Genomic DNA, 72,089 nt, shown 5'->3' on the forward strand with positions numbered 1-72,089 from the left:
ATCTTCTGGTTCAAACTTTAGGGAGTGTTGAGCTCGCACATCAAATTCCTGCTGCATAAGGATTACAAAGCTAAATTTTATGAGATTATCCGACCAAAGGGCCTGATACGTGCCTAATGTATAGTCTTTTTAGCCTATTTCAGCACGTATTTCCATGCATTTATATACTGTTTTTATAGTATTTTGCCCCGAATTGGCTACTTTGGTGTATTTTGTCCTTTTTGTAGGGATAATCGCGGAAGTAGCGGAACCATGCCCTTTTTCTGTCCTTTTTGCATGCATTTAGAGGAGACGGGAGTATCCCAGAGTGAGATGTTGCACTGAGAAGTGTCGTTGCACGCATTACGAGGTACTTGGGTGAAGACGTAAGCTGAATTGAAGATCCAAGTGGTCTATCGAGCTGTTTGGAGGACGATCGAAGGGTTCCAAGGCTCCTTAAGGCTCGATCGAGAGGCTCATTCCTCGATCGAGTAGTCTGCACCTGACCAAGACCTCGATCGAGTGACCAGTTGTTCGATCGAGGAGGTTCTGCTGAGCTGATGGTCGATCGAGTAGTCTAATCTACTCGATCGAGAGGCTTTTTGACGCTGTGGGCTTTAATTAGCCGTGTTTGGTTTATTTTGCAATAACACTTAGACTTTTCCTATTTAACCAAGGATTACTAGGTTAATTAGGTATCTCTTTTTACTCTGAGACTATCTCTTTTACTATCATTGATATTAGAAAAACCTACTCATACTTTTACGTTGCTTTCACCTTGGGATTATTGCCTTTTCGGATTTCGTTCTTTACGCCGGAATTTCTCGGATTGTAATTCTCTTCCCCTTTTTAATAATAATTAACCTTCTTTTGTTGTTTTAATTCCTGTTTTATGTTATTGTTTTCATTCCTTCTTGCCCTAATCATTATCATTGCTTTTTATTATTATTTCGCTATGTTTTCTGCTGAAATTTACATCTTTGTTAGATTAGTTATGAATATGAGTAGCTAATTCCCCTTCATGTTGGGATTAGGGGATCTGCGGTAGAATAATGATGACGTGGTAAATGAATTAGACGAACCGATTTAAGAGACTCATGTCACTATAGCAATATAACTGTAATCACCGACCTAGTTGAGTGCACGCTTCTATGTCACCTATTAAATCGGCTACAATTAACCCTGGATCGAAAGATTGGACTAAATAGGCCTGCTATAAACAGGAGACTACCCTAATGAGGACGAAAGTTAAGTTAGTGGTATTTTAGGGTGGGAAGTGGACCGAAAGGACCTTCTAATATCCGTCTCACGCTTAGTTAAATCCGAGTCATTTCTTTGCTAAGTTGTTGAACTACCGTAGTGAACCGAAGTCCCGACATGCCTCTCTCTTATTGATAGTTCAATTCATTTCTTGCAATTCTCGCTCTTTCCTTATTTCTCTTCTTTCAACTCCGTAGTTTAGAACCAAAAATTAATCAAACCCAATTGTTACCTTAGATTTAGAAATAGATAGTTGTAGTTACATTCCTCCCCGTGGATTCGATACTCACGCCTCTACTACATATTTAGTTGAGACCGTTAGGTTTTATTTTTGACAGTGCGCGACAGGACGTGTCAAATTTTGGCGCCGTTCTTTCCGGGAGGCAATTGTTCCAATTACTAGCTGTTTTATTTTTAATTCTCCTTTTTAGTTTAAGGAACTTCGTTCCTTAGGCTATTCTCATATCTTGTCCGTAGTTTCGTCTTATGCGCGCAGTCGCAAGGTGGTCCACTGCTACCTTTTGATCCCGAGATTGAGAGATCCCGTCGCGCAAAGAGGAGACTATTTCGAGAACAACAGAAGAGGAAGAGCCCGTTCTCGGCAATTTTTACGAGAACGAGCTTTTCGAAGACAACCCGCCGTCTTCTCCGCTTTCCGACTTGTTCACTTGAGTCCATCACTTTCCCAGAATTTCCCGAAATGGCCGGAAGCAACCATCGCTAGTCACTCCGAGCCCACACCGACAATCTTTATAAAGGGTTCGAACCGCCTGGAGATGCCGGGAAGTTCGAACCTAAGCCGTCTTACATCGCATGGTAGAGAAAAATCGGTTCGGGAGCCGCGAAGGAAGATGCGGCTCAACATATGGAGACTTTCATTGATTATCGCTGCTCCATACCACCTCCCACCGGCGTGACAAATGACCGGATCAAGGAAACGATGTTCATTTTCTCACTCCGCGATGCTTTGCGCGGAGTGGTACAGGGATTTGGACAAAGCTGCTCACGGCATAACAGATTGGAATTCGCTAGCATTGGCGTTTTATAAGAAATATTTCTCTGCTTCGAGAACCATAGCCATCAGAGCTCAGATAACCAGTTTCAAGCAGGGTCCCGACGAGAACTTCCACGAGGCATGGCTTCGTTTTAAGAAACTAGTGCGTACCATACCACACCACGGTTTCGAGAAATGGAGTTTATGCAACCATTTTTACAATGGTTTATATGATGATCAGAGGGCTATATTAGATGCAGCGGCCAACGGTCGATTTTCTGACAACTTGGGGCCAACGAAAGGTTGGAAAATAATAGATGATTTAGCCACTCACAGGGCTGAATACGGGAATTCAAGAGGAAACCAAAGAAGAGCTGCTGAATCCTCTTCAGTGGCTGCACTAGAAGCCCTTACTGCTAGGTTCGACAAGTACGAACTAGGGGGAGCTTTCAAGCCAGGGATGTACCAGGTTAATGCTATGACAGACGGTCCTTTCGTCTGTACGAGATGTGGGGTAGACGGACATGTCTCGATTTCATCCCGATCCCTTATGAGCAATGTGCTTTGCCTTCCAACATTATAGGCAAAACAACAACCAAGATGAGCCAAATATCCACCCCAATTTGAGGTGGAGTAACCGAGCAACATACTCAATCCCACCGCCCCTCCAAATCGAAGCAGCACCTTTACATTCCGCCACATCAGAAGCAACAAGGCTATCAGAAGCCTCCGTCCTTCAACCCACCTAGCCACGGCTTATCTTCAAGTGGAGTGAGTGAAATGGGCGAGTTGAAATCTATGATGCAAGCTATTACAAAGCAGCTTCATGCGAGTGATCAACAAAGAAGCACAAGTGATCAACAGCGAGACGCGACCATAAAGGCACTTGAGACTCAAGTTGCCCAACTCGCCGCGAACCAATCCTCGAGAAAGCCAGGTCATTTACCGACTCAAAATGAGAAGAACCCAAACGAGACGGTACATTTGATAGAGTTGAGAAGCGGACTCTCTTATGAGGGACCGAATTGAAGAAATCGGACACGGGAGTAGCCAGAATCGATGATGAACAAAGTGTTCGGTAAGAAAAAGGGACTCACGACGAAGCAATTACTCGATCGACTGAAGTCTGGTGCTGAAACAGTTCGATCGAGTGGAATTGGTGAGGAAAGCCCTCGATCGAGTAGTCACTCTGCTCGATCGAGTGACATGGAAGCTGAAGAAGGTCGATCGAGGGGGACTGTTGCTCGATCGATTGAAGTTGATGAAGAAACAGCTCGATCGAGTGGCCACATTGCTCGATCGACTGATATTGTCGACGGGAAGCTTATTCGAGAGACTGCTAGTGCTCGTTTAAGCGATGAGTTACCAGAAAGGCCTCGTTCGAGAGGTAAGAAGCGCCCAAAGGACACCGAACTTGCTCCGGAAGACACTTTGGAGGCGAGAAACAAGGGACTCGAAATTCCAATTACGGTTCCTTTCCCGAGGCGGCTACAGAATACCAAGATTAATCAACAGTTTAGCAAATTTGTTGAGCTGTTGAAGAGTTTGGAAGTTTCCGTGCCGTTCACTGAGTTGCTTATGAAGGTACCCTCTTACTTACGATTTATGAAAGATATTTTAGCACGTAAGAGGACCGTTAATGATAATGAGACTGTAGCTTTGACTGAGATGGGGTCAGCCCTGTCTCAAAATAAGCTACCTCTTAAGCAATCAGACCCGGGTAGTTTTTCGATCCCCTGTCACATAGGTATGAGTTTGATTGATAATGCGCTATGCGATTTAGGCGCTAGCGTAAGTGTTCTACCTTTGTCTCTAGCTAAGAGACTTGGTGTGACAAAGCCGAGTTGCACCAATATGATCGTCCCGGATGGCCGACCGTAGTTTATCACGGCCACTAGGAGTAGCAGAGGACGTACCTGTTAGGATCGGGAAGTTCTTTATTCCCGTTGATTTTGTCGTCCTAGATATCCCCGAAGATGTGCATACCCCTATCATTTTAGGGAGACCATTTTTGTCCACTGCCCGAGCGTGATAGATGTCGGGGAAGACTTTGACCTTCCGGTAGGGGATGAGGAGTTGACTTTTCGTCGGTCCCAATTCGGAGGGCTCCCATGCAAGCTCAGCCTTGCAATGCCCTCTCTTCTGTTGACCCTATTATTGACACTCCAGATGAAAGTTTGGAGAATATTGCTATTATTGCTAACCCTCCGCCTCAGGTCGAGAGCAACAAGGAGGAAAATTCGTCTGTTGTCCTTGCTGCAGTACGAGATGAAGGCAAGAAAGGAGCGATCAAAGGACGGGGTGGAACCATTGTCATTCAAACTCGAAGCCAAGAAAGCCAAGGAAGGCGACAGAGCGACGAGAACAAAGACAGTTCGAACCTACATAGATTCGAACTATGTTCCTCCTCCTCTTAGAAATTCAAGTTCATGGAAGTAAAAAGGACAACAAGATCGCGAAGTGACGTCCTCCATCAAGCCCACGAAGGGGCCACGACAAATGATGGGAATTAAACGGGGAAATGCCCCGTGTAACAAAGTGTAATAGACAAGTTTTGAATTTCCTTTGAATTGGTTTATTTACGTTTTTAATTAGGACAATTAGCTTAGACATTCTTTTTAGCGTAGAATAAGACTATAGACTGTGTTCTTTGCATTTTTGGTATTTTTGGGATGTGTTTGGATTTGTTTTACGCAGGTTTGGGGAAATACACGCATTTCGAGGAAGTACAGATGGAAATTCAAAGGAATTCACACGAGGAAGTCCTCGATCGAGTACTTTTTGTACTCGATCGAATGGAAATTGGTTCGATCGAGTCATTGTCTACTCGATCGAGGAAGGCTAAAGTGGAATTGGTCGATCGAGGGGGATCTGCTGTTCGATCGAGCAAGGGGACATCAAAAGGTCCTCGATCGAGAGGTTAAAGTCACTCGATCGAGTGACATGAACAGGGACACGGGAGTTTTTCTTTCTTAAACTCTTTATTTCCCTAATCTTTTTCATTTAACCCCTAATTCCGTCTAACCTCTTCCTTTTGTGCGATTGATTTTCCCCAAATCCCCATCTCTTGCCCAAAAATCACCTAATCAAACACCTACATTCTATTGCTAGCTAATTAATCTTCAATACCCCCTTATTTTCCCCCTCTTTTATGCTCATTTTCTCGGTTTTCTAAGGGAATTAGGGTTTGCGGTTTTCCAATTGAAAATCCGCCTTTGTTGCGTGTTGTTTGGAGTTTAATTGCTAATTTGTAGGTCAATCATCATCAAGTAAGTGTTCATTCAACCTCTTTGCATTTTATCTTCAATTATTTCGAATTTTTATGAGGTGATTTAAGTTAGGGCTCGAAAAATCCATGTATAGTCGACTTGTTTCGATTTTATTGTGTTTATTTGCCTTGATTAGCTTAATTGATGATGTTTTAGCAACTCCTCGCTGTTCTTGCATGATAAATTCGAATCTTGCGCGATTTTTGCGATTAGGGTTCCTGTGAGTCGGAAATTTCGATTGTCGGGGCGGTTGCTTTGCTTTGTAATTGCGGTTATCGCCTTCTTATTCTCGTTATTAACCGTTAATCGCCTTCCCGTCCCCTATCGCCTCTTTATGCTGTGAATTCTTTGGGAATCTTGCACTGTGAATGGCTATTCTCGACTGCCCGGAGTGATACATGCCCCCATTTTCGGTTTTCATGCTGTATTCACCCTTCTCATCAACATGTTTTATCACATTATCACCACTCACATGCTGTTTTTCGAAAATTTTTGGGGAATTGCTTGGTTTTGTATGCTGTACGTCGATTGTTTCGACTGATAGGGCTTCATATTTGCTGTCACATGTTGGTTAGCGGGTTGTTTTAACCACGGTTAGCAGCATATTTTCTTATCCATGCCCTTTTGACACTTTGCAGGATGGACGCGAGCTCTCTTCCTTCTACTAGTACGTCCTCCAGCTCTTCTGTGAGCGAGCAAGTGGCCCCTGCTGCTGCCACTAGCTCTACCTTGGTCACCACTACGGCACCTGTTTTACTTGTCTCACGGGGACGAGTCTACGGCGCACCCAGCTCACCTGGGAGCTCGGTTCAGACTTCACCAGCCATCACTCCCAGGCCTTTCTCTTTGCTGGCTTGCGGCTTCAGACCCCGTTTTCCGCAGCTCGGTATGGTGCCACCGAGGACCCACCAGCAGGCTAGCCAGCTAGCCCTCACTTCCAGCCCGTCTGAGGCTGTTGTTACGGGAGAGGGCGCTATCGCGCTGTCATCAAGATGCCCACGGTACGTTTCACTTCGGAGGCTCACCGGACACGGTTAGTTTCTTTACTTCGTTGCCCCCTCTCCTCTACCCGTTTCCTTGCGCGGACTGACCTAGAGACCTTAGGCATTTACGAGGAGGTCTGTAGTTTGTTGAACGGGACGGGTATGTCGGGTTTGATTACCATGCAGGAGGCTACCATTCGTACCCTTACGTACGAGTTCTTTAGCTCCTATTCCTTCGACACCGACTCTTACGCCGCCGACCACTCCGGTTCCTGTATTTACTTTCGACTCCGCAACGAGTCTCATCACCGGACTTTGGCTCGGTTTGGGCAGGTTTTAGGCCTAGTTAGTGACGGCCTCACCGCCCCACCTCGAGACCTTCTTCGACCACTGGGGTCACTTACTCACACTCCCTTCCACTCACGGAAGGGAGCTCACATTCACTTACCTCGCGCCCCGTTACTACTTGCGTCGTTAGGAGAGACCATCTTTGGGCGCCCGAGTCCAACAACGTGACCAACACCGAGCTAGCGATTCTCGCGGGTACCTCAACATTGACTATGGTACCCCGTTTTGTTCTAAACATTGCCTATCCGGTAGCTCGGATTGAACGGTATTGGGACTCGGGTCAAGACCGCCGTTGTCCGTGGCGGGCTTGTTACTAGGATCGCCCGCCACCTTTACCCTCGACCCTTCACTCACTGCACCTGATGAGGTGGCTTACCTTGACCTCGATGCCATGGCTGTCTTGACCTGGTTCCCAAAGGCGAAGGGGAGCGCGAGGACGTGGAAGATCTGTGGTTCCACGTCTGTTACCTTGCCGTGCTCTACCCTTCCGCCACTCTCACCGCTCCCTACTGCTGCTGAGGGAGCGAGGCCACCTCCACCTACCTACCACCTGACCTTCACCCCTCCCTCTTCTTCCTCTAAGAAGAGGAAGCGGGAGGCCGGAGCGTCTTCTAGCTCCCAGACCCCGACTCAGGCCCAGGCTGGACCGACACCCACGCCTCAGCCTACACCTTCACTCACTCCACCCCCACTTGACCCTCCTTCTGGTTCGGCCTTTCCGGCCAATTTTGTCTGCCCTCCTGCTTTAGAGGCGCCCGAGGATATGTGCAGGTACCTTACTGAGATGAGGCGGGATATGGCTCTAGCTGTATTCCCGCTTTACGAGTTCCATATCCGAGCCCGGCGACCGATTCCAGAGGGGTGGCCGCATCCTTCCTTCTACCGATACCCAGCGGACGGGTACCCTCCGTCTTCTTCTGACTCAGAGGAGGAGCCGGAGGAGACAAATGCGTAGCACAAGAGGTGCGATTCTGGCAGAAAGCGAGCGGCGCGGCGAGAGCCGCCAGAGAGGAGGCGAGTGATCCCCGTTCGTACCCAACCCGAGGACCTGGTTGGAGGTGACGACCGAGTCTCCCCTTGTTTGTTCTTTGTTTGGGGAGACTGTTTTGTTGAGCCGAGTACTCGAGAGACGGCGGTGCCGACGACGAGTAGCTATCTTTGTCTACCCACTTCCCGCTTTTACGGGCTGGTTTGGGGAAGTTCGTGTTTTGTATGTTTTCTTACTCTTTTATTTTCGTCTCCTTTATTTTTATTTTATCGGTTGTAAACCCCCATCCCCCATTTTTCTGCTGGTGTATGCTGGAGGACAACGAGGGCGTTGTCCGTTTTGGTTTGGGGAGGGTATTGCATCCTTTTGAGTCTGCATCTGCATTTGTTTTGCATTCACGTTTCATTTTTCAGTTTGCATTTGTTATTTATTATCAAAAAAAAATCAAAAATCCAAAAAAAAAAAAAAAAAAATTAGAAAATTTCAAAAATTTAAAAAAATTTCACGTTTATTTTTGCATTTAGGTTGAGTCGGAACGGTAGATTCCCGTGATGAAATTGCACTTAACTTGTCAATTCACTTGAGCCTTGCACTTTATTGATGGTTTTTAGCTTTGTCATACGCATAATCTACGAATTTCTGTTCCAATATAAGCTGACTGTTTAGACTTGACCTATAAACTGGCAAACTACTTAAAAATTCTGAGTTTTAGAGCCATAACTGGTGACATTCATGACCAGTTCATTAGGAATTTTGAGAGTAGTACTCCTTGCATAGCATGTTTATCTCATTTGCACATTTATGACATTCAATTTCTCGTCAAATGCACATATTCGGGTTTGTGGTTGGTGTCACATGCAGGGAGGGTCTTGCAATTCCCCTTCTTTATATATCTTCACCCATTTAGCTCCACTTTAGCCAAAACTTGCCTTTTTGACCCATTAGCTACACTCCAAACTGAGCCTGCCTAGTCAAGCTAGTTAGTTTGTCCTTTTGCGGTATGTGTTTCCATTGCAGTTTGGCCTGTCTTTCTTGTTGAGTTGGTGTTGTGTTAAGGGAGGAGGAAAGAAAAAAAGCATTGAAAAAAGAAAGAAAAAACGTGAAGAAGAAGAAAAAAAAAGAAAAGAAAATGAAAAAAATGAGATTCACGTGAACAAAAGAAAAAGAGAAAAATTGTGAAAAAATGATTGTCCCCTCTTGTCAGAGTTGAGAAGATGTTCGAAGATGTACAATCGACAAGAGGGTTGGTTGTTTCAGTTAGCTGATTCAGACGGTGTTTAAAAAAGGGAACTTTGTGACCGTCTGACTCCTCTACTCTTATTCCATATCTTTTTTGAGGAGATTGTGCTTCCAGTCTAGTGAGTTTTGTGCCATGAAGGGCACCTGTGTTAGTCTTTCAGTCAGTTTGAGATCCGGATGGTTTATTATGGTCCTGTTAGGAACTAGCTTGACGCTTTTACCTCCACATTTCCATAACTTGTATTGCCTTTTCTCACCTGAACCTCACTATTCCCATATTATTTGCAAACCCTCGGCTGTGACGGACATTATTGGTTGGAATTTGTGCATTAGTACTTGAATTGTCTTTCATTTTTGTTGCATGCATGCTATGTAGGTCGCAGTTAGGTGAGTGACTGTTTTTCTTCTCTCTTTTACATATAACATTTGCCCTTTGCTTCATGAGAGAAGAGTGACCACGTGAGAGTCCGGTTTTGTTGGTCTTGCAAGGTCGATAGGTCGACTTTATTTCTCGAATGACTTATAATTCGTTTGCGTATTGACCGCCTAGCTTTAATCGTTGATTTCTTTGCATTAAATTGGTTCAAGTAGACAAGTTAAGCTAGCTACGAGTTATCATTTCCGTTCCATTAGTTTAGTTTTGAGTTTACTCGAGGGCGAGTAAAGGTTTGGTTTGGGAGATTTGATACGTGCCTAATGTATAGTCTTTTTAGCCTATTTCAAAGACGTATTTCCATGCATTTATATACTGTTTTTATAGTATTTTGCCCCGAATTGGCTACTTTGGTGTATTTTGTCCTTTTTGTAGGGATAATCGCGGAAGTAGCGGAACCATGCCCTTTTTCTGTCCTTTTTGCATGCATTTAGAGGAGACGGGAGTATCCCAGAGTGAGATGTTGCACTGAGAAGTGTCGTTGCACGCATTACGAGGTACTTGGGTGAAGACGTAAGCTGAATTGAAGATCCAAGTGGTCTATCGAGCTGTTTGGAGGACGATCGAAGGGTTCCAAGGCTCCTTAAGGCTCGATCGAGAGGCTCATTCCTCGATCGAGTAGTCTGCACCTGACCAAGACCTCGATCGAGTGACCAGTTGTTCGATCGAGGAGGTTCTGCTGAGCTGATGGTCGATCGAGTAGTCTAATCTACTCGATCGAGAGGCTTTTTGACGCTGTGGGCTTTAATTAGCCGTGTTTGGTTTATTTTGCAATAACACTTAGACTTTTCCTATTTAACCAAGGATTACTAGGTTAATTAGGTATCTCTTTTTACTCTGAGACTATCTCTTTTACTATCATTGATATTAGAAAAACCTACTGTTACTTTTACGTTGCTTTCACCTTGGGATTATTGCCTTTTCGGATTTCGTTCTTTACGCCGGAATTTCTCGGATTGTAATTCTCTTCCCCTTTTTAATAATAATTAACCTTCTTTTGTTGTTTTAATTCCTGTTTTATGTTATTGTTTTCATTCCTTCTTGCCCTAATCATTATCATTGCTTTTTATTATTATTTCGCTATGTTTTCTGCTGGAAATTTACATGCTGTTAGATTAGTTATGAATATGAGTAGCTAATTCCCCTTCATGTTGGGATTAGGGGATCTGCGGTAGAATAATGATGACGTGGTAAATGAATTAGACGAACCGATTTAAGAGACTCTGTCACTATAGCAATATAACTGTAATCACCGACCTAGTTGAGTGCACGCTTCTATGTCACCTATTAAACTGGCTACAATTAACCCTGGATCGAAAGATTGGATTAAATAGGCTGCTATAAACGATGAGACTACCCTAATGAGGACGAAAGTTAAGTTAGTGGTATTTTAGGGTGGGAAGTGGACCGAAAGGACCTTCTAATATCCGTCTCACAGTTAGTTCGTCTGAGTCATTTACTGCTAAGTTGTTGAACTACCGTAGTGAACCGAAGTCCCGACATGCCTCTCTCTTATTGATAGTTCAATTCATTTCTTGCGTTACTGCTCTTTCCTTATTTCTCTTCTTTCAACTCCGTAGTTTAGAACCAAAAATTAATCAAACCCAATTGTTACCTTAGATTTAGAAATAGATAGCTGTAGTTACATTCCTCCCTGTGGATTCGATACTCGACTGCCTCTACTACATATTTAGTTGAGACCGTTAGGTTTTATTTTTGACAGGTACGCGACAGACGTGTCAGGGCCCTTTGTTTTCTCAGCACAGGACTATATGGGAGAACTTTAACTACCCTAAAAACAATTTTATTGGTTTGCTCGCTACTCCAAATAAATTATCGACCATTGATAATATCTGTAGCAGGGGTAGGATGCTGGTGAACAGGTGCGTTCTATGCGAGCAAAACCTGGAAACTGTGTCTCATCTTCTCTTTGAGTGCCCGTTTTCAGCTATGGTTTGGCAAACAATAGCTACATGGATTAAGGTATCACCTGACATTCGTCTTTCTCAGCTATTTTACTGGTTCCGTACTCATAATCGTGGTAAAAGTTGGCTTAACAAGCAGAGGCGATGTGCTCTTACATGTGTTATATATCTGCTTTGGCGAGAGAGAAACAAGAGGATATTTCACGGCACCAAATCTGCTCCTACTTCACTGATTTGGCGTGCTAAATTCCTTATTGTTTTACGACTTTATCAATTTACTAGTGATGCTAATGAGGGTCTCTATTTGTAGGAGTTTCGTATTTATAGGCTTTTAATTATTTTGTTTGGACTCTTAGGTGGCCTCATTGGCTCCCTTGTAGGACTTTAGGATCTTGTACTCTATTTCATATTTTTTATATGGATCCTAATCTTTCTGGAAAAAAAAATAACATACTAATAATATAAATGGTAATATTATTAATAATAATATAACATATTAACAATAACAACCAAAAAATAAATATGATAAGTATAATATAAATATTATAAATGTAAGAAATAATAATATTAATAATAATAATAAATAATAATAATAATAATAATAATAGGTCTAATATAATAATTTATTAATATAATCATATAAAATATAATAATAATAATAATAATAATAAATATGTTATTAATAATAATGAATATAATAATAAATTAATAAATATAATATAACAATATAATAATAATAATAATAAATATTAATACTACTAATATTTTCATTAATCATAATAATATAATAATAAATAAATATATTAAATATAAATATAATAATATAAACAACAATAATAATAAATATAATAGTAATATAATAAATATAAAAAAATATTAATATATTAATATAATAATAATAATAATAATATTAAATAAATTAATATAATAATAACGATAAAAATAAGAATACTAATATTAATGTTGAAATAAATTAAACTAAACTGAACTGAACTGAACTGATCTGAATTGAACTGAACTGAACTGAACTTAATGGAGCTGAACTGAACTGAACTAAACTTAATGGGGCTGAAATCAAGTCCAAAAGAACAGGCCAAACACTTTTAAATTCAAGTTAAACATCCAATATTTTTATTTTGACTACCTAATTGTCTTGAACACTAGGATTTAGGTTGACAAGCTTATACTTATAACCTAAAAAAATACTCTATAATTCTTGTAAATTTAAAACAAATTTTTTTTAAGTCACTTTTATAAAAGGTGTTAATTCTTATAAGTTAAAATTTAGGTGTTTTAACTTAAAAAGTGTTAATTTTAGGGCTTATTGAATAAGAAGGCATAAGCATTTATCAAATTAAATGTCAATTAATTCAAGAGTCGTGTTAAATATCGTCGACACTTTTACTAATTATTGTCGACAATTAACACATCTTTTCAATATGGCCCCCCATTAACCCCCCCCCCCCCCCCTCTCTCTCTCTCTCTCTATCTATAATCTTTCTAAAACAAAAAAAAGACGGTTTTTTGGAAAAAAATCGTAATTTAATTTACGAACTTTTTGATTAAAACGGTTTTAAACATACGGTAACAACGATCAAGTTAGTAACGATGTTCAAGAGATATGTTTACGTTTCAAGTTTATGATTTGACGAACGGAATAGAGTAGAACGGATTAGTGATTATCGATCCCCGCGCCCAAAATTAATTTAAGACGGAAATTAATAATTTTTTTTAAAAAAAATATGTCAAAAAAGGGCTTGGATGAAGAAATTTTCCGTCCAAACGGAAAAAATTTTCGTCCAGACCTAGGTCCAGACGGAAAATTTCTTCATCTGGACCTAGGTCTGGACGAAAATTTCTTCGTCTGGTGGAAAATGTTTTTCGTCCGGAAAAAAAAATAACTTAAAAAAAAAATCATTTTCCGACTTAGATTAATTTTTGGCGCGGTAATCGATAATCGCTAATCCGTTCTAACAATAACGATTCTATTCTAAACCACCTTAAACTACTAACTAATTACAAATTTTAAAAAAATTAAATTAGTTTAGATTAATTGTCGTCGATTCCTTGAATTTGGTGGCGAAATTGAAGCGGTCGTGATGGAAATGTCATGCTTGGAAAAAAAAAAAGTGAAAATATGGAAGATTTAGAGTGAGGGGTAGATTATGAAAAATTAAAAAATGTCGACGATAATTAGTAAAATGTCGATGATGTCCAGCAGCTTGGTTTTTTAATTAATGACATTTTTTTTTTTTTTTTTTTTTTTGAGCCCGAGAGCTGCTGAAACGGAAATTATGCCCAAAAGATCATGTCTGAACTTAATTCCCATTGGTAAGTTGACGTCAGTACAAGACAAAATTGCAGCGCCAGCAACAATAAATCCAAGACTCCTGGATCCTGAGTAACTAACCAATACGGCAATACACCAGTTGTTGAAGAAATCCAATTAAATTGGCCTCACCATAATTCTCATTACCTTCTCTTTAATTTAATGGGTTATGATAAATACAACCCAATGAGTTGTATTTAAGAAACTAAAAAAGGAAATAAACACTTAATATTTGCATTAATTGCATGGATTTATGTGTAATTTGTTGTTTAATTTCTAAATTAATACCAAATTTGGAAGGGTATTAAATGCTTAAATACAACCCATTGGATTGTATATAGCATTTCCCTTAATTTAATCATCGGTATGTCTCTCTATTTTTTTACGACTACTCTCTAATTCTTCTCATCAATGCCCATTTTCTTAATTTTTTCCTGAAAAATCTGGAGTGATCATGATACTTTCAGCTTAACTAGGGAAAAGGGTAGTTAAAAAATCATACATAGATGTTGTAATCACTTACGGAGTACTTTTTTGTAGAATTCAGCTTAATTCAGGGTTTCAATATATTATATCTATTGCCAAATCCCCTTACTTTATTTTTATCTTATTGAATGTGGGGAACACTGATTAGATAGATGGGTATAATTTGATTGCTTTTGTTGGAGTCGGGTCAGAATCTTACGGCCCGCCTTTCTTTCTTGGATTTGAAACTTATAGGATCTGAATTAATCAACTTATAAGATCTCGAATCGAATCAATCAAACTTATAGGATCTCGAATCAACTTATAGGATCTCAACTTAATCAACTTATAGGATCTCGAACTAAACTTATGGATTCGAATCAATCGAATCAACTTATAGGATCTCGAATCAACTTAAATTAAGTGAGTATATAGATTCGAATCAACTTATAGGATCTAAATCAATCGAATCAACTTATAGGATTCGAATCAACTTATAAGATTCGAATCGAATCAAATTATAGGATGTGAATCGAATCAACTTATATGATCCGAATCAACTTATAGGATTCGAATCGAATCAATCAACTTATAGGATCTGAAGTTAACTTAAATTAAGTGACTTGAAGTCCAAAAGAACAGGGCCTTAGACTATGATTTCTCAACTTCGAGCCTGTCACCTTGGTAAAAAAAGGGTGGCTTATTTGGTATGCGTGGTTCACTTAAGGGAAGTTGAGTTGTATTCAGTACTTATGAGGTTAGGATTCCAATATAAAGATGTCGTGATGGTTAAAGATCGGATTTTGATAAGCAAGTTAGTTTTGCTCTATTGAGAGATTTAGTTCAGTTTTGCAAATTTTAGTTCTTGTGCTTCTTGGTTAAGTTAAATGATTTGATTCCTTCTCAGGTTTCTTGAATAATGGGTTGTGTTAGATTGAGCCTTGTCCTGTTTATAGCAATCGTAATATCTGCCATGACAGTGTTTGGAAATGACGCTCGTGTCAACAAGTCAACTTCTAGGTTATTTTGGTCAACTGGTAAAGAAGATGGTGACCTTGTAAGGAAGGCGGATTCTGAAGAATCTGTTGGGTTGAGTGAAAATGATGAACTTGATGGTGGTTTCTCTTCTCTAGATGGGATGTTACAGTGGGCAATAGGTAATCCATATCAGAGTTTCATTTATGTCGCAGTATGTTTTCCACTGAAGAAATCTGTTGGGTCAGTCAATCTATCTTCTGTAACTGTTAGACCGCTTAGACGTGGATGATGTCACATGTATCTTTTTATCTATGTTGCTGAAAGAAGAGATTAGTGGAATATTTTCTCTAAAAGACTAAGAGTGGCTGACATTGATGGAATGCTGGTGTTATATAGTAGATTGTTCCTAAATACGGAGAGAAGTCTTTTTCCTTAATCAATGGGGATACCTGAGTAGTATATAGCATCAAGGGATCTGAGATTTATGAGAACTGGGAGTTCCATAGCAGTTGAAACATGGAAGCTAGCACTAGTTTCCACCTTTTCAGTGCATTTACTAGTCACACACTAATGATTATTTGAATTTTTATCATTGAGCGTTGCATTATGGTGTATATATCCTGTAACATTGTTAGCTTGTATTGATTACAGAACTACTTACATTTTGTATATGACTGCAACAGGCCACTCTGATCCAGCAAAGTTAAAAGAAATTGCACAAAATGTGCAGCGTCTGTCACATGATGAGCTCAAGAAGCGCCAAATAGAAATTCAGGTTGACATAATGTTTTTGTGCTTGTGATCCCGAATTGAAAACCTGATTATTCTACTAGGATGATGAATCAAAAGAAAAATCACATTCATATGCCTTCTAACTTTTCTGCTATTTAGTAAAAGTTTGGAGACACAGTAGCTTGTACGAGTGAGACTGCTTAACCTTTTTGTAGTTTCATATTGGCTCATGTTTCTCGGTCTGTTCATCTTTTCTGAGGTGCTTGCGAGCAATACAACACTCAGATATGGAGAGGTGACACTTCATTGTAAACCAAAATCATGAAAGTTTTTAAAACCTAGACAAGTTCAACCCTTGGACAGGGATCCATGATACTTGTAGCAAAGTCCAATCAACATAGATTTTGAGTTTTTTCATTTTTTGAGACTGACAGCCTACTTCCTCAAGTATCTGAGAAACTGCTGAAAAGAAATCCTTTTATTTAATCCTCGACTCCTCGAGTTTAATAATCTTTCCAGATTGTCTTATTGTCCAAAGAGAAAAACCGATTTCTGAATTTGGAAAGCACCCCGATTCTTGATTTTTGCTCCCGAATAGACCTTTGTTTATGTGTTTGTTGGGGGTGTATAGGTGGGTTGAAAGCAAGTATCAAAATCAATACTGTGCAGGTGGAGTTCTCTTGCAGTACTCACAAAAAATTTTGATTACCTGTTTCTGGATTAATTCCTGCATTATCTTTGCATACAGGAATTAATGGAGAAGTTAAAAATGCCTTCTGATGCAGAACTGATGAAAATTGCAATAAATGATTTGAACAATTCGTCCACATCTAGGGAAGATCGACTTCGCGCTCTGGAAGAACTATTATTACTTGTTGAGCCCATAGATAACGCCAATGGTACGTAATAACTACAGTGGTGTATCTCTAAGAGGGAGCATTAACTTGTTTCTCGCAGTTTTTGATTTTTAAACATGTGTTTTCTCTGAAGGCAACGTACTTTGGAATCTTCGTATGGTTCTTTGTAGGAAGATTCCTTTTAATTTTTTCGTAGATTTGACAGTATAATAGTAGTTCAAGAAACATGGTTAATGGCTTTCTCTATTCTATTGTTACTTGACAGATTTTGGCAAGCTTGGTGGTCTTGCTGCTGTTGTAAAACAGCTTGATCATGTTGACCCAGATGTGAGGAAACTTGCCGCATGGGTTCTTGGAAAAGCTAATCAAAATAATCCAACTGTTCAACAGCAGGTTGTTGGAAATAGGGGCTTTTTAGTTAAGTATATTTTTTCCAATTGTCCCACATTGGTGAGGAAAAGAGTGTTTGTTGTGTTTATATATGACCACACTCCTTACCATATCACTAGTGGGTCATGGGAGGTTTTTGTGGAAGCTTTGCGAGGTGCTTAATTCAGCTCGCACACGCGCCCGTGCCTATCTTTTTGGGCCAGAGCCAATTCGGTTATCTCTTCTCCTTTTCATTGTTACTGCAATTTTAGTCTAACACAGGTTAACTGATCAATTTTACCGACACATTTATTGCCGCGTCTCTGATATTTTAGTGCTAAAACATGTGTCAAATACTAAGGATCTGAGTATGGAAATTGTATGCAACTCTTGTCAACCGGACACTTCTCCTAGTGGAAACAAGAGAGGGGAGTCTAGTAGTGCATATAATCTGATTTTTGACGATCTAAGTCCCATGTTTCAATCGTCACTCTATTTCACTTTAGAAACTACAAATATTTTTGCACGAGTCTTGGACTGAAGCATATAGTATTATACTATGATTTTTGACGATTTTGGCTTCATGTTTCAAACATCACTCTATTTCACTTTAGAAATTCCAAAGATTTCATATTTAATTACTTCTCTGTTTCAACATGCCTACCCGTGTGCTCGTACCCTTACTTTAGGACACAGTCTCATGTTCAAAAATTTGAGTTGTAGACTTAAAGTGAGTCCGGCACTTAGATCTATGATATCTTTGCCCGAGTTTGAGTAATATAGCTACATACAATGTAATAATGTATCATTAATTTGTTTAATTTTCTTTTAACTTAATATGGAATACTGTAGTAACTCCATGGAGACCATGGTGGTTGGTATAATATATGTTCAAAGTTTGTGATAGTTTTGCATGTGAACTTCAGGTTTTAGAGCTGGGTACGTTAGGAAAGCTTATAAAGATGGTCAAGTCTGATTTTGCAGAAGAGGCCATCAAAGCATTATATGCAGTTTCTGCTATAATCAGAAATAATTTCAGTGCACAGGAAACATTTTACGCAGAAGGGGGAGACTTGATGCTAAAGGTAACATGGTTTTGATTAATGATACTATGACGGTACTACTTCACTAATATTCAATCATCTCTGTTTTCAATCCAAGTCGATAAATCTCAATTAACAAACACAAATTCTTACAAAAGATGATCTCCCTGGCTCCCTCTATATTTATTTTTTGAGACCGCTCCGTTTACCCGCTATTATTCTATTGTAATGTCTCATCATTTAAATATGTGAGATAGTCTGTAAGGAGATTATGACTAAACAAAACGAAGACATCGGTCTATAACATGCGTCAAAAGACGTGTGGGACCATTTAGATTTCTCAATCATTACTTTAAACAGTGCTTGATAATTGCAAAAACGTTTTCTTGTTTGTAGGATATTCTGAGCAATTCAGCAGTTGATGTTAGGCTACGGCGGAGATGTGTCTTTCTTGTAGGTGATTTGGCAGAGTCTCAATTAGAGAATAAGCGTAAAGCGACGCTTCCATTTTTTAGCGATCACGTCTTTTTGAAGGCGGTGATCGATCTAACATCTTCAGACGACCTCGATCTTCAAGAGAAGGTAGACCATTTTGAACAGGGTTTATTTTCCCCATCCACAGCCCAAGGTTTTACAATGTTTCTGTTTATGGTAAAGCTAACTAAGATGCTGAATGAGCGAACAAATAATATTATCATCAGCTGTAAATTGTAACTTTAGCATCATACTATTAACTATTGTCCTACAGGCACTCATTGCAATTAAGGGTGTGTTTGGATAGCAAAAGTGGAGGGAAAGGGAGGGGAGGAGAAAGGAGGGAAGAGAAAGGGAGAGAAGGGAAGGGGAGGGGGAATGGGGTGTGGGTGTTTGGATACAAATTCCCTCCAAATCTTGCCTATTGTGGAGAGATTTTGGTTAGGCTTGGAGGAGTGAAATTGAATCCTTCAAATCTCTCCCCCTCCATTTCTCTCCACCCTCATTTGTTATCCAAACAAGAGATTTTAAATCCCCTACTCTCCCTCCCTTTCTTTTCCCTCCAAATCCCCCAATCCAAACACACCCTAAGAGTCTACTGCAACTTAAATCAACTGGGGCTTCAGTATTCAAAGAATTATGTGGATTAGACGAGGCATTGGTGAACATGAGGCGGCAGCTACAACAGGTGATGGAGGATGAAAGTCGTCGAGATTATGCAGAGGATGTGGAAATCCTTCGTCAGGAGGTAGAGCTGATGTTCGACAATAAGCTGGACAAGGTATTTTCCACATCAATGTTCTTGGTTTCCCTGGATTCATGTTGTACAAATTGTAGATTTTATATATTTTCACAAACATCAAGATTGTGTGTTTTGGTTCCCAATTTTGATGTTTGTGAAATATATGAAATCTATCAACTTTTTATTTAATAAAGACGCAGAAACGTTCGATGGGTACTATAATTTTTTTTTTCCTGGTTCCACCATAGATTCTACGGTCAGAAGTCGTAACATTTCGTAATCAACACAAATTCACATGAGACTTAGAATGGGGTATACTTTGGGTTTACATTTAGATGCGTTGCTGTCACACTAATTTAACATGAGACGGTTGTTACAAGAAACTAATTGCATAATCACTATCATTGTTGAGTTCATTTGTTAAATTGTGTGCTCTAACCTTACTGCAGGGAGCTCAAGTTCCCACATAATTTGTTCTGCCTCATCTTGGCAACTTGGAATACTACAGAAGAAGATCCATAGGAACTAGAACTATTCAAAACCACAAGTTTCACATAGTCTGGTTTTACAAATGTAGCAAATACAAGAGCATTGTAGTGTTTTTAACAGGAATATATTTCCGCTTTTTCCATAGTTAACACGGTATTTGTACTGAACTTTGCACCTAATGAGAGTGCAAAATTCTGCAGTAAAAAACTGCATTATTATGACTTTTAAGAGTTGTATATATCGACCAGTCGCCCTGCCAGTGTAGATGTCCCTCTTTTTTTTTTTTTTTGATGACGAGGGGTTGAATTCCCCCGGGCCCATGCATTCCCGCACCACCACATGGACCATGTAAGTCACCCCCTTCGGGGGCTGCAGTGGCCAAGTGATCATCGCCCCAGCTCGTAGTCAAACCCAGGACCTCTCAACTCCTGCATATCTGCAAGCTTCAAGGTTTAACCCGGTTACCACTGGACTAACACCACTTGGTTTAGATGTCCCTCTTTATGTCACTTTGTTGCATGTGTTTTCCTCGTTCTAGTTCAGCGATCGAGCCTTCAATTTGATTTTTGTAAGCTATTAAATTATTTTTACTTTTATTAATTTGCATATATAGAAATTAGATTTTTTTTCTCCATCGTTCTATCCGACTTTTGGAAGACGTGTTCCAAGGAGTTTGACTCTGACCTTGACATTAAATTTGAGGCGGTTTTAGTTCATGTATCAAGAGATTTGTGTGTCAACACTTGAAAAAGCAGGTTGGATGGGTTTACAGATCGTGTTAAAATTTAGTATTCATTCAGTCATGCAGCCATGACTGCGGAAAATGGGATGGAAGGATTCGAATGGAGGTGGTTGCACTGGTGGATAGGAAAGAATGGTACATGGATAGACGAGGCAATAAATCATGTACTCCAATCTTACCGAAACTAAACTGAAACTAAACTGATTCTAAGTACATCTATCCTGTACTTTGGCCCAAGTTGGTTGATAAAATTTGAGCATTAACTGCTTGACATATCAAGTACATGGAGAAAGAAGAAAAAAAAAAGATGGAAGGGGATATATGAATGAGAGAGGAGATATATAGAAAAGGGTCGTGTTTCATTGCACAGTAAAACAGTACAACCACCCGTCAGTCGAAAATAGTATACTAGTGATAGCTTGGACAATGTTATGTTAGCCATAATAAGTATAAACTCGTACTCTTGATACTTTGCTCTAATTATCGAGCAATATCTCTGTTAAACACAAATGTTCCATTGCTCATCAAGTTGAGGACTGCGTGTCTCTAACAAGTGAAAGTACAATGTGGGGCTTAATGCACACAGAGAAACACAAGCCTTCCTCACCTGAACCGTGGTTCGTCAAGCCTTCTTCAACTCAACCATGGCTCGTCGAATATAATGCATGATAGCAAGAATACAGCAAAAGAAAACTTGACCAAATTGGTTGTTCCAAGGGAAGCAAAAATTGTGGGCACCACCTCACGCCACCTTTTCATAGTTGTCATTGAGCACAGAACACATTCTAATCATGTCGCTTCTTAGCAATGGATTTTTCCGTGAGATACCTATCATAAAAGGGAGCATTCGACATTAGTAAGTTTAGTATAATTTTTAGGGTTATTTAACGTCAATACTCCGAACTATGGGTGATCTTCTTAAAATACTCCATATTTTATTTAATTTCAGAATAAACTCAACTATTAACACCTTTTCCCATACTAGAATTAGGTGACCTACTACCTATTAATCCGGTCATTTTAAAACACACTCATTAGTATCACCTTCCTCCGCATTAACAACCATATATCATTATCAGCTTCTAACATTATCATCTTCAAACTCCCTAAATTACACACAACAATAATCAACAATATGGCATAGATTGCACAATTATAGGAACCGTAAAGAATCCGTTAAGTCGATGTTACCTAAGTACTACGAAACTCAGAACCCTAACTCAAACTGTCCAGAAAACCAGGAACACTAGATACTCATACTCCATACTTAGATCCACACTCAAATACTTGTAATTTTCAACACAAATACTACGGAGTATTAAACTTCAACTACCTCCTCAACTCCTTTTCATACCGAGTTAACTCACTGAATCGCCTCCCAAAATCAGCAATGGCGGAGCTTGATATGCAATCAACGGCGGAAGTCATATGAGTTATGACTATCAATACTAGCAAGTAATGTAAGAACTTATAAAGAAAAGCAGTCAAATCTAGTAGAGTGGTTGTCGTAGGATTGGTTCTGGTTGTTGAAATTGGGATTAGATCGGCCAAGGGAAGGCGGGTAGAGTCTAGAATCGACGGAAGGCGATCTGGTTGTGCAGGGCGGCAGGGTGGTTGGCCGGAGGTGTTGATGGGGTTCCTGGGTATTGGGTTTATTTTGGAGATAGGTTATTTGATTTCATTTTTTTTTTTTGAAGGGAATTAGATTTCATTATTTATTCATCTTCATTAATTAACGTATCTAATTGATGATTTACTCCTCCCTTTTACTTGAGATTATTAGTAGCTAATTGATGATTTAGGTGATTCTTTACTTAGATGGTTGATTAACTATTGACTCAGTTGGAGTTAATTAATGAAGATGAAAATTGGGGAAAAGTTGAGGAGGAAAGTTGCAGGTACGGAGGATAAAGATGAATAAAAATTTAGAAAGAAGTAAAAGTGAGACCGTAGATGGAATTACCTGCTACTTCAGGTAAAAGAAAATGCAATTCTATTGAAAGATAATGGGGGTAATAGTTGAGTATAATACCGGTTAAACTATACTTTGGAGTAATTTGAGAAGACCCGTAATAGTGTGGAGTATTTACATTAAATAACCCTAATTTTTATGGGGAGAAATTGAAGATATTATCAACTTAAAGTGCATTATGCATATGATGTCTCACTCATTATACATAAGAGATGAATTTCCTCTATTTCCCTCCGATACAGGAACCCAAACAAAGTGTATGAGAGATCCAGTGAAATAAACACCAGCATTTCAAGAAGAAAAATCCTCTCAATAGAGATAAACGTACAACCCACTGGCAAAACGAGAGGGTAAATTCACTACGTATATTTCTAAAGTGAGACTACAGCCCATGCTCTCAAATAAAAGTATGCTGAGATTTTCAATTCACTAGGAAAGAGAAAACGAGTAATGACTTAGGAAATTTCAGTTATGTGTTTGTTAGCTTGTGGATTGTGGATTGTGGATTGTGGATTGTGGATTGTTTTCTTTGCAGTACCTAAGGAGAAATGGCTATTTTATAATGCCGTCAAAACAGATGCAAATCAGTTCTAAAGAAACAAATTTTCAAAAAAATTATCTAAACCCCAAAAACTCTTATATTACAGCAAGAGCTTTACTTTGATTAGTTATATGATCTTTATCTCCATAACGTGCCATGAGTTCCCAGGATTATAGATTTATAGTACAATGACCAAATTTTGCTATAGGGAGACTATTTCTCATTCTGACATAGGTAGCAGCTCTTAAAGTAGGAGTTAACTTCCGCTCAACCTCATTAATGCAAGCTGTTATGCCATTTAGAAATCAGTAAGCGAGTCAACTAAATATCTCAGCTCTGACAGTAACTTGAAATCTACAGTTGACTGCAGTAATAAGGTATGTCCATGATGGACAAAGCACAAGGTCAAAGGCTAAGCGATCATAAATTCAGGGAAAAACAACAATCGGAGAAGGAAGGGGCTTTCTCCACAATTTAGAATAAAAAGAATTTTATGATACTTACTTGCCAGTGTAAAAGCCTGCAGAATACCAGGCATTCAGAACTTCGCTTAGATTGGTTTCAGAATCACCATTCTCTTCCATTGCATTGCATAATTTGTTCTCTTTTGCTGAGTCTGCACTTATAAAACCCATTGATCAACATGCATAACAAACACTTGTGCTGAGTTGAACTTTGAGCACTTGAATAGTTGGGTTCAACTATCTAGAGTGATCAGTCAAATAAAACAGGTCAAAAATACCAGAAGTTTTCATCCTTTCCTAGCAGATAATACATCTTATTCTTCTTCTCCTGTGATCTTGCTATCACAATATATAGAGTATGATGAACTACAGTCAGCGGTCTTAAAACTCAACGTATGAAACAAAGAATCAGTTGACAAGACTAATTCAATTGCGGAGGTTTGCAGATAATGCTGTTCCGAGTAATGGAGTTCAGATAACATTTATCCAATCTACCATAATGCCAGATATGGAAACCATATCATTGAACTGTCTTTCTCAGCTAAGTTTACACAGCAAACATTAGAATTACAGGCACATTAAGCAGAATTTCTCTGATAAATTGTGACTGATATAGTCCAAGCAGAGATGCCTAGATAAATCAATTACGTACCACTGTAACAGCATCACTCAAAGAAGTGTATTAAAAAGAAAAATTACCAGAAGTTTTGTCCGTCAAAGTGGATAGAGCTCTCTGCGCAGCTCCTAATGCTTCTGCTACAAAGTCAACATTGTCAACTGCTGGATTCACCTCAAGACCTTTTGTAGAGGGAGGACCAGCACCGCAAGTACCCGCACTAGGGAAGGGTAATGAAGAGCAAGAAGCCACCGAACATTGACAGGCACACGGACAACAAGAGACAACCATTGCCCCACAAGGCATATGACTTGTACCTTGATATTCTTGAGTAGCATGAATGGTGCCACATTGCACTCCAGCTGTGGAGGCTTCACCAGAATATGGATAATACTCATTGTTGAAATGTTGCATTTGCTGTAGAATCTTCTGTCTTTGCTCTTCAATTTCGTAATACTGCTTGTATAAAATATTGTATTCTTCCAAATTTATAGTGCTTGAACTATTCTGTGACTGGTCCTGAGCAGGGATACTATACGATTCTAGACCACGTTCTTCGGGAATTTGTGAATCTGTAACTGCATTTTCTGTGACTGCTCCCAAGTTTCTTGCCTCTTCCGCTTCAACTGAGACGTGTGAACCACTATTACTCCCATCGCCAGCCGTTTTTGGGTTACTTCACATAAAAAGGAAGAATGCCTAAGGTCAGCTTAGAAAGGGTACAAATATTAAGAGGACCAACCCCATAGGTTTTTACAAGAAATTTATTCTTACTATCTTTGTCCACGCATCAGCTTTTCAGTGAGATTATACATATTATTCCCATACCGCGCTGTTCAACACTTGATTGTACTGTTGCACTAAACAAAGAAAGGCACACCCAACCATTTTCCTACAGGGTTTAACAATTTAGATTTTCTAAGAAACTCTTCTTTCATTTCGTCATTTTTCAATTTGAGTACTTGTATATCATATCAGCACAACAAGTTATAGAGGGCTATATGCCCAAGATAACATGATAAAACCAACAATTATGTGTTAATGCCACCTTTACTGTACAATACGCCAACGTGTTCTTCAGGGAAAAAGGTTTGTTTTCAATTATAAAAACATAAAACATGACGCTCACTCTCTATTTGAAATGTGCTATCAATTGGAATGTATCCACCTGTAGAATTCCCTCAACATACAAGGCTTCACTGGATCTATTTGAAATGTGCTATCAATTGGAATGTGCCATGTCCAACTATTGCCTACTTGAATACAAAATGGCACACATTTGGCACAGTAGTACCCCACCCCACCCGTTCTGAAAAACGGCTTAATCCTACCTGTTGAAAATCCGATATACTAGTTCAGCAAAACACTGCTTGTCAAGCTGAGTAATCCCGAGTACCAAGTTTTTACTATGAACACAATGACACATAAAACTCCATCGTGACTCTTAACAATGCCAAATGTTTTACAACAAACAGCTGGATAAACAGATAACCATCAATGAAACATTATAAGCACCAATAAAAACATGATTATACATTCTCTCTGAAGTCATTGCGACTAGTCGACTAGTACAGCAAAGCCTCTTATTTGTATACATGTTAAAGAGGGTAGGAGAGGGGAGGGAGACAATCTCCTACCATATCTTTCCTATGTTTGAAGGTTTTAAGCAGTTCATAAGTCAACCAACCTAGTACCCAAACACGGAAAAGCGAATCCCGTGTTACCTATTCCCTCCTAATCGCTCCATCCACATAAAAACTCAGTTCAAAATGATTTGGAATTCGGTTAACCTTAGCATTTAGGGGGCGTTTGGTATGGGAAAGGGTAAGAGAATGAAATCAAGAAAGGGTAAGAGAGGGAAATGAATGGGATCACCCATATTATAATTGGGTGTTTGGTTGACAATTAGAGGAAAAGGGAATTAAAAGGCAACCTCCACCACCATTACCCACCACCTGCCACCATTATCTACACCGACACCACCACAAGTAGCGGCGCCCACGGCGAACCTAATCACCGCGTCTCACGCCCTCAACAAACACCACAATCCCGACCCTAAACACCTTATTCATTCTAAAAAATCCACCACAACCCTTCGAAAACCCCTCCCCCACCCCTTAAAACACTAGATCTGGTGTGGCCGGCGTCGGGCGGTTGCAGTGGTGTGGCCGAGGAAGGTGTTGGTGGTGGTTGGTGGGGTGGGAGAATTACTGAAGGTGTTGGTGTGGTGTTTAGTGGTTGAGGATATGGGGTACCGTGGACAGGCGGCGTCGCTGGTGGTGGTTGTGTCGGCGTCCTTGGTGGTGGTTGTGTCGGTGTGGTGGGTGTAGGGTGTAGGTGGCAGTGGTTGACGGTGTGAGAGGGTGTGGTGGGTGTTGGTGGGAGTGGTGGAAATAGAGAGTAGGAGGAAGAAGGGATTATGGGGTTATGGGAACTGCCCCAGGGGAGGGGTAAGGATGAGAATGGTTTTGGGGGTAAGGGGGGTATTGGTTACCCTTTCTTTGTGTCAAACAAACAACAACAAAAGGAATCAACCATTTTTATTCTCTTTCCCTTTCCTTATTCCCCCCAACCAAACGCCCCCTTAGTTCATTAAAATCCTTTCCATTCACTATGAAGAGCATATTACCTCCATTAGAATCATTTCAATTTATTATTCAAAATCCCTTACATATTCCGAAATATAGAGCGGAATGGCTTGAACGGAGCGAAAAACAACTACAACTAATTCAAATTTCTCAGTTAACTGGCAAAATTAATTCTACAACAAACCCTAAAACTAAAACCAAACAAAAATCAAAAATTGAGAGAAAAAACTCAGACCTGTTACTGTTACCATTATGACGATCATCAATGGTGTTGCTAATTACATCTCCAGAAACATCATTTGTTGAACTATGTTTGTACCCTTTTCCATGCATTTTCTGCTCCAAAATAAATCTCATACAAAAATTATAATGAAATCATTAAAAAGTGGAGACTACTGATAAGTTTAGGGGTTAAAATAATTGGAAAATTGAAAATACCTTGTACTTAGAAATAGCTTGATCAAATGCATTAATAAGAGAGGAATCATCCCATAATTGGCCTTCTTTCCCCATTTTGTGATTAGGGTTCTACTTAATTTGGGATTTTCTTTCTTCTTCTTTACTAAATTAGGCAAGTAGTGAAATTGCAGCAAACTCTTACTATTGTTAAATTACCGGCCCAATTGAGTCATTTTGAAAGGGTCCTACTATATATCGTCGACAATTTACTAATTATCGTCGATAATTAATGTAAACTAGTTTAGATGCCCGTGCGTTGCAACGGGGTAATTAATTTAGTAACAAAAAAAATGGTTATAAGGTCTTAATATTTACATCTTATGTCTAATAATTTATTTAGATATGATCAAAAGTCAAAACATTTTATTTAAGAGACGCAAAAGATGTTGGGTTGATATCTAAGTTCCAAGGATGGCTCATATTTATAATCATAAGACCACCACATTTTATGTTAATCTTTCGATGTGGGACAATTCTAATTTTATATAATCCTACATTATTTTTCAATTTGGGACATATAACATATTAAGAAGTACACAATTTTATATATGTACAAATTATATGAAATCTATACGCTAATGATAGCATTTTTACCACGAATCAATTTATGTTATTTTCATAATTTTCTTAACGATATTTCTTTGCCAAATGAAATGTAAAAGTTTTTATATAAAAATTAGAAACATCACTTGAATATAATATAGGAAATAAATATTATAATAATAATAATAATAATAATTAGAAGATTCTCCACTTTATTTTTTACATCAAAAAATATTTTTCATGATACTTTCCTAAATTAATTTTTAGGATCACCCCACCTTATGGGACAATTTAACTATTTATATGTAGTATATTTACGACATCTATATTATTTTTCAATGTGGGACAAATAACACACGAAAAAGTACACCATCTTTTTTGCACTTATTTTGATATCCAACCCGATTTAATATTGAAATAATACTATACTATCTATTTATATTCGTACGTTTTTTTTCCATTTTTTGTCATAATTAAAATATTTATAAATTATATTATTTAAATTATATTTTTTTTCGTAACACGACTTTTAAGATGTAATTGAGGGGGCAATAAAATATATAAACAAATGCAAAATATTTTCTTTTTCTGGTGCGATTTTGATTAATGGTTAAAAATTATGATGTGTTTTAGTTACTCAAATGTAATGAGGCATAATAATAATTACCTATATTTGAAAGTTAAAAAGATTTAATTTTACTATTTATCAAAGTAAAAAAGCTCATTATTGATTTGTTTGTGGATTCAAGATCTTTTTATGCAACACTTGATTGTAATATAATTCATAGATTTTCTATTTTAGTGTAGAGATTATCGTTATATATGACATATTAATAACCAATTTATATATATTTAGCACCCATTTTATTTTTTAATTATGATTTTGTCTTAAATAAAGTTATTATACTATCGATTGTCTTAAAATAAACATTATAATATCACTAATATAGTAATATATAATCGCTTTTTTAAATATCTATGTGATTAATATTTGTATGACATTGTTGTAATTAAGGTTTGTCGTTAATACAAACTCTTATAAGAACTCTATAGGATAATATTTAAGCGATTCAAAAGATTTTGGGTTGATACCCCTAAGTTTCAAATATGACACCTATTTATAATCATGTGATACCTCACCTCATCATAATCTTCTAATGTGGGACAATTCAACTATATATATGTAGTAAATTTACCACACCTATATAATTTTTCAATGTGGGACAAACAAAATACTTAGAAATACACCATCTTTTTCGCACCTAATTCGACATCTAACCAGTTTAATAATAATAAGCAAATATTATACTATTTATTAATATTCGTATAGTACATTTTTGTAACTTCTTATCATAATTAAAATATGTGCAAATAATATGATACTATATTCTAATGCTAGCATTTATTTACCACGAATCTAATTATAAAATATTTCAAAAAAAAAAATTATGTTGCTTTTTTGCTAAATGAAATGTATAAGTTTTTATATAATTGTAACTTCTTATCATAATTAAAATATGTGCAAATAATATGATACTATATTCTAATGCTAACATTTATTTACCACGAATCTAATTATAAAATATTTCAAAAAAAAAATTATGTTGCTTTTTTGCTAAATGAAATGTATAAGTTTTTATATAAAAATTATATACATCACTTGGACATAATATAAAAAATATTTATATCATACCATAAAGATAATGATATAAACTCTTAAGAGCTCTCCAAAACAATACTTAAGAGGCTCAAATGATTTTTGGTTGGTATATAGGTTCCAATGATGACTCCTATTTATAATCATAGGATCACCCACCTTATGTTAATCTTTCGATGTGAGACAATTCTAGAATTTATACGTATTATAATCACCATACTAACATTGTTTTTCAATGTGGGACATATAACATATTAAGAAGTACACCATCTTTAATACGTGCAAATCATATGAAATCTATACTCTAATGAAAGCATTTTTTAACGCGAATCTAATTATATTATCTTCATAATTTTTATAACGACATTTTTTGGCCAAATGAAATGTCAAAGTTTTTATATAAAAATTAGAAACTTCTCATGAATATAAAATAGGAAATATAGATATTATAATAAGTAAAATATTTTCCACTTTATTTTTTATGTGGAAAATATTATTTATGAAACTTTCCTAAATTAATTTCTGATGATGTGGACGCTCTAGAATCGCTCGAAAAAACTCTTATATATATATATATATATATAGATTTCCAAGTTTGCCCTCCATAACATAACTACATATTCATCTCACTAAAATGCAATTTCCGTCTCACTAAAACACAAGCCAATTACCGTCTCACTAAAATCTTTCAAACAAAAAAAAAGACGGTTTTTCAAAAAAAAAAAAAAAAAGCGGGATTTGTAATTAACAACATGAACGAGAACGATTTTAACAACGATTTCAACAATGAAGCTAGTAACGAGGTGAGTTTACGATTTAGTTTTGTCTAAAATTTATGTTTTATTATCGATTGATTCCCGAATTAGGATAGATGCCTTGATTGTAGACGGAATTATGATAGATTTCTTGACGGAGTTAGTTGAAAATGCAATTGAAAATATATATATATATATATATATATATCGAAATGGGCCTTGGACGAAGAGAATTTTCGTCCAGGCCTAGTGTTGGACGAAAAATTCTTTCGTCCAGTATGGGCCTTGGACGAAAGAATTTTTCGTCCAACACCAGGCCTGGACAAAAAATTCCTTCGTCCAAGGCCCATACTGGACGAAGGAATTTTTTGTCCAGGCCTGGTTTGGACGAAAAATTCTTTCGTCCAGGCCCATTTCGTGTATTTTTTTTGTTTCCGTCTTACATATATTTTTTTAAATTTTTTCCGACTCGTTTTGTATAAAACAATTAAAATAATTAATTCATGTCTTTGTATTATATTTTTTTTATTTTTTATTTTTTCTGACTCGTTTTGTATAAAACAATTAATTACCTTCTTTATATTATATATTTTTTTAATTTTTTCCGACTCGTTTTGTATAAAACAATTAAAATAATTAATTACCGTCTTTGTATTATATTTTTTTATTTTTTATTTTTACCGACTCGTTTTGTATAAAACAATTAAAATAATTAATTACCGTCTTTATATTGTATTTTTTTTTACGACTCGTTTCGTATAAAATAATTAATTATTATTAACAAATTTATCGAAATGTGTGCGCAGGTGAATAACGATGGAGACGGTATTGATTACTCAGATCATTTTACTACTACCATATTTTTTGCATCAAGTATGGAAGCGTTTAATTGGGCATTTGAGATCGGACTTAGACTCGGGTTTGGTATAAAAAGAGCAAGCAACAAGAGAGTTGGTCGTAACACGAATTTGAGACAAGATTATTTTGTTTGTCGGATGGGTAGAAGAGGTCCCGTAAATAAGGATGTCAATTCTTTAATGAGGGCTAACACGGTTACCGCCTGGTGCAAATGCAAATTTTCAATGAAAGTTGTTGAAATACAAGAGAATAAGTGGAAGCTTGTCATGAGATCCGGGTTTCGTAATCATGCTTTAACGTTGTATTGTGACGGCGACAGATACTTTGCAAAGTTTGATGAAGAGGAGTTGGCTTATATCGACGCCCAAGTTAGAGCCCACGTTAGACTGGCAATTATTAGTGCGGGTTTGCATCAGCGGAATCCGGAAAAGTCAAGACCTAATCAGCGACAAATCTACAATCGTTCTCAGAAAGTAAGGGCCGAGGAAAGAGATGGGAGAAACCCGGCACAACAGATGCTAGCACTTGCGGTTCAGCATAAGTACGTTCATTATTGGGTCACTGATCAGGAGACCGATGAGCTAACCCACGTGTTCATGTCTCATCCAGAAGACGTTAAGATGTTTCGATCATACTATTATGTGGTCCTGATCGATTCCACGTACAAGACAAACTTATACCGTCTTCAGCTTGTTGAGATGGTTGGAGTCACATCCGTCGGGAAGAGCTTTGTGATCGCGTATGCTCTTGTGACGCATGAGTCCGAGGATGGATATCGGTGGGTCTTACAGAAACTGAAGGCCCTTCTCAATGATGCCGTTCAACCTAATGTTATTGTTACTGATTGCGAGCAAGGTTTGTTGAACGCGATTCCCACTGTTTTTCCGGATTCGTCTCACTTGCTATGTCTTTGGCATATATATTCTAACGTGGAGACGAAAGCACTTGATCTCACGGGTCGGGATAGTTGGGCTAAGCACATAACTTGTAACTTGTTTCAAGCGGTTGTCGAGGCGGAGACCGAAGATAAGTTTAATGTGATGTGGGGCAATTTGGCAAGGCAATGGGCGGGAGTGGCGGCTTATATTGAGAGGCAATGGTTCCCGCACTTGGAAAAATGGGCCAAGTATATAACGAACAATATAACTCATTTTTGAGAACACTTCTACATCCCGGGTTGAGTCGGCTCATGCGAATTTGAAGAGATGGTTGAATAGCGCGAAACTGGCCATTGATAGCATCTGGATTCGTTTTCATTCTTTGATGGAAACGCAACATGTTGAGATCCGAAATTCGTTGGAGTTATCTAGATCGAGGCGGTTGACGGGGATTCATCGATTATTTTCCAGACTTTCTTATAAAATATCAAAGAATGCCTTAATTGAATTGCGTTGAGAATTCGAAAGAGGTGCCAAGATGACGGAAGATTCCTTGATGATGGATTGCGGTTGTGTAAAGGCTACTACACTTGGTTTGTTATGTGCTTGTTCACTTCATCGCATTGCTAGAAACGGATCTCGGGTCCCTGTTGATGTGTTACATGCATTTTAGAGGATGTTGGAGTACGATGGTTCCGAGGCAATGCCAGCTTGTGACGATGATCGATTGGAGGAGTTATTCGATGAAATTTGGAATGCAGATCCGAGTATGAGATCATCCATGTTCGATGCCCTTTACTCTCATATACATCCGGATGAGGAGGATGTAAACGAGCCTCGGGTGAACGAGAACCCTAGAGGACGTCCGAGTAGGGGAACTCGTAGAGAGCCGTCCGCTGTTGAGCATGCACGAGTTCGGGTTCGATTAGGCAGAGCTACGCCCCAAAGAAACTCGTCTTCCCAACATACTCCGTCTAGTACCCCCCGTTCCACTCCGACGGTTCCTGTTACTCCGTCTACTACTCCTCGTCCCACTCCGACGGTTCGTTTTACTCCGTCTAGTACCCCCGATCCACTCAAACGGGCCCCGGTACACCGTCTACCACTGCTACCACAAGTACGGGGAGTTTCAGCACATCGCATTGCGCACCTCTTGAGGTAGACTACACTATTGGTCATTCGAGGTACTTTCCTTATCTTGACTTTTTGCCTTCCTGGTTTACCGAGTATCTAGAAGCGTGGTATAATCCTTCCGGAGATGGTCATTGTGGTTTCCGAGTTCTCTCACATGCTGTTCGGGGTGACCAATCTCATTTCACGATGGCTAGAATAGATTTACTTAGGGAAATACGTAGTCCCCTTTACCGTGATCATAGTTATGGCCCAGTGAGATTTGATGCGGAGGTAGCTAGAATTACATTTATGGATCAGATACCGTGTGGCTCGGGTCATTGGATGGACAGTTTCGATCTATATGGTTATGCTACGATGTACAATTGGGTGATATGTTGTATTTCTTCATGAGACGATCAAGAAGGTCACCGACATTGGAATGGTAGTCATACTTATTTGCCTTTACGAGCCCCCATCGGAGTACGTACCCCATATGGTGTCTTATGGGTATTACATGCGGGAAACCACTATCTGAGGCTCCGGGTACGCCCCTTGTCACCTATGCCTCCAATAGCCCCTTGTTGGGTACATGATGAAAGCGTAGCTCATTATAGTGGCATGTATCGACATCAGCTATCTTTATGGCGCAGTTTCGAGACCGGATCTTAGCTTTTTCTTATTTATCTGATTATTGTACCTTATATTTTATTTATCCGATTATTGTAGTTTATAATTTATTTATCCGATTAAATGTCTTGGGTAATTTAATTTAATATGCAACGAAATTTAATTAAATGACTTAAAACGTAATTTAATTAAAACATTCTTTAAAACATAATTTAACATAATTTAATTAAAACATTCCTTAATTTGAAATACAACGACATTACATAAACCGCTTAAAACATAATTAAAACATAACTAAACCCTAAACCCTAAACCCCAAACCCTAAACCCTAAACCCTAAACCCTAAACCCCAAACCTCAAACCCTAAACCCATACAACGATATTAAATAAAACATAACATAATTAAACCACTATCGAACTTAATTATCTTCCGATGATGAAGATGACGATTCCTTATCTTCTTCATGATCTTGAACCTCAATTTCTTCAGGTTGTGTAGCCATATATTGAGTCAACAAATCATTGATGTAGAGATAAACATTTCCTAGGTTGAGTACTCTACCGGCACATAATTCTGATAGTCTTGGGTAATCGATCACGGTGAGGATGCGCTCAAAATATGTAAAGAGATCACTTCTTAACTTGCGAAACCCCCACATCTTCTCGTTTACTGCTTCATCATAAACAACCTCACCTCTAACTGCTGGAGTTAGAATATGATCCGGGTTTCCGGTTAAAATTATACAAAGGCTACCAATTGGAGGCTCTTCAAGCATGTGCCATACAGTGGCACTGGGAACCACTAATTCAAGACGAGAAATTAGAACTGGTAAATTTTGAACAATTAGATCGATTCTGCCTTGATAACCTCTGATTTTTTGAGTATTTGTGAGAACCATTTTAGTATTGTAGTGAGTGAATAGGATTGGATGTTGTGATTGAAATTAACCTAGAATGGCCTATTTATAAGCTATTAACTATAACGGCTATTTAGAATTATACCGGTAACATTTGAATTATAACGGTTATTTTGAATTATAACGGTTATTTTTGAATTCTAACGGTTATTTTGAATTGTAACGGTAACATTTAAACTGTAACGGTTACTTTTAATTCTAACGGTTATTTTGAATTGTAACGGTGACATTTAAATTGTAATGGTTATTTTCAATTGTAACGGTTATTTTTGAATTGTAACGGTTATTTTTGAATTATAACGGTTATTTTTGAATTATAACGGTTTTTTTAAATTATAACGGTTATTTTTGAATTGTAACAGTTTTTTTAAATTATAACGGTTATTTTGAATTATAACGGTTATTTTTCCCTATATAAACATCTACATATTCTTGTATTTTTTTCGGAAATGTCAAGGATGATGAAATTTCAGAATTTAAAACCGTCATGTTTTTTGAATTAAACAAGGTTCAAATAGTCAACTAAAATAATCATCCAACATAAAGAATGTCTTAAAAAACGTACAAAATAAATGAAAACAAACACAAATTAGTCTCCCGACTACTGATCATTCTCTTCCTCGCTATCAATATACACACCATCTGATCTACGCTGAACACGATCACCGGGTGTTTGACGAGGTCCTCTATGCCTTTGTATCTCCCTAGCCCTCTCAACAAATGGTTCGAAGTTCTTCATCATCTTGCGGAAAAAGGCAAGTTGTTTCTTGTCATCGGCAATCATTCCGGCTTCGGCAAACTGAAACATTACAGCACGTGCAGTCTGCAAATTGACAAAAATAACTAAGACATTTTAAAAATTATTGACAAACAGTAAGAAAGTTAAACAATTATTACAACAACGGTAAGTAAAATTATTACCTCAGCAGGAATATCAAAATCATCATGTGCAGCAGGGGCATCATGGTGGTCGGGATCAATGATCAACGGGTGAGAATTCCCATTATACCAATCCTCATAATCTGGCGCCGTCTCACCCGGGAAACTAACTGGTCTCGATCTACGAGAAAGGTGAACCAAGTGATCCTCCCAGTAATCCCACAGATGATCGGCCACCGCAGCCCCGACACTAACCTCGTACCCTATCCCCGGCGGGACGATGCGCTACCGTTCTCATAATGGGATTGGGTATTATCTGCACATACCCAAACTGACGTAAACACCGATCGGGCTGGTACGGCTCGGCTATGTCCATGAAACGAACACAACCGGCAAACAGAGTACGGGGATGATACTCCTCCTGACGCGGCCCATACGGATCCCACCTAATGGAAGCATAAGTAAGCCCATCTAACAACCTCCGATACTCCAACAATTTCTCCGCATTTTGAGCGAAGGGACCAACGGATCGCCAAGAACACGACCGAGGCTGAGTAGGGTCAATTATCGAAGGTGGACCGGGTCTGAACATAGGAAAATACTCATAGATCCAAGATTGCAACAAAGTCAAGCAACCACCAATAGTCTTCACACCAGCACGTGAAGCCACACCCAACTGTCGGTACATGAAGGCTAGTACACCGGCTCCCCAAGCGTAGTCGTGTACACAATAAGTATCAGTCACTAAGGGAAACAACTGAGGACGTAACCTATCACCTGATTTGTCGACAAAAAGTGTCGACCCCAACACCGCAGCCAAAAACCCCTGAGCAAAAACAACAACACAACTAGCTGTTGCCATGTCACAAACTGCATCTACCAATATACCCCCACTCTTGTAAATAGGGGCCTTCTTACTAGGGTTTAACGACAACCTCAACTCGTTTGATGAAATCCCAAAGAAGCCACAAACAAACATAAGGGGATCCGCCAACGTCTCGTCCGTACTCTCCACCTTACAACAGTTACCATCAACCCGAACACCTAAGATCTGCGCAACATCGTGAAGGAGTATGGACATCTCCCCAAAAGGCATGTGAAAACTGTTGGTGTTGGGTTGCCATCTCTCAACGAAAGCAGAAATAAGGGGCATGTTAAAATGCTCGGCCATGGAATCTAATAGGTGAGAAAGACCACTACCGTCATAAATAGTCTGAACGGCCGAAGGTAGTCGCCAACAACTCAACAACTTCGTCTTACCAAACCGGTGGTAACCCGTCAAAACTGGTCGACCGACCTCATTAGGAGTCGGCCATAAGATGTTGGCAATGTGGCCCCCAAAGCTGGGAATCACGTGGGGAAACATCGGACCACCCGGAACACGATCGGAAATCAACCAAGAGACATCCTTACCCGACTTCTTCTTCTTCGGAGCCACGACACTACTAGAACTACCATCCGACATCCGCTGAAAACGCCCCTCCTCATCCCGTCTACGGGGCACCCTACACACTCGCTCAGCACCCGCCTCTTCCTCACCTATCACATCACCAGACCGAACCACCTCCTCCAAATGCTCCGCAGTCCACGACTGGGTAATACCATCTCCAACCTCAGACTCAAACTGGAGCCCCTTTCGAGCTCGAACGTGACGGTCTTTTCCTCCACCGGCCATCTATTCAAAAAATAACAAAAACGCATTGATTATTTAAATTAATAAAACAAAAGAATTTATAAAAATAAGTTTAAGTAAATTAAAAAATTAAAATAAAACGAAATATCCCCGAACGGGGTTTATTAGTAATAATTAATTAGTTTTTTACGAAAACAAAACGAGACGGTTTTTTTAAATTTTAAAAATTTAAAAAATAAAATAAATAAATTTACAACGAATTCGACACGGACGAGGTTTATTATTAATAATTTATTATTTTATAACGATAACAAAACAAGACGGAAAAATAAGTTTTTAAGCAAAAAAAAAAATAACAATCGAGAAATTCAAAAAAAATATGAAAAAAAAAACACGAAAATGGGCTTGGACGAAGAACATTTTCGTCCAGGTCCAGTCCCAGACGAAGAATGTTCTTCGTCCAGTGACGAAGAACATTTTCGTCTGGGCCTGGACCTGGATGAAAATGTTCTTCGTCCCAGCCCAGGTACGTGTTTTTTTTTTCGTTTTTTTTTAATTTATCGATTAATTTTTGGAAAAAACGACTAAATCCGATTCAAATCAAGGCATCTATCCTAATTCCGTCACAAATTTACAAACTAAGAAAATACTCAAAAAAAAATTAATAACAATCACATACCTTGTTGAATGTTTGAATTTGATGACGGAAATGATGCGGTTGAAACGGTTTTTTGTTGTTATATGAGTCGGTTTTTTTTTAAAAAAATTTGGAAGTGTGAAAGGTTAGTTTTTGAAGAATATGGAAAATATAAGGGGGAGTGTGAGGGAGGGGCAGTTTTGGAAGTTCATTAAAATTGTCGACGATAATTAGTAAATTGTCGACGATCTTTAGCAGACGGGTTTTGAAAGCCCTATAATGAAGCCAATGGTGTCTTCGGTATTGGGCTGGGCACCGGTCCAAAACCAACCGGAACCGTAATTGATAAAAATCTTGGACCGGATTACAAAAATTTTGGACTGGGACTGGACGGGAAAATTCCGGTCCAAGATACGACCGGACCCGTTGAACCAAAATTTGTCTTTACATATAGACTTTTTCAACTGGTCCAAAAATCTGGTCCAATCCGAATTAAGTAGGTAAAGAATATTTTTTTAAAAAAATATTTTAAGAAAAAATAAATAAATAACAATAATTCTGGTCTTTTCGATCCGGACCGAAAACCGAAATCTTAAAAAAAGTTAAACCGGCGGTTCCGGTCTGCACCGGATTTTGCACACTCATAATTGGGTGTCACTCGTAACTTGTAAGCTGGGCGGATGGGTCATTCGGATCAGTTTGTGTAGAATTACGACACACGAGTTGTGATATTTGGGCTTGAGTTATTATTGTGCTTGTTGTTATTCAGTCACGTTTGGAATGTCTTAGACAGTGTTTGGTCATTTAGATGTAAATTAGTATAAATCCCATGCATAAATGCACGGTTTTTTTTAGATCGGGATGTTAAAGAGCTTAACAAATAAAGTTGATAAAACTGAAAGCGAATTAAATATTTATGCACTATGGATAAGAGATATTAAGTTAAAGTGTACGAATATATATTTATTTTGTAAGTTTAGAATATAAGAAGCTAAAGCTTTCTCTGAATATCTTCCATATACAATGTCAATTAAAATTACGTAAAACATTTAGCGAAAAATATATAAATTTTCATATATATAAAATTTAGATTAAATATATTATTACAAAACGACCTATACGAAATGGTATTAGTTACGGATAAGCGATTTGTTGTGCTGCAATCATGTTTCAGAGGTAGACTAATACATGATATATAATAATAAGATCATATAAATCAGATGTAAGACCCAACTTTTACAGAATAATGGCAATTAACAGAGACTCAACCCCTTCCTAAAATAGTTGAGCGAGAAAATTTGGAGTAAGATATATTCTTTTAGTTAAAGGGAAATTATTTATAATTTTTCATATGTCTCATGTATTTTGATTTGAAAAAAAAAATTGAAATAGAAAAATTAATCGACAGCGTTGACTAATAATATTATGAGATGTGTATTTTAGGGATTTTTAAATGACATCATTTTTTTCTGAAATTTTTTTATTGCTCTTTTTATCACAAAACTAATAATAATAGTGCATAACGTTTCATTTTAATTCGCAAATCTTCTTACTACAACCCTAACCAACGTCGATGTCTTCTCCCGTCGGTTAGGTAAACATAATGTTCACGATTATAATTATTTGCAATAATTTATATTAATTGGTACTATAGAGGATGAATGCATTTATTAGCAAATAGCAATAATATAGTTTCCTTTTCTAAATCAAGTATTTTGAGGGATAATTTCAAGGAGGTTTAATCTTTTAGTATATACGAAGTAGAAGATTATTGTGATTTTGTCTTGTGGTTTCTTTTCATATTTTACAATGGCCCTGTTTGGCAAATAGTAGAAACAAATTTATAATAGTGGATAACGTTGGTAGAACACGGTTAGCAGATTTTAGTAGCAGGTTTGACTAGCAGATTTAAGAAAAGGTGCTTGATAACTAGCAGATTTAAGAAAAGGTGTTTGATAATTAGCAGATTATAGGACAATTATACCATTTTCATGTATAGATTGAATATGATATTAGCATCATATTCAAAAACAGTAAATTTCGGCCAATATACTATCAGAACATGTCATTTACCAAACACATCAAATTAGTAGATTGATTGGTCAACATACTATTTAGGTCGGAATTTACTAATTTCAGCTAATATGTTGTTTACCAAACATCGCCATATCAAATTATATACCTACTATATTGTGATGTGATTCTATAAATTATATTAATACATTTATTTATATTTAAATTTTTGGTCAAGGTGTTGCGTGGATGATAGGCTATCCCACACCTAACAAAGATAAATACCCTAGACACAAATGAATGTAGTAATAGGGGTCGAACACAAGGAGACGGGTTTTGCTAAACAAGTTGTTATGGAGTGAATTTTATCAAGGTCGGTTATTGATTGATTGCTCGGTTTGAGTTTGTAAAACAATGATAAAGCAATGAAAGAAATCAAAAATAAAGATAGAGCCGAGAGAACTCGGATCACACATGCAAATTATGTAAATGCTCATGTCAAACTAGGAAATTTATAATACGATAATTGTTTAGGCTTAAACACAACCACCTCTAGGCCTTATTGTCAACCTCAGAACGGGTCCTAACGAGCTCTCGCTATGGCTAGGTCGGTCTACTAAAACATGCTTAGTCTAATTCAATTTCGTGCCTCTCGACTTATAAAAGTGAATTAACAAATTTAATCTAAAATAGTGACCAACAATCAAAGACTAAAAAATCAATTCAAGCATGTGATAGAAACTATTATACGGTTACTATAGCATCCTAATTCAACAATTTCAAAAACTATTTATGCATGGCTTCCCTATTCTCTAGACAAATGAACTACTCTTGCATAATGAAAACTAAACTGATGACATATGAAATGATAAACATGATCATACTAACTAGTAATGCAAATGACAAATGAATAACAAAAGTAGAACTATAAATGAGATTACCTTGATAAATGAAATTGTAGACACCTCGTTTCTGCACCTCCCGCTAACCACCCAGTGATGATTGGGCCACATGTTCAATTACGCGGAGCGATTTATGACATTTCGTAAGTTCGTCAATACGTGATAGCTCAAATAGTAGAGTCAACCTCATGGTTGTCATCTACGTGCTGATACGGTCGTTTTAACAGTAATTAGAGTTCATTTGGAGTCCGGGTCAAAAATCGCTTCCATTTTCTTAACCGTCTTAAACCTGAGTCGGAATATTCTGGAATTTTCCGGAGTCATATTCCTAAATTTTATCTATTATCACGAAAATATCTACCTTGCGGAATAAGGAAGCCTACATCTTCCCTAATTCCTAAAACCAACCGCGGAAATCTTTCTTGCTGAGGAAGAAACTGCCCAAGAGAGACCGCAGCAGGTACTGCGCCTCTTGGAAAGGTCGCAGTTCTTGCTACGCCTCATCTCGGGATGCTTTTTCTCAAGTTTTCTAATTTCTTCTGGATTTCTTTCCTAATAATCCTACTTTTACCATAATTCCTCCACGTGATTAGTATAAATAGAGGCCTCCGCCTCACATATTATTCACGCGAGTGTCCGCCCTTCTCTTCTCCCTTTGCATTCTAAGACCGCGCTCTTGCTTTTTGACGCCTATGTGCTTGATCTACTCAACCACGTAAGCTCAGATCATTCTGAGTACCAGTCACGTTTGCATGACCGACCAATTTGACCACTACACTTTAATCAACTCAATCAATTTGTTCTAAATCTTCTTAAGAGGGCACTTTCATATTACATCGAGTCGAGTAATCCCTAATACGACAACTTAGTTAATCTCGTTTCGTCAAACATGTAAGTTTGAGGGTGTAAATCCCAATTTTATTAATTGTATTTTATTTTGTATTAATTAATGTACGAGTTTATATCAAAATTATGCTTAAAACCGTTTTCAAAACCCTTCATTCAAATCTATTTTTCAAAACAGGAGCGAAAGACGTCCTAGAAGGAACGCATTAGCAGATGCGCCTTTTGGAAGGATCACAGCATTTGCTGCGCCTCTTCCAGAGGCCGCTTCTCTGCTGCTGCCTTTCTTCTTCTTCCTCGAGTATCTGTTCTTTTTTTATTTCTTTCATTTTCTTTTCACCTTTCTTTCAAATTTCATATTTTCAGTATATAAATTAATGCTTTTCAATTATTTCCGACTTAAATCTCTTATAACCAATATTTGCGGGTTTTCGTCATTAAAGTCGAACCCGGATTTTAAGAGGCTCGATTTGTTCATATCAAGTCCCTTGAATTCGTCTTTGATATATGATTTTGGTTCTGTTTCTTCTTTGATCTTTGTTTCCCAATTTCCGTCTCTAACTCAAGTTTTGTATACAAATTAGAGGTGATCAAATGGCCCAAGCCCATTGGCCCGACCCGGCCTAGCCCGCTTTTTCGAAGGGCTTGGGCCTTTTATTTTGGCCCAAAAAAGCCCATGGACCGGCTCAAAAAAGCCCAATGTACTTTTGGGCCGGGTTTGGGCCAAGCATTCGGCCCAAATTTTGGCCCAGCCCGGCCCATATTTATTAATTAAGGAATATTTTTCTTATAAAATTTGTTTAAGTAGCGTAAAGTTTATATATAATTCCTTATAAACTCATGTATATATTTATTGAGATTTAAAAGCGATGTTCACGTAACATAAATCATATCTACTAGATATGATTAAACATTATAATGTGTCGATGATTGTCTTTTATTCTATTTTTGGAGATTAATTCATATGTATTTCATCATATTTTGTACGATTTTTTATACTAAGTGCACATTTAAAGTACAAGTTGAAGGTATTATACTACTTATCTCGTTCGGTAAGTCGTAAATTTTAGGGCCCGAAAAGCCCATTTAGGCCCAAAAGCCCGATTTATCCCATAAGGGCTGGGCTTGGGCTCGCTAAATAGGCCCTCTCATTTTGCCCGGTCCGGCCCAACCCGCACATGTGGGCCATTTTTGTCATCCCGGCCCGGCCCAAGCCCACATAGGCCCGTCCCATGATCAGCTCTAATACAAATCCATCCCGACATCGTATGATAACTAACTTGTTTTATTTCATTTTAATTCATCTTTTTATCGCTTTATGAAGGTTTCATATGTATGTAATACAATTAAAGCACCTTCACTCGAGTTATATATTAATAGTCAACACTAATCAACCAACGAACAATAACGATTCAACGAGTCTGACTTTCACAGTTAGAACCCAACTCAAGAACAGACACACAGTCTGAGCGCCTCTTCTAAAAGACGCAGCAGTTGCTGCACCTATTCTGAGATGGTTTTTGCCTTTGAACTCACCTCGTTCAGACGTAGGGTTCCTAATTAGGTTTTAATCGACTATTATGTGTATTACACTTCTATTCTGGCATATTTTCCATATTTTAATTTTGTTTCTTTTATTTTCTTTTCAAATACCTTTTGTTTTCGAGCGTACTTGTGAAGAAAATTCAAATTATCCATTGTAATTCAATTGTAATTTATTTATTGTAATCTTTCATATTGTCTTGTATGATTTATTTATCTGGCTTTTTCACATATAATTAACGTAAATTCCAACTTCGACCCAATTAAGTGCTAAAGTGTTTGTCAACCGACTTAGTCTAAATTCACATGCTAGGTTTAATCCATCTTTGTTGCATCGCATGCATACAATTGACAACATATCGAGTATAAATAACTTTCCTGATTATTAGTAAAGGCCGCTATCGAGGCGGGTGGGATTAGGTGTTCAAATAAACGAGCTTCCTAATACGTACCCTCACCCGTTACTCAAGATCTCTGTGAGCATCCGTGTTCACTGGCATCATGAGAGTCATTCTAGACATAGAATGCTAAGGGTAACGAATTTCTTGGTGTTCATGTCACTACTTTGTGTCTTGACATGACACAAAGTATTCGAACGGTTCCAATTTTCCATAAAAATTGGTGGCGACTCCACAAATGCAGGCTTGTCAAACTTTTCACTGGTTTCAATGCCTTACAAATCGGTAACGGCCCATGATGTGCCTCGGCCTCGCGCTGGAGTTCCATGGGAGAAGTGTTGCCGCCTCAAAACCAACGCGCGGGTGCGTGCGGCATGGGTGGCTGTGTCCACAGTTTGGCGACAGTTGTTAATCTTAATTACTCAACCTTCTTAGGTCGTTTTAGCCAGCTTTCCTAGGCTTAACCCAACCAATTTGACCAATCGTCCTGTCTGGACGGTGCAAGTTCCTATTTGTGTTCAAAGATGGATAGCGATTGACGTCAACCATACCATGATGCTTACTCATGTTTGTATCAAGAGCTTTCACTACTCGAGTGAATGGACTAGGAACCACCCGACTCATGTTTGGCAGGGACCTCTCAACAGACCATGGTATGATGGTTTGGTATGACAACCCACCCTTTTAAGCCAAAACCTTTCTAAAAAGCATTCAGCATACCGTTATAATGTCCATGTTTATGTTTGTAACTTATATATTATCACCTTTTGTAAACAAAACCATGACAAAATTTTCAAAAAAATCTTTCTTCAAAGTACGAAAATGTAAATCTTTCAAAATGGCCTAAAAAGCTCAAAATCAACAAAGTCAAGTCGAAACTCTGTCAAATTTTCAAAAATCAACCATTTCAAAAATCAAAACTTCAAAATCAACACTTCTACTATCACACACAATGATTGTTTAGGACAGCATTTCAAAATCAACTTTCTTTCAACCCACGTGACACACACGTATCCTTTTTTAGTTAGTCGACGAGTCTTGTCTTGTTTGAGTAAGTGTGCAAAGTAGTCGAATGTGTCTTGATTCGTCGTCGGTTCTTATCCTCGGTCCAAGATGGTCGGAACAAATGAAAGCGCAGCAAGCGTCCATGGTCCACCCAAAGAAAATGGTAATAATCAAGTTTTGGCCGCGCTACTCCGTCTTCAGGCTAGTCAAGACGTTGCCTATGCTTGCCTCCAAACAATTGAAAGTCATTGATAGGTCCATTTTATATATAGTTTAACCCCCCATTTTAGCTCGGTTTATTTGATTATTGCACTTCTATTAGTGTGTTTGTGAGCTAATTCCGTGTTCTAGGTGTTTTTGCTCGTATTCATTCCATTTTGTTGGAAATGAAGCCGTTGATAGATTTTTCCCATCAAATTAGCAATTACCCAAGTTCACGAGGCTAATGAGAACAAGTCTTGACCATACAAGGGTGTTCCGGGAAGTATAGGGGCATTTTGGGAAGAATTGGAAAATCCCGAGCACAAAACTAACTTGGGTTGATGCACACGTAAAGAAATGAAATAGAAGCCCAAGTAAAGTCCAAATGATCAAGTAGAAGATGAAGCTTAGGATTCCTAATTATGCTTTTGGACGGAGGAATTAAGAGGCATTAAGACATAACATTGGATTCCCTATGCAATTTAAGACGGAATTAAGAGAAAAACTGAAATTCCCACGACCCTGATAGGGGCGGGGTGGCCCCGATCGGGGTTCCCTCTCTTTATGTCATTTACGTTTCATCCTCTTATCCTATATAAGAGGTGTTGAATCCGTCATTTGGAACAACGCCTACACCACTTGTACATGTTTTTCATTCACTATTTCAAGTTCTTAGTATAGTTTAGATTAGCTTTCCCTTTAGAATTTCTTTTATGTTATAAACAATTTCATTCAAGTTATATACAATTACATTTCAAGTTATTTCCATTTGCTCTATCTTGTTCTTCATTTCCATGTTTATTTACATTTGTTAAGGTAATCTTATTTCTAGTATTGTTTTGTTATTCATTTGTCATTTACTTTACTAGTTAGTATGTTCATATTTATTATATCATTTGTCATTAGTTTAGTTTTCATTATGCATGAGTAATTCACTAGTCTAGGGATTAAGGGAGCCATGCATGAGTAGTATTTGCAATTGTTGAAATAGGATGTTTTAATATCAATTCATTAATTTTTTAACATGCTTGCATTGTTTTGTTAATCTTTGATTATTGTGGACATGGGCCACCTGCGCCGCGCGCACCCGCGCATTTGTCTGGTTTTGAGGCGGCGACACTTCTCCCACGGAATCTTGGTTTATGAAAGCACGTCATGGGCTGTTACCGATTGGTGAGGCATTGAAACCGGTGAAAGGTTGAATAAGCTTGCATTTGTGGAGTCGCCACCAGTTTATTATGGAAATATTGGAAACCGTTCGAATACTCATGCCATGTCAAGACACAAAGTAATGACATGAACACTAAGAACTTGTTACCCTTAGCATTCTATGTCTAGAATGACTCTCGAGATGCCAATGGACACGGATGTCCAGAGATAACTGGAGTAAGGGGTGAGGGTACGTATTAGGAAGTTCTTTAATTCGAACACCTAATCCCGCTCGCCTCGATAGCGGCCCCTACTAATGATTAGGAAAATTATTCATATTTGATATGTCGTCGATGTAATGCTTGCAATGCAACAAACATAGATTAATCCTAGCATGTGAAATTAGACTATGTCGGTTAACACGTGTTTTAGCAAACAATTTGGTCGAAGTGACTGTTTGATTCAATACATGTGAATGCCATACAATTAAATCATACATAATTACGATAAATGAATTACAATAATTAAAATTACAAAAAATATTTGATCTACGTCAAAAGCACGCTAAAAGACGAGATTTCGAAAAAGAAAATAAAAGGAAAATAAAATTGGAAATAAAACATGAAAATATGTCAGATTAGAGGCGATAATACGAATAATAGTTTATTTGAACCGTAATTAGGAGCTACGTCAAAGCGAGAAAGAGTTCAGAGACAGAGACTAACCCAGAACAGGCGCAGCATCTGCTGCGTCCTCTGGAAGAGGCGCAACACTTCATGCGCCTGTTCTAGAGCTGGGTTTTGGCTGTGAAGTCAGAACCGCAACACTGTTATCGTTCGTTTGTAGATTTAGGATGAATTATCGATATTAGACTCGAATTGAAGTGTTTTAACCAATTATATGTATCTGGGCAAGCCATAAGACGATTTTAAAACGAGAAATTACAGTAGTTTATATGATTATGATTAGACGATGAACTCGTGTCGGAAATACAAAAAAAAGCAAAACTTAAGGTTAGATTAAGACAAAACTGGACAAATAAGATCCGGAAGAAAACTTATGTATCAAATTAGGATTCTAGAACCTCGACATGAACAAGTCGAAACCCGAAAAATCGATTTGAATTAAAACGGCGAAAACCCGCAAGTATTGAATTACTCGGGATTAAGGACGAATTAAGCATTGTAAATATAAGGGAATTGTTCAAACATGATTTATATACTGAAACAACAAAAAGGATGAAGGGAAACGAAAGAAATAAAAAAAGGAGGAATTTGCAGGAAGTCGAGGAAGAAGAAGAAGAGCAGGAGCATCAAGCAACCTCTGGAAGAGGCGCAACAAGGCTGCGATCCTTCAAAGAGGCGCAACTGCTGCTGCGTTTCTTCTCGACGTCTGACCTCTGCTGTTTCGTAAAAATGGTTTCAAAAGTTGGATTTTAAATCGGTTTTCGAACGTGCTTTTGATATAGATCTACATTAATTGATACAAAATAAAAGCACAGCAATAAAATGGGATTTACACCCTCAGACTTACATGTTTGACGAAACGAGATTGACGAAATTTATCGTTTTAGTGATTGCTCGACTCGAATATGCATGGAAAGTGCCCTCGTTAGAGGATTTAGTAGATTGATTAGGTTGATTAAAGGTGGAGTTGGTCAAATTGGTCGGTCTATGCAACGTGACTGAAACTCAGAATGATCTGAGCTTACGTGGTCGATTGACCAAGCACGTAGGCGTCGAAAGGCAATAGGGTAGTCTAGAATGCAAAGGGAGAGAAAGAAGGGGCGGAACAGTCGCGTGCCAAATATGGAGGCCGAAGGCCTCTATTTATACTAAACATATGGAAGAGTTTAGGAATCACACGGATTTGGAAACAAATCACGGAGATATTCTGAAAAAGGTGAAAAGAGGGCAGGAGAAGAGGCGCAGCAACTACTGCGATTCTTCGAAGAGGCGACGCATTTCCCCAGAGGTTTCCTCCTCAGCAAGAAAGATTCCGCGTTTTATTATGGGATTTCGGTAGATATACACTTCCTTATTCTATGAAACACAATATTACGGTAGATATTTACTTAAAATATTAATTTTAATTAGGAATAAATATCCAGAGAATTCTAGAACATTCCGGAATATTCCGACACGGCATTTAAACGGTTTTTAGAAAATAAAGCGGTTTTTTACCCGGACTCCAAATGAACTCTAATTACTGTCAAAACGACCGTATCGGTGCATAGATGACGACCAAAGGTTTGACTCGAGTGTTTGAGCTATCACTTGACGATGAACTTACGGACTGTCATAAATCGTTCCGCGTATCAAACATGCGGCCCAATCATGACTGGGTGGTTGGCCGGAGGTGTAGAAATGAAGTATCTACAAATATTGGCCATAATCCTTGATCAAATTTGTTAATTTACTTTTATAAGTCGAGAGGCACGAAAATGAATTAGACTAAGCATGTTTTAGTAGACCGACCTAGCCATAGCGAGAGCTCGTTAGGACCCATTCCGTGGTCGTCAATAAGGCCGAGAGGTAGTTGTCATAAGACCTAAACAATTAACGATATTATTAACTCCTATGTTTAACTTGAGCATTTACATAATTGGCATGTGTAACCCGACCTCCCTAGACTCTTTCTGTATCATTGTTTTACAAACCCAATCAAACATTCATACGATGATGTTTTGGTACCTCAAGTGTCGCATAGTGGTCGCAGAAGCTAGGCTTCCTCCTACAGAGGATCATATTCCCAACATCCCACTACATGACGATCCTCCACCATTCGTAAACGTTTCTTCCCCTATCCTCACTGAAGCTGAAAAACATCTTCAGTACTTGGAAGAGCAACCGATGTACCTCAAAGGAGATGACATTTACAGGGAAAATAGCCGAAAGTATGAAGTAGTAAATGCCCAACTACCAACCAATTTCAACATGACTGACATCCCAAAATTCAAGGGGCACGAAAACCCTCTAAACCATATTCGTGCTTTCAAAGATTACATGTCTATAAAAGGCATCAAGCCAGAGATGTTCTTAAGGATCTTTCCTTCATCTCTCGATACCATTCCCAAATAGTGGTTTTACTCTCTAGACCACAAGAAGATCTCTACTTGGGATGATGCAGCCATCGAATTCACCAAGCAATACGCTAATAATGCCGAAATTCAAGTCAACATGCGCACTCTAGAGGTTCTTACCCAAAATGAAAAGGAAGGGTTCACCGACTTCCTAAGTAGGTGGAGAACACTAGTACCCAACTTGTCGAGCGTCCAGACGAGGCCACTCTTGTGGAAACGTTCGTGGACAATCTAAGGCCTATCTATGCAAATAACTTGAGGTACCAAAACATCAAGTCTATGAAAGACTTAACAGTATTAGGTAAAAGAATCGAAGATGATATTCACAAAGGACTCTTGTCCAAAACAGTAGGACGCGGATATTAAGGGTCAACATCAACCGAAGTCGTTCCTATGATTCCACTAGCAAGAACGTCGATGTTAAACTCGGCGAGTCATCCAAGAAAAACAATAAAACAATACACCAAGAAAATTCACCGACATTGGTGACACATATACAAATGCGCTGAAAAGGTTGATGAAGCAAGGAAGAATCCAACCAGTAGGATCTACACCTGAACCGGAAAAGAAGTCCAAATTCTGGGATGATAATGCTTATTGAGAGTATCATAGGGGTAAAGGACATGACACAGAAAATTGTTATAGGCTGAAGTATGCTCTCCAAGACATGATTAAAGACGGACGTTTGCCTATCCCTCCCGCAAGTAAGCCTAACAATACAAAGAATCCTCTTGAAGTTCTAATGATCTCGAATGAGGAATCCACCTTGGATTGTTCACACCTTATCTCTCCAATCGAGGGTGAGATCAATGGAGTTTGGGCAGATGACGTTAAAGATCTTTACCTCAGGGATCATCCTTTGATCAAAAGTGCAGAAAGTCTTACAAACGAGATTATTACCATGATACTTCGGGATGACCATTTCAACCCCGCACCACTCATCACAGATGCAAGCCCAGCTAACCAGCAACAAAGATGGAGAAAGTCAATTAAATGGACCAACAATCAAGGAAGGCTCTTAAAGCTCACGACTGGAGAAGGAGAGATTTTCAAAGGAGAACCAGAAGACGACGAGTTCGAATCTGAATCGGAGTCGGAGTCAGAAACTGAGTGTAAGTCTAGGGAAGTCATAGAGTCTCCTCTTGTGGTCACTCCCCATCCCTTTGTTTCTCCTAGTTTAGCATCGTCTAGTAACAGTAGCTCAGGGAATGCGCCAGCAACTGTCCCTTTGCCGCCACTGACTACAGCGCAAATGGCCTCTTTATTTCAGCTATTTTCAAACATTAATATGAATAAATATGATTCTGCTTACTCTTCGTGTTATCTTGATTGCAATTCTGTTTATGAAGATACTGAGGATGATCCTGACCCAGACTCTATCGAAATACCTCCCTACATAATTAAAGAAATACTAGAGGAGGGTGAAGGGGCAACACTTATAGAGAACAATGAACCAACGTAGGGACAGATTTAGAACCCCAAGAACTTAGGAAGGGACAACCCTGGACCCAAATGAAAGAGCTCGCTTCATCGACATTCTTCACGAATTCAAAGACGTCTCTGCTTGGTCCTACAGGGATATGCCAGGGATTGGCAGGGATATTGCAGAACACCGAATTCCAATTAAACCAGGTTTCAAACCCGTAAAACAGAAACTTCGTCGAATGAGAACAGAATGGGCTCTCAAGATCAAAGAGGAAGTGGACAAACAGTTCAAAGCCGGGTTTATCAAATTTTCCGAGTATTCAAACTAGGTGGCTAACATAGTCCCCGTACCTAATAAGGATGGGCGAATCCGGGTTTGTGTTGATTTCAGGGACCTAAACAAGGCAGTCCAAAAGACGATTTCCACTCCCACACATTGACATTCTAGTAGATAATACAACGGATCACGCACTCCTATCTTACATGGATGGATATGTGGGATATAATCAAATCAAAATGGCTGAAGAAGATATGCATAAAACAGCGTTCGTCACCCAGTGGGGGTACCTATTGCTACACCGGTATGCCATTCAGAATAATCAATGCTGGAGCAACATATCAACGCACCGCGACTACCCTGTTACATGATGTGATGCACAAAGAAGTAGAGGTATATGTAGACAGCATGATTGTCAAGTCCAAGGATAGGCAAGGTCACATCGCCAACCTTCGCAAGTTCTTTCTCAGGTTGCGCAAGTACAACATGCGACTTAACCCTCATAAATGTGCGTTTGGAGTCACGTCCGACAAGTTATTGGGGGTATGTAGTCAATCAAAGAGGAATAAAGATTGATCCATCCAAGATCAAGGCTCTAATCGAGATGCCACAGCCACAGACAGAGATGGAAGTTTGGGGTTTCCTGGGCAAGGTACAATACATAAGTCGTTTCATTTCGAAGCTCACCATGATTTACGAACCTATATTTAAAAAGCTCAAGAAAAAAGACCACACCATGTGAGACGACGATTGTCAAAAGGCATTTGGAAGAATCAAGGAGATATTGGCTAAGCCACCAGTTCTAATGCCACCGCAGAAAGATCAACCCTTATCTCTATACCTCACAGTCACAGAAACGACCATGGAGGCTATGCTCGCACAAGTCGTCGAGAAAGAAGAAAGAGCTATCTACTACCTTAGTAAGAAGTTCTTAGAATATGAGACTAAGTATACACCACTTGAGAAGACATGCCTTGCTCTTGTGTAGGCAACCAAGAAGCTACGCCATTATATGCTCAGCTATTCCGTCAAGGTGTACTCAAAGACGGATTCTGTCAAATGTATTTTCGAAAAATCAATCTTAAATGGACGTTTGGCAAGGTGGACTTTGATGCTCTCAGAGTTTGATCTCAAATACGTACCCCCGAAGGTCATCAAAGGACGAGCAGTAGCCGAATTCTTCGCAGACAATCCCATTCATGATGCCCAAGTGGTAGATTCATGGTCATTTTCAGATGAAGACATTTTTCACACCGATGCAAAATCATGGGACCTCTACTTTAATGGAGCTTCCAATCTAAGAGGATACGGTATAGGAGTGTTGCTCATTTATCCTGAAGGCGAGCATACACCAATTTTTGTCAAATTCGACTTCAAGGTAACCAATAACACAGCAGAATATAAGGCCCGCCTCATCGGTTTACAAGCAGCAGTCAGTTTAGGTATCAAAAGACTTCGAGTCCACGGTGACTCATGTTTAATCATCAATCAAATCACTGGATCTTGGAAAATCCGAAGTCAAAGTCTTGCACCATATCAAGCCAGGATAGATCAAGTGGCTCAATTCTTCGATCGGGTCATTTACTTACATCTACCTCGAGAAGAGAATCAGTTTACAGACACTCTTGCGAAACTTTCATCCTTGATCTACATGCTTGACAACATGATAGAGATGCTATTATGTATTGAACGATGGTCTGAGCCAGCATATGTGCATTTTCTCACCGATGAACACGAAAATCAAGAGGAGCCTTGGTATCAAGCCATCCTAAACTACAAACTCAACGGCATATACCCACCCGATATGGATAAGAGGGAACAATGAGCGATTCGTCTATTAGCATCTCAATATGTCCTAAATCAAGGGGAGTTATACAAAAGAACGCCGCAAGGCATCATTTTTCTTTGCCTTGATCATTCAAAAGCAAAGAAGGTTATGGAAGGAGTCCATGATGGAGAATGCGGTCCTCATATAAGTGGACTAATGACGGCAAAGAAAATCATGCATCTAGGATACTATTGGACAACGATGGAGACAGATTGCATCAAATACGCGAGGCATTGCCACAATTGCCAGATCTTCGAGAATGTATAACACGTCCCACCGTCTCTACTATATACGATGACATCTCCTTGGCCATTTTCCACTTGGCGAATTGACATCATCGGGAAGATCACTCCAGCTGGGACGAGTGGTCATTGTTTCATTTTGGTAGCCATCGACTACTTCACAAAATGGGTCGAAGCAGCGTCATATACTACCCTGACATCCAAGCATGTGGCTAAGTTCATACAAACCAATATTATTTGTCGATATGGGTGTCCACATGAGATAATTAGTGACAACGGGTCCCATTTTCAAGCCGAAACCGAACACTTGTCAGCCAAGTACAAAATCAAGCATCATCATTCTTCGCCATACCGATCTCAGACTAACGGTGAAGTAGAGGCAGCTAACAAAAACGTCGTCATGATCCTCAAGAAAATGATCGATAATTATCGAGACTGGCCAAGCAAGATATCCTTCGCGTTACAGGGATATCGAACCTCATTCAGGACGCCCACTGGGGATACTCCTTTTCTAACCTATGTCATGGAAGCCGTACAACCAGTATAGCTAGAGATCCCGTCTCTACGTATTCTACTCAAAAGCCGAATTCCGGAAGCAAAATGGAACAGGGACAGGTATGAAGAACTCGTCCTCTTGGACGAACGAAGACTACGTGCCTTGCATAACGTTCGAACGTATCAAGCACGGATTAGGCGAGCTTTTAACAAGAAAGTCAAACCTCAGAACATCAAAGAGGGAGATCTAGTGCTTAAATCTATCCGAGCTCTTCTACCAGTCGACCCAAGGGGAAAATTCAAACCTAATTGGGCCGGTCCTTATTTAGTCAAATCCATACTCTCATGGGATGCGGTTAGAATTACAGACATAGATTGGAACGAATTTTCAAATTCAACTAATCTAGACCAACTCAAGCGGTATCACCCTTAGAATAGAACTAAAAACGCGCCACGCGGGATCCACGTGCCGCTCTTGCGACACAAAATACATGGCACCAGCCAAACCTCGAGATTCGTGCCGCCTCGCTCCTGCATTTTGGCATTTTTATTTATCCTCAGTATCATCAACCTATCTTAATTGCGTTTTTAAGAGTAATTAAAGCACCATACTTATTCCCTATGTTCATTACAAGCTCTTGCTTCGAACATTTATTCTTTTACATTTTCTATTTTAGAACTACGTTCTTGGTTTGATTTCATTTTCAAATGAATACGTAGGCAATCCTTCCAAGGATACAACCCAATCAATTTCAATTTCTAATAAAAAATGTAAATAGAAGGACATTTGTTTTGGCACTTGGAATTCGAAAGAATAACTAAAGGGAGCCGATTTTAAGTTCCTAACTGAAAACAATCGGTTTATTCATCTATTAGTAATATGCCAAATAATATAATATATGCTGAAATAAAATGCTAGGCTAGGATTCTAAAATCCCGCCATTTATTATAAATATTAATAATAATAAATAATATAGAGACTTGGGCTATTTCTATTCTTCCATATTCCCCTTGCCTTTGTCATTTTTGTCATACTTCCTGTCTCGACCTAGAGGGTGACGCTCTTGCGTTATCTCTGACCTTATCACCAGTGGTATTTCTCGAGGCCTAGTCTTTCCATTTCGATCGACAATCATCTTCTCAACAGGAGCATTCTTTGGCTTCTTCTTCTGGCGGACAGCTCGGAATCCAGCTTATTCTTCTTCTTCGGTCAAGTATTTCTGGTTCTCTTTCGCTACTTCCCGGATCTTGTAGTCAATTGGCTCATGCTTTCTCAACTTCTCGCGTTCTTCCAAGGTGCTAGCCTTGACCCACTACAGATAAGAATCTGACACCCACAATGAACCAACTAGGACAGGCATAAAGCACAGGTTCCTTTGACTCCACCGCAAAGCCCATTCACGACAAGTCTCAGAAATATGTGCCAAAGCCACCTGCGGAATAGTATCAAGCTTAGGGATCTTCTGTCTCATGCCAACTTGCCTCATTAGCCTCTCCGGGAAAATGTGGACCATGAACTCCAGGCCTGGGATGCGAACCGATCGAGTAGGATCAAGAGATGATACTCCTCTCAATGCCCTAAGATGCCACCAAGGGACAATCCATCTAATCAGTGAACCTCCTTAATTCTTTAGTTTGTTCTCCCAGTAGTTACAAACTCGAGTAAAATCAACCATGTATAGCCTTGTCCTCATCACGATCGACCGTGAACGATATCCAAGCACGCCAACTGGGGGCTCGATCAGTCAGAGCCATTCCATCAGCCAAATCTGCAAAAGACCAGCATTAATGTCTCCGCCTCTCAAAACAAAACAAAAAACGAAAAAAAACAAAGGAAAAAAAGAGAGAAAATACGGAGCATTTTACCTTTAAGATGATCGGACTTCCAAGATACGGGAGCTCACGATTTGTCTTTCGGTTATCCAACCCTAAGATAGTCTCTCCTAATAACAAGCAAGCTGGGCTCTTGCGCAGTTCCATTTGTTCGATAATACCCAAAAACCGCGGGTCACCTCTCATTTCCGCGTCAACATGGCCCTTTAGGATAAAACAATGAAGAAGGCAAAATCCGAAGGCTCTGCGCCTCGCAACATAAGAAATAGAAGTGTCCTCCCTATCTATAAAACGGTCCACAAAGTCAAAAATCCGTAAACCTTTGGAAGTTACAAGACAATCTACTTCATTTTGGTCAATCCTAAAAGGTCCCTAAATTTATTCTTATATCCTTGGGAACTAGATGGTAGGGCCGGAATACTTTCTATATCCCACCCTCCAATTGCTACAAATTCTTCGGGAAAAGGACAAATTTCACCTCCGGGAAAGGCGAAAACGTGATAATTCGGGTTCCAATATTCAAGACAAGCATCAAGAAACGGTCTTACCACTTTCACTTGTTTAAAACTGATGATTGATCCAAAAATACTCATGTCATTCTTCTTCGCGTTCGAAAACTCACTGGTCCATTTTTTGAGTCGGGATTCGAAAGCATCCATTTTTTCTTGGAAATATTTTTTTGAGAGAAATATTATTTTTGATGAGCTATGGAGTAATAGAAGGAAGAATTGTGAGAATAGAAGCTAAACCGAGGCCTATATTTATATTATTCAGCCTTTCCTAAAATCGCTCAGGAAGAGACCACCTGGAGAAATAACGCAGCAAATGCTGCACCCTTTAGAATCACCGCAGCTCTTGCTGCGACTCTTCCCCAGCTCGGTTTCCTGCGGTTTCCGCGAGAATCTTTCCTAAATTCGATTTTGGCTTAACTTTCCTATTCCTATAGGAATATGTTTAGTGATATATGGAAATTATTTCCTTACCAATTTTTATTCCAAATTCATCGCGGATTCCTATTTCGACATGGGTTCGCTTTCAAGACGATATTGTCACTTCACATTTCGTCACAAACAGACTTCCCCATTTTATTTCTTTTTATTTTTTGGGGAATCATTTCGATCCCTCACTTATTTCAAATTTTTTCTAAACTTACTTTCTTTTATTTCTTTTCTTATTTTAGGGGGAAGCACTCCCATTATCAGTCGCGCGTCGAGTTATTTTGTCGAGTTATTTTTTTGCTCGCTAATAGGGCACTTTTTTTTTTCTTCTCCTTTATATATATATATATATATATATATATATATATATATATATATATATATATATATATATATATATATAGAATTAGGATCACATGAGTCCACCCTATCTTTTTGAGTCCCTGAGTCAACTTATGTATCACACGTTGTACACAAAAATATCACGTTTTTTTTTACAAAAAAAAAAAAAAAAATTTTTTTGGTAAAAAGATATAAGCTGTGATATTGTTTAGTATAACCTGTGATATTGTATCTGAGTTTGTGAGTCCAGTAAAAGAGCATCACAAGTTATACAAAATAATATCACACCTTACGATAAATAATATCACTGGTTGTACTAAACAATATCACGAGTTATGCTATACAATATCACACCACTGATGTGACCATAATTAGCACTCATTTAGTCCCCGAATTAGCCTTGTTTCCATGCTTTTTAGTGCATATTTGGGTCATTTATTATCTTTAGTTCTTTGTTTTGCATATTCTTTGAGATTTTGATCCCTTGGTAGGAAAGGAGTAAGAATCTTGCATTTTCATGGCAAAACGAGACTAAATTGATCAAATCCAATGACCAAGCATCAAGGAGAGACAAGATTAGAAGGCCTTTGTACATATTATAGTAGATGAGCAATGTTGGGAAAGGATCCTTGAGTCCCCGAGGAAATCCCCAAGGATTTCATGAAGAAAAGGGAAGAAAAGAAGAAGAATTTGTGCTGAGCTACAATCCGAGCGGATTGTCTCCAATACGCCCGTCTCCTCACAGCACAATCCGAGCGGTTTCCTCCAAAGACGCTCGGATTGCACCGCCACAATCCGCCCGGATTCTCTCGAATCCGCTCGGGTTCCTTCGCCAGAATCCGCCCGTCCCGACCCCAATACGCACGGATTCCTCTACAGCGCGATTTCCTCTTCTCCAAGCTACGAAGAAAGAAGCCCTTCCTTCGAAAAATACCGGCTCCTCCCTGCTCAATCTAAAAAGTGTAATTACTAGTTTAGCCCTTAGTTAACCCTAATGCATCCTCCCTAATTTCAACTATAAATACCCCATTAGTCTAATTAGGAGAGCATGTTCTTCTTATCAATAATTAGAGTAGTTAATATCAATCAAATCTCTCTTTAGTTTTGTAATCAACAATTAATCAAGTTCTAATACAAGTTTTATTTCCTTAATCACTCTTTTGTTCATCCTTTATTTTGGGTAATTGAAGATTATTTGGGTTATTATTGGGAGATTGACAACCTCTCAATCAAGCATCAAGTACTTCTTTTATCTTTGCTTTATTATTGGAATCATTAGTAGGTATAATTCTCTTAATCCCTTTTTAATTATTGTTAATTACTTTCATTTATTCATTATGTTTCATATTGTTGGTATGATTGACAACTTTGCTAGCATGATCAACATGATAATGAGTGAGTAGTCTCTTAGCTAGGGTTAATGGGTGATTAGGGGAAACCAACATGGGGAATGATTCATGCCTAAATTAATATGCTTTCATGTTTTATTTGCTTGCTTGTTTTGATCTCAACTCATGCACATGTTATGTTTGATGAAATGCTAAGCCTATGAATCCTTGCATTTACCACCATCTCCTATCTTTTCAATGAGACTTGTAAGACATAACCCAACTCGAGTCTCATTAGACCATGCATGTTGTTGAGTAGGGAAGACTAAGTCGACTTGTAGGTGTTGTACAATCTAATCGATTCGGCTCCGGGACCCAAACTTTCCTAGGATTGTAAGATATAACCCAACTCAATCCATCACAATAATAATTGCTTGCTTATAATTTGAGAACATGTTTGTATGATCAATTCCCATGATTCCCCTATGATCCCATGACACCCTAGTGTTTTTTAATCAATTGTTTACACCCCTTTTAATTCATCTTGCTAGTTTATTTTCATTGCTATTTTAGTTAGTGACCTTCTACATCAACCCAAATTGTGACACCCCCTAGACACCACTAGTTTCAATAGAAATCTCATTTCAATTCCCGTCCCTTGGGACCCGACCTTTACTTGCCTCTTTACTAATTGTAGAGTTGTTTGTGAAGTTATAAATTGTGTTTTGATTCGGACGTGACCCAACGACCACACCTTTAATTGTGAACACGAAACGGACCGATAAAAAATGGCGCCGTTGCCGGGGACGGTGTTTGTTTGATTTAGATTTCCTTTTTATTGTTATTAGTTGTGTCTTTCTTCACCTTTTTTTTTTTTTTTTTTTTTTTTTGATGACGAGGGGGTTGAGTCCCCCCCGGGCCCATGCATTCCCGCACCACCACATGGACCATGTAAGCCACCCCCTTCGGGGGCTGCAGTGGCCAAGTGATCATCGCCCCAGCTGGTAGTCGAACCTGGGACCTCTCAACTCCTGCATTTCTGCAAGCTTCAAGGTTTAACCCAGCTACCACTGGACTAACACCACTTGGTTGTCTTTCTTCACCTTGGGGAAGTAAAACCCCTCAAGGTCTGTTTTAATTGTTTTCGAGTTGTTTGATATTTTGCATGTCTTGAAGGTCACAAGGAGATTTGCTACCTTTTGACCGTGAAATTGAAAGAACCTTAACGAACAATAGGAGACTTGTTAGGAGGAATTTAAGAGGTATTAGTGAAGTTGTTCAACCAACTATTGAGTTCATCAACCCTTTCGCAATAGAAGGAGAGGAGAACCCATTACACAATACCCCACAAAATCAACCTACAATGCCTAAATTCTCGTCACACTCCGTACCCACCGAGGAGAACCTACCCAATGGTACTCCTACACCGCAACATCTAACCGGAAATTTTATTGCCAAATCCGCCTTCATCCAATTAGTTGAAAGGAGCCAATTTAGGGGGATGCCTAGTGAAGACCCTCATTCTCATATGGAAACCTTTTGCGACTATTGTGATGCAATCTCTCAAACGGGTGTGACTCAAGACCAAATTAGATGGGTCTTATTTCCTTTTTCTCTAATCGGCACCGCGAAGCAATGGTTGAAGGGCCTTGATAAGGCCACCCTCGGAATAGATTCTTGGAAGAAGTTGGCTCTAGCTTTCTACAAAAAATTCTACCCACCGGAAAAGACTAACATGCTAAGAGCTCAAATTACGGGTTTTAAGCAAAGGGATGAAGAATCTTTGTATGAAGCTTGGGAGCGGTTCAAGGGAATTTGTCGCTCATGTCCTCACCATGGACTTAGCGAATGGTTCTTGGTACAACAATTTTGAAATGGTTTATATGAAGATTCAATGAACATTCTCAATATGGGATCAAATGGAATGTTCACCGAAGTTGATGACAATCAAACATGGAACAAGATTGAGGAAATGGCGGTCCATAATTCATAATATAGTAGACCTCGCAAGGCTACTAGAGGAGGAAAGCATGAAGTGGACTCCGTTACTCAATTGGGTGCTCAACTTAGTGCTCACATTGATACAATCAATTTGAAGTTTGAAAAAGCTATGGCTAGACTTGAAGAAGTCTCAAAATCACCAAAGCATCATGTTAATGCCATGACGGCATCCTCGTCAATCCCAAGTGGGATATGTGAGAATTGTGGAACTTTGGGACATGACCAAAGTGAATGTAGGGGAACAAATGAACAAGTGAATGCTTTCCAAGCATACAAGAGTGGTACCCCTTATTCCAACTATTACAATGAAAACACCAAATTCCATCCAAATCTCTCATACAAAAGCCAAAATGTCCAAAACCCTCAAACAACATACACTCCACCACCCATGAGAAACCAAAATCAAAGATCCTTTTACAATCAAAACCAAGGTTACCAAAATCAAAATCCATACAATCACCAAAATGACCAAAGTTTTGATGTCCAAAAAGCGGTCCTCCAAATGCAAAAGAATCAACAAGAGTTTTTCACTCAAATGCAAAAAGATAGTCAAGCAAAGGAAACCACCATCAACAACATCCTAGCTCACACCAAGATGTTGTAAACACAATTGACTCAACTAGCATCTTCAAGCTCACAAAGACAAAAGGGGCAATTACCACCTCAAAGTAATCCCCCAAGACATGAAACGGTTAGTGCCATTCACTTGAGAAGTAGTACAAGGTATGAAGCGCCAAGGAAGCAAGTTGAGGATGAAGTTGTGGAAGCTAGTGATAAGGAAGAAATTGTGCAAAACTCCAAAGATGGAGAATCATCAAAAGAAGAAAGTTCAAGGAAAAATGAAGACAAGGTCAAGGAGAAGGAGCCCATTGTGATTAGACTTCCTTTTCCAAGTCGTCAAGCCAAGCCCAAATTTGATGATCAACTTGGAAAATTCATGGAAATTGTGAAGAATTTGGAAGTCTCAATTCCTTTTACGGAATGAATCAATCACGTGCCGGCCTATGCAAAATACATGAAAGATATCCTCACAAAGAAGAAGTCAATCCGGAAACTTGAGACTATCGCCTTCACTAAGATGAGTAGTGCAATACTTCAAGGGAGTTCACCTCCAAAGCTAAAGGATCCGGGAAGCTTCTCAATACCGTGTACCATTGGCGACACAACGATCAACAAAGCCTTATGTGATCTAGGGGCTAGTGTGAGTGTCATGCCGTACTCGGTGAGTAAAAGGTTGGGGATGGGAGAGCTTAAATGCACCAACATCACACTCCAAATGGCCGATAGATCGACGAAGACACCATTAGGTATATGGGAAGATGTCCCCGTGCGAATTGGGAAGTTTTTCATCCCGGTGGACTTTGTCATTGTTGATATGGAGGAAGATTCCAACATTCCAATCATTCTAGGAAGACCTTTCCTACACACCGCGGGTGCGGTAATTGATGTGAAACATGGTGAGCTCACTCTAGAAGTGGGAGATGAAAGCATAACCTTTAATCTTGACAAGACTATGAGAGCTCCTCGTTTGCATGAACCATGTTTCATGATTGATCATTATAGCCGAAAGGATGAAAGGAAGAAATCGGAACTCCAATGGAAGAAGAAAATTGAAGATGCTCCATTCAAAGAGCAAGTGAATTGTGACAAGGAGAGCTTGCAAAGCTCCTCAAAATCAATCAAAGAAGAAAAGGATGGCCTTATTGGCCAAGAGAAGAATTTGGGAGAGTTGTCTCCATCAAATCAAGAAATCTTTAATGATCAACTTAATGAAGTTTGTGGTCTTTGGGACGACGAATTTGAAGGGATTTTTAATCCCTACATTGGTAATGCCATCGATCAAGACCAACAACAAGGGCCAAGGTCTATTGAAGACCTCTACCATGATAATGAAGAAGCTTTTGATTAATTTTTCAAGGTGTTGAGCAACATCAACAACACCTTGAACATGCCCCCTTGACATCTCATCAAGAATGAGAGTTTGGTGGAGTCCTCCCTAAACCACCATTTGTAAATACTTCTAACTCCCTAACTCGCATTTCAATTCTTGTATTGAATTTTTGTCATCTTTGGATTTATTTTATTTACTTTGATCAAGATAATTGTCATGTTTGAGAGAAGTGAGGGAGGGACTAACAATTTCAATTGATGTGTAGTGCTTTACCTTAGTGTGGGGATGACAATTGCCTAGGCTATCCATGCCTAGTAGTGCCCCCCACAATGACGAACACAAGATATGAAGAAGAATAGAAGAATGATAAGGGATATGCATTGTACACGGATGGAACTGAATCCGGGTACAAAAGGGTACAATCCGAGCGGGTTCAAGAGAATCCGCCCGTTTTCCTGCAATCCGAGCGTACTGGGCTGAAGACGCACGTCCCTATGAGATGCAATTTTGAAATATTTTTGACTGTAAGAGAATCCGGGCGTCCTGAACAGCAATCCGCCCGTCTCTGGGAATCCGTCCGTCTTGGATAGAAGACGCCCGTCTTCTCTGCTAAGGAAAACAGGAAAAATTTCCTGGACTCAAATCCGTCCGTCTTCAAGAGAATCCGCCCGTCCCGTATCAAGCAAATCCGAGCATCTTCTCTCGAATACGCCCGTCTTTAGGCGAGTTTTATCAAACCCAGAAAGTGCAGAATCCGCCCGTATTGGGCAGAATCCGCACGGATTGCCCCTGCAGTTCGAAAATTTCGGTCTTTATAAAATCCCTCCCACCTTCATTCATTCATTCATTCATTCATTCATTCATTCATTCATTCATTCATTCATTCATTCATTCATAACACTACTTCAAAACATCAAAACCCTCATCCTCTCCATCACAAAAACAAAATCCCTCAACTACATTCACCAAAATCAAATCAAATCATCATTTCAACAACAAATTAATCACTCCTTTTTCAATAAAAATCAAAACCAAGCACAAAATCTTCAACCTTTGAGTCGATTTTTGAATTCATAAAGGCAAAGCCTTTCACCTTTAAATCGATTTGGGTACACTACAAATTGAAGATTTTTCATTCTTTTCTTGGTTAATTCATCAATGGCAAGGACTAAGGGAGCAACAAAGGCAACAAAGGCACCAAAGACACTTTCACAAAGGCAAAAGGCCCTTCAAACAAAGAAAGCATTGGCTATGGTGGTAGCAACACCAAACTTGGAAGTGCAACAACAACAACAACCTTCTATGGGAGCAACAACATCTTCTACTCCGGAAATCGATCAACTTTTGCATTATCCGGAGGTAACTTTTATTTCCGAAACCCATAGAAATACTTTTGCCAAGTTTGCTAGGAAATCATTTCAATCCACCAAATTTTTTTGTGAAGACACCTTGGGAAAGTTGGGTGTCCTTGAGCAAACTAGAGCCTTTTACAAAGCAATGGGGTTGAAGAAATTGTTTGAAACAAAGGAATTGACATACCCCTCCCTTACCTTGGAGTTTTTGAGTTCTTTGAAAGTCACCAAAGTTGAGAGTAGGGAGAATCTAGAGTTTCGTCTAGCTAATGTTAGTAGACGCGTTTCTTTTAGGGAATTGGGTGAAATTTTGGGTCTTAGTGATGAACCGAGTTATTTCAAGAATTATGGAAAGTATGACCCCGACCCTCTTTGGGAGGCAATTTCCGGAAGGAAATTTGAGGACTTTCATGCGAGTCGTGCTCTTTTAGTCCACCATCCGGGCATAAGAGTATGGCACAAGGTCATGGGAAACACCATTATTGCAAGGAAAGATACCAACCATTTCACCAAACTTGATTTTATTCTTCTTGAATCGGCTTTGAACATTGGAAGAGTACACACCAAGCCTTACAATTCTTTGAGGCTCTTGGTAGATAGATGGCTCAACATTGATTGTGGGAAGAAGGGCGATCTGTTATTGTCAATGGCGGCCTAGTCACTATCCTAGCTAAGTACTTTGATCCTAACTTCAACAAGGATAACAAGTACAAAGCAAAGGAGGGTGGTCATCTTGTTGATTTGCATACTATGATACACAAGTACAAGTGGGTTGCCCATAACCCCCTTAACACTAAGTATGGATGGCTCACTAGTGAAGCTAGATCGTTCACTTTGCCTTCAAAGATTTGTCGTCTAAGTGTCCACCGGACCAATTATCTACTTCCCCTTTCTAGAGAGGCCGATTATATTATCCAACAACAAAAGGGTGAACTTGAAATGCCATCCTCTTCCATTTTCATACCACCTTACCCCTTTGAGTATCAAGAGTTCAAGCCGGAAGGAGTTGAAGCTAGAAATGATTATTTGACTCTTCTCATGCAAGCAATGCACAAGCAAGCCTTTGAAGATCGGAAAAACGCTTACTTGGCTCAATATCCACCCCTCCTACACTTAGCTAGGCAAGGACTACTTGATCCATCATGTCCTTTGCCTAGTTGGGCGGATAGAGAAGTCCTATTTTCGGGTGCATCTAGGGTCGTTTCGGGTGACAATGAGGTTGTTGGTAATGAAGAAGTTGATGATAACATTGGTGAAGAAGCAAGTGAAGAAGGAGAAAAGGATGATGAGCAAGATGGTGAACAAGATGAAGAAGAAAGTGAAGAAGAAAATGAAGAGGGAAGTGGCAATGTGACCACTTCTAATGAGGAAAGTGATGATGGTGACGACATGATGGAAGATTAGCAAGCCTTGGAGGCTCCTACCTTCTCATGGTTTGTCTATTTCTCTCTTTGTTTTAATTATTTTTCTTGATCATTGTTGGAGTAGTCCTAGCACCATAGAGGACTCACACCTCGGTACCATTGAGGTGTTCTCATTTTATTGTTCCCATTTTCAAAATCCAAAATGACAAATTAGTTTCATGCATTGCATAGTGTGTGCATGAACTACACCCATCCTTGGACATTAGCAATAGTGTCTCACTCGGTTTGGGGAAGTTAATGCATACACAACGGGAGGTAATCTAAATTATCCTCTCCGTCATAACAAAAAAACCATGCATCATGTAGTGTAGCTTAGTGTAGATTGCATTTAGTATAGAAATCATGCATCATCTTTGCATAATTTCCATCATTTTGGCCATTGAGGACAATGCCCATATTAGTGTGGGGATGGGAATTCTAACATTTAACTCTTATTCAAAAATCCAAAAAAATTAAAAAATTTCGAAAATCATAAAAATTTGAAAAATTGAAAACCCAAAAATATGTTTATTTCCTTTTATAGTCTTGTGTATATTGTTTTGTATATATTGTGTTTGTTCTATCCTTGTTCACATTGATTGACTACGCCACATCCGAGACATGAGGAATATGAAGACCGCATGGTATGATCTTTCCAATCTCCTTTTTCCTCTTTATGTTAATGACTATGTGGCTTTATTTTGATTGATGCGGTATAACAATGTGAACTTAGGACTTGCATTTAGTTTATATGTCATATTAGTTGATAGAACCACTTGCATTAGGATGTTTATATTAGTTGCATCATGGCATGTAGTTGCATGTTAGAAATGTTTTGAAAATGCCTAATTAGGAACTTTGACAAGAGCAACTAAGCCATTACAAATACTTGTTCAACTTAAGACTTTGTCTACTAGAATGGTTGTAAAACACCCTAGATAGTGTCATACTAGTATCTTTTGACCCATGACCCAAGGCCTAGTCAAGGGTTTGCATGTGAGTCACCTATCCAACCCCGTGATGCGATGTGGACTTGGTTAACTTGTCTAGGTGACCTTGATTGACCTTGTGGTAAGGCAACCCAAAAATACTTTTCTATCAATAAGTTTGAAGTGCTCATTTAAAGGAATTTTGTCATGTGGAAGTAATTTAAAGCCAAGGAAACCTCAAATGTTATGAATTGTTGAATGTTGAGAAATTTAATTTATTTTGATGGAGGCGTACCACTTCGATGTGCTTTGGTGCGGGATCCATTGAATTGGGCCCCCACACGGTTGTGAATTCGGCCGCCCAGAGACAGAGTGACTATCACCCCGAAAAGCTATTGTCTAGAGGTTAACCGGTTGCTTAATAAGCGATTGGCGAAAGCAAAGGACACTAGCCCGGAAGGGATAAACCCCATCTTAAATTTTTGAAATGTGAAAGTTGAAATGAGGACAATTTTGAATACTAGTCATATCTACCCATTGTGTATAAAGATTTGAGCACTTCATTCCCAAAAAGCCTTTTTGTCAAGCCACTTGGTCGAGCTTGGGACGATCCATGACCTTTACTTTTGTAGAGAATTCGAGACTTGTCATGTCATATGCTACTAGCATCATAGGGATCATCATTCCACCACCATCCGATCGCTCTTGACGAAAGCATTTGGAAATTGAGGACGAAAGTAGTCTAGTTTAACACCATTTGGAGGTGATTTAGTGCCATCCTCTTAGCCTTAGTAATTTGTTGAACTAGTATTTGTGAAGGATTACATGCTCTTAAATTTGTTCCTCTTTAATGCCTCCGCCACTTGATGAGGAAGTGGCTATTCTTTTGTAGATGCATCCATTATGTGATTTTGTGTGCTTAATGTTTGGATGTGTCGCCATTTTGGCAAGACCCACCTTGCCTTGCAAGAAGGCATCCTACCTCATGGTTGTCTTGTTGTGAGTTGAAGGGGCGGAGTGAGACCCGCTAATTGTCTCATATCGAATATGCTATTAGGTTAGTATTGGTCCTAGTCTTTGTCACCTCTTTACTCGGGACGAGCAAAGGTTCGGTTTGGGGATATTTGATGTGACCATAATTAGCGCACATTTAGTCCCCGAATTAGCCTTGTTCCCATGCTTTTTAGTGCATATTTGGGTCATTTATTATCTTTAGTTCTTTGTTTTGTATATTCTTTGAGATTTTGATCCCTTGGTAGGAAAGGAGTAAGAATCTTGCATTTTCATGGCAAAACGAGACTAAATTGATCAAATCCAATGACCAAGCATCAAGGAGAGACAAGATTAGAAGGCCTTTGTACATATTATAGTAGATGAGAAATGTTGGGAAAGGATCCTTGAGTCCCCGAGGAAATCCCCAAGGATTTCATGAAGAAAAGGAAGAAAAAGAAGAAGAATTTGTGCTGAGCTACAATCCGAGCGGATTGTCTCCAATCCGCCCGTCTCCTCACAGCACAATCCGAGCGGTTTCCTCCAAAGACGCTCGGATTGCACCGCCACAATCCGCCCGGATTCTCTCGAATCCGCTCGGGTTCCTTCGCCAGAATCCGCCCGTCCCGACCCCAATACGCACGGATTCCTCTACAGCGCGATTTCCTCTTCTCCAAGCTACGAAGAAAGAAGCCCTTCCTTCGAAAAATACCGCTCCTCCTGCTCAATCTAAAAGTGTAATTACTAGTTTAGCCCTTAGTTAACCCTAATGCATCCTCCCTAATTTCCACTATAAATACCCCATTAGTCTAATTAGGAGAGCATGTTCTTCTTATCAATAATTAGAGTAGTTAATATCAATCAAATCTCTCTTTAGTTTTGTAATCAACAATTAATCAAGTTCTAATACAAGTTTTATTTCCTTAATCACTCTTTTGTTCATCCTTTATTTTGGGGAATTGAAGATTATTTGGGTTATTATTGGGAGATTGACAACCTCTCAATCAAGCATCAAGTACTTCTTTTATCTTTGCTTTATTATTGGAATCATTAGTAGGTATAATTCTCTTAATCCCTTTTTAATTATTGTTAATTACTTTCATTTATTCATCATGTTTCATATTGTTGGTATGATTGACAACCTTGCTAGCATGATCAACATGATAATGAGTGAGTAGTCTCTTAGCTAGAGTTAATGGGTGATTAGGGGAAACCAACATGGGGAATGATTCATGCCTAAATTAATATGCTTTCATGTTTTATTTGCTTGCTTGTTTTGATCTCAACTCATGCACATGTTATGTTTGATGAAATGCTAAGCCTATGAATCCTTGCATTTACCACCATCTCCTATCTTTTCAATGAGACTTGTAAGACATAACCCAACTCGAGTCTCATTAGACCATGCATGTTGTTGAGTAGGGAAGACTAAGTCGACTTGTAGGTGTTGTACAATCTAATCGATTCGGCTCCGGGACCCAAACTTTCCTAGGATTGTAAGATATAACCCAACTCAATCCATCACAACAATAATTGCTTGCTTATAATTTGAGAACATGTTTGTATGATCAATTCCCATGGTTCCCCTATGATCCCATGACACCCTAGTGCTTTTTAATGAATTGTTTACACCTCTTTTAATTCATCTTGCTAGTTTATTTTCATTGCTATTTTAGTTAGTGACCTTCTACATCAACCCAAATTATGACACCCCCTAGATACCACTAGTTTCAATAGAAATCTTATTTCAATTCCCGTCCCTTGGGATCCGACCTTTACTTGCCTCTTTACTAATTATAGAGTTGTTTGTGAAGTTATAAATTGTGTTTTAATTCGGACGTGACCCAACGACCACACCTTTAATTGTGAACACGAAACGGACCGATCAACCACTGAACCTAATTCCGCCTTTCACCATCTTCATTGTCAGTCACAATACCCTCTTTATGGACGACCCCAATGGTGACGAGATCGCTGGCATTCGCTACTCCGCCTCGGTATCCTTCAATAAACTCACTGGATCTTGTTACCTTCAACAAACTCACACCTCACAAAATAAATAAATAAATAAATTGGAGGAAAGGTAAATTAAAACCCACCTCTAGAAATACAAAGAGAAACGAATAAAATCACAAAGTTGGATGCAGAATTGATAATAAACAAGGAAATCATGAAAAACATACGGTGGCAGTGATATCAGTAACATAAAGACCTCTCTTTTTGCGAAAGCGATTTAACAAAGAATCATCAAGCTTGAGATTCTTAGTATTGTTCTTCTTCTTGTTGTTGTTAACCCGACCCAAATCCCTAAAATCACCTCCACCTGAAGAGCAACTCGAAGACAATCCCCTGGAAATCTTTGAGCAAGGAAAAAAACTACGTGCTAAGGAAAATGCGGTTTCAAAGAGAGCCATTTCTTCCTCACTAACAATTTCAATTGGGATTTCAATTTGATTTTCTTCCGTTGCATCGATTTTATTATTGTTATTGTTGTTGTTGATTAGATTAGGTTGAGAGTTAGTGGTGGAATCTATCATTGATTAAAATCAATGATTAATGTCGTGTGGAAGTAATGTCAATTGATTAAAATAAATGGTTCCTTAATAAAGACTCAAAGCTTAGTTCGGTTCTTGTTTATGAACACTAGTGATATTCTTGTGTACAGCGCGTGATACATAAGTGGACTCATGGGACTCAAAAATATAGGTGGACTCACCGGATCTTGACTATATATATATATATATATATATATATATATATATATATATATATATATATATATATATATATATATATATATATATATATTTTCATTTCTACATTTTCGACTTGACCAGATTGCATTTTGCGCTATTTAAAGCCAATTTTTATGCTATATGTGTTCTATTTGATTTTTCTATGTGAATTTCGGCAGCATGACGGCGTAAACTGTCAAAATGCCAAACCTGTTTCCAAGCTAACCTGCAGGTACCGACATATTTTACACCCAGCAACAAACGACTCGCAGGCCATGACATACATACAACAAAGCATTCATATGTGCAAAAAAATTCGAGCTCATGCCCGAAAGCAAAACAAAATGTAAAAAAATACAGGTCTAGCCGAGACGGTCAGCCAGACGACCCTTCAACTCTGCCACCATTGCCTCAAGAATGGAAGTATCAGCATCTCAAACCTCCAACTCTCTCGACAGGCGTGCCGTCTCCTCGCATGACTCGTCCAATTCATGCTCCAGATCGCGCTCCCTCTGAAAGGAAAAGAAAGCCGATAAATGCAAGCACTCCGAAAAGTACTCCTGCATATCAAAAAGAAAGAAGGGGAGGTTCATACCTGCCGACTTGGGCCACTCGAAAGCCTCCACAGCCATCTCTCGCAGTCGGTTGGCCATCCGCCACAACTCCGCTTGCCTCGACGGTGCCATTTGTGTTTCAATAAATAAAGCCAGGATTAAAACCGTGTTCTTACACGATCATTTCAAAAGAGGAAAAGAAGCCTAAACTGGGGGCATACTCTCCTCACGAAGTGTTGCCACTCGTCGAGTTCAGCCTCTATCACCACTTCAATAAAAGACGGAATCTCCATCAGCACCGTCGTACCGGCTGGCCCAGGGTACTCAAGTGTCTCAGGAAAAGGTGGGGGCTCGATGCCCGCCACCTCGATCTCCTGCCAAGTTAAAATTTTTATTTCCAACCTTTATTCTAATCCATCATTTCAAATAGCCAAGAATTAGGTATACTTACAACGATCAACAAGTACGCCAGGATCCTCCGCACAAACTCCGATTACTCGAGCTCAGGAAAGAAAAGAGCGTCGCCGCTCGCTCCTGCGAGGTCAACCGTCCCCTCAGCCTCTAAAGCCCCCCTAAACATCATCCATGGAGGATCGATGGGAACCAGAAAAACGTCACGGAGGCACTGTCGGACCAACCGCTCACCCAAGTACCACACAGGTCCCATAGGCGTCGCCAGAAGCAGCCTACTCGAACTCCTAGGCCGGAGAACGTCGGCTACAAAGGCTGAAGCGCCAGCGTAGTCCAAACAGGGTCTCGACACCCACTAAAAGGGATACCAAGGGTCATTCTTATGATCATTATTATTTCAAAAAAAGGCGAATAAAGATCGAGAGTAAGGGAAATACTTACACCGTCAAGCTGCACAACATTGACACCCCTCCTACAACTGTCGTAAGAAGACTGCTGGCTCTTCTGCCGGCACATGATCCAGTCTCTAACTACGGGATACTCTCTCGCCACGTCCGCGTCCCTCTCGGGAGCGAAGCCGGGGAAGTACGAGTATACCTATGCCTGAAAAGCAGAAATGATTACAATAATCCTTTATTCAATTTCCAAATTTCATTCTTCCAAATTTCTATTTCAGATCAAATCAAACGATCTATCAAATCAAAACGATCCATCGTTTCTATTTCTATTCGATCTTTCAATTCAAATTCCAATTCAAATTCAAATTAAAAAAAATTCAAATTCAATTCAAAAATTCAAATCAAATCAGTTCAAATTCAAATCAAACCAGTTCAAATTCAATTCAAAATTTTATATCAATTCAAATTCAAATTAAAAAATTCAAATACAATTCATACGTTCAAATCAATTCAAATTCAAAAAAAAAATCTTTCAAATTCAAATAAAAAAATTTCAAATCAATTCAAGTTCAAATAAAAAATTTTCAAACCCAGTTCAAACACAATTCAAATCAAAAATTTCCGTTTCAGTGCAATTCAAATCGTAAATTCCTATCAAATTCAAAATGATCTCTCCCATTCCTAATTCAATTCAAAGTAGCATTTTATTTCATACTTCTAAATGATCCTTTGTTTATGATCAGTTCTATCAGTACTAAAAATCGAAAAAAGTAAAGGAAAGTTCATACCTCCAAAATGAGACCTGGACCGACAGTAGCGGGAGAAGTCCCCTTCTCCATCAGCTCCGGCCGAACCATGGCCCTCATGTATCGTATCAGGACCGCAAAACTAGGAGTAACCTAGTCCAAGCAACCCAGGCTATTCAAGTCAGTGAGGAAGGGTAGAAGCTTCGTCGACAGCCTCTCCCCTGTCTCCGAAGTAAATCAAAGATACAAACTACCATAGCTACAGTCGGGCTCGCTGCTCAGCTGTACATGGTGGAGGAGGCACCATCCCACCACCCGCAGTCATCTGTACCCTCGCCGGAGTCTTACCATCAAAGTATTCCTTGACGTAAGAACTCGGAATTAGGCCGGGTACCGTAGTCGCAGCCTTGGCCAGGTTCCAGCCGATCAAACCCCTAGCCTCAGCTGAATCCACTCTCTTGGCCGTCAGAGGCCACACTATCAGCTCCTCTCCATAAGGCAAGTCGGAGATCATGTCGTAGTCCTCCAAAGTGACCCCGATCTCTCCGAAAGGCATATGGAAAGTCGAGGTCGTGTCCCAGAAGCAATCTAGGAAAGCTCGAATTATGCACATGTTGGCCCGAATCTTCTTCCCCTTGATCTCTCGCCAGCCCCTCACTAAGGATATGAAGGCCCCACGCTCAATGATCGTCTTCTTCTCCTCCGACAGCTTCTCATAGGCCTCCATCATGGTCGTATACCCGGAAAAAGGACCTCATGTTCCCGGCCTCCTGCATTTTCAAAGTTTTATTAGCTTCTTAGCTAAGTAAAGCAAGTAATATAAAAGTTTTAGTACAATGCAAGACGAGATCAAAAGTTTACAATGCTTCTTGCCGCACGATACGACAAGTGACTCTCTGCTGCCCAAATGAGATGTCGGCCATCCCATTTATCTGTCTACTGAGGCGTAGGCACAAGTTGGTACCCTCTCTTCCTCAAGTTGACCCTTCAGGCCGCCTCTTCCTCCTCCTCCATTTCCTCCGCATGAACCACCATGGCTATGAGGGGATCGACATCTACC

The 72,089-nt window shown here is 38.9% G+C and overlaps 3 protein-coding genes and 1 non-coding gene across 7 annotated transcripts; 2 read left to right on the forward strand and 2 right to left on the reverse strand.

Moving 5' to 3' along the window:
- Positions 1-14,056: 14,056 nt before the first annotated feature.
- LOC141608025 (hsp70 nucleotide exchange factor FES1-like) lies at positions 14,057-20,160 on the forward strand. Of its 3 annotated transcripts, none has more exons than XM_074427376.1 (10): positions 14,057-14,111; positions 15,120-15,369; positions 15,874-15,965; positions 16,671-16,821; positions 17,045-17,196; positions 18,075-18,233; positions 18,588-18,773; positions 18,940-18,953; positions 19,254-19,446; positions 19,857-20,160. In XM_074427376.1, the coding sequence occupies exons 2-10, from the start codon at positions 15,132-15,134 to the stop codon at positions 19,875-19,877; spliced, it is 1,206 nt and encodes a 401-aa protein (XP_074283477.1). In that variant the 5' UTR covers positions 14,057-14,111; positions 15,120-15,131; the 3' UTR covers positions 19,878-20,160. The 3 variants fall into 3 exon arrangements, with proteins under 3 accessions (XP_074283477.1, XP_074283481.1, XP_074283487.1); XM_074427380.1 differs by lacking the exon at positions 14,057-14,111 and adding an exon at positions 14,855-15,026; XM_074427386.1 differs by lacking the exon at positions 14,057-14,111 and having other exon boundaries at positions 14,860-15,369; positions 17,045-17,172.
- Positions 20,161-20,978: 818 nt separating this feature from the next.
- On the reverse strand, positions 20,979-27,444 carry LOC141608041 (uncharacterized). 2 transcript variants are annotated; one of them, XM_074427395.1, is made up of 5 exons: positions 27,258-27,444; positions 27,055-27,155; positions 24,315-24,907; positions 23,656-23,767; positions 20,979-21,466 (listed from the first exon to the last, which is right to left on the reverse strand). In XM_074427395.1, the coding sequence occupies exons 1-5, from the start codon at positions 27,330-27,332 to the stop codon at positions 21,424-21,426; spliced, it is 924 nt and encodes a 307-aa protein (XP_074283496.1). In that variant the 5' UTR covers positions 27,333-27,444; the 3' UTR covers positions 20,979-21,423. The 2 variants fall into 2 exon arrangements, with proteins under 2 accessions (XP_074283496.1, XP_074283499.1); XM_074427398.1 differs by lacking the exon at positions 27,258-27,444 and adding an exon at positions 25,006-25,123 and having other exon boundaries at positions 27,055-27,142.
- A 3,583-nt stretch (positions 27,445-31,027) lies between these two features.
- On the forward strand, positions 31,028-34,258 carry LOC141651425 (protein FAR1-RELATED SEQUENCE 5-like). Its single transcript, XM_074459142.1, has 2 exons — positions 31,028-32,151; positions 34,201-34,258. The coding sequence occupies exons 1-2, from the start codon at positions 31,028-31,030 to the stop codon at positions 34,256-34,258; spliced, it is 1,182 nt and encodes a 393-aa protein (XP_074315243.1).
- A 25,096-nt stretch (positions 34,259-59,354) lies between these two features.
- LOC141625378 (small nucleolar RNA R71) lies at positions 59,355-59,461 on the reverse strand. The gene has a single exon (XR_012535166.1). It is a non-coding gene; the product is annotated as a small nucleolar RNA R71 (small nucleolar RNA).
- Between the last annotated feature and the right edge of the window lie 12,628 nt (positions 59,462-72,089).

This window comes from Silene latifolia, chromosome 1 (assembly GCF_048544455.1).
Source record: "Silene latifolia isolate original U9 population chromosome 1, ASM4854445v1, whole genome shotgun sequence".
Taxonomy (NCBI): Eukaryota; Viridiplantae; Streptophyta; class Magnoliopsida; order Caryophyllales; family Caryophyllaceae; genus Silene; species Silene latifolia.

What these genes read in the sequence shown, in the direction of transcription:
- LOC141608025 (XM_074427376.1), top strand. Translation starts at nt 15,132, where the DNA reads ATGGGTTGTGTTAGATTGAGCCTTGTCCTGTTTATAGCAATCGTAATA. An exon ending in TTGGAAATAGGGGCTTTTTA is followed by an intron (nt 17,197 to 18,074) that starts GTTAAGTATATT and finishes TGTGAACTTCAG; the next exon opens with GTTTTAGAGCTGGGTACGTT. An exon ending in GGGGAGACTTGATGCTAAAG is followed by an intron (nt 18,234 to 18,587) that starts GTAACATGGTTT and finishes TCTTGTTTGTAG; the next exon opens with GATATTCTGAGCAATTCAGC.
- LOC141608041 (XM_074427395.1), bottom strand. Translation starts at nt 27,332, where the DNA reads ATGGGGAAAGAAGGCCAATTATGGGATGATTCCTCTCTTATTAATGCA. An exon ending in TTTGACGGACAAAACTTCTG is followed by an intron (nt 23,768 to 24,314) that starts GTAATTTTTCTT and finishes TTATAAGTGCAG; the next exon opens with ACTCAGCAAAAGAGAACAAA. An exon ending in GCAGGCTTTTACACTGGCAA is followed by an intron (nt 21,467 to 23,655) that starts GTAAGTATCATA and finishes CTTTTATGATAG; the next exon opens with GTATCTCACGGAAAAATCCA.
- LOC141651425 (XM_074459142.1), top strand. Translation starts at nt 31,028, where the DNA reads ATGTGTGCGCAGGTGAATAACGATGGAGACGGTATTGATTACTCAGAT. An exon ending in ATGTGGGGCAATTTGGCAAG is followed by an intron (nt 32,152 to 34,200) that starts GCAATGGGCGGG and finishes CAATTTCTTCAG; the next exon opens with GTTGTGTAGCCATATATTGA.